Source organism: Phyllobates terribilis, unplaced genomic scaffold (assembly GCF_046119375.1).
Source record: "Phyllobates terribilis strain yellow unplaced genomic scaffold, ASM4611937v1 Scaffold_2__4_contigs__length_985480577, whole genome shotgun sequence".
Classification (NCBI taxonomy): Eukaryota; Metazoa; Chordata; class Amphibia; order Anura; family Dendrobatidae; genus Phyllobates; species Phyllobates terribilis.
The window spans coordinates 222,802,069-222,874,157 of record NW_027362762.1 but is presented as its reverse complement, the minus strand read 5'-3'; positions in this window follow the sequence as shown (position 1 = coordinate 222,874,157).

Here is a 72,089-nt window from a genome sequence, read left to right as displayed (position 1 = left end):
AAAAAGCGAATTGTCCATTAATAACTGTAATACCTCACGCACGCTCCGCCAATGAGACTCCAGATCTGGCGAATAAATCAAAATGTCATCCAAATACACAACCACATTTTTACCGATCAAAGGTCTAAGGATGTCATTAATCAGATTCTGAAAAAATGCAGGAGCATTAGTAAGACCAAAAGGCATAACCAGATTCTCAAAATGACCCACAGGAGTGTTAAAAGCAGTCTTCCATTCATCACCCTCCTTCATGCGCAACAGATTGTATGCCCCCTTAAGGTCAATTTTAGAGAACCACTTGGCCCCCAATAACTGGTTAAACAAATCAGGAATCAATGGCAGTGGGTAAGGATTGCGTACCGTAATTTTGTTAATCTCACGAAAATCTAGACAAGGACGTAAACCGCCGTCCTTTTTTTTTACAAAAAAAAATCCAACCGCCACAGGAGACTTAGAGGGCCTAATGTGACCGGCGGCCAAACTTGTCTGTATGTATTCCTCCAAAGCCTTCCTCTCAGGAATAGTAAGGTTAAATAAACGACTTTTAGGAAGAGTCGCTCCAGGGACAAATTCAATAGAACAATCATAGTCTCTATGGGGAGGCAAAACCTGCGATTCTTTCTCAGAAAAAACTCTCCAAAAATCCTGAATAGGAACAGGCAATTCTCCCCTATCCAAAGCTGCAATACGCCCGTTACAACACTTGTCATAACATTTATGGCTCCAGGATTTAATTTCACTGGTAGACCAATCCAGTACAGGATTGTGAAATTTTAACCAGGGCAAACCCAATATTACTGGAGAAGGCAAGTTATTCAACACTACCAAATCCAATTTCTCATGGTGAACACCATTAATAGTGAGAGGAAATTCACTGACCTTGAGAGTAATATTCTTCAAAGGGGAGCCATCCACAGAAACCACAGCAATGGGGGATGATAAAGGTTCAGGTTTTAAATTGAGTTTTTCCACGAATCCCCCATCAATAACATTCAGTGTAGACCCGCAATCAACAAACACCCGAAATTCCATTAATTTTTCCTGAGCAATCGTGGAAGCAGCTAAAAATATACCCTTGGAATTTAAACAGGCAATACGGGCGTGACTGACCATTTTTTTTTCTTTCTTCATACGAAGCTCACAGCCTTTAATCAAATGACCAGATTTCCCGCAATAGAAACACAAGCCTTCTGAAAAACGACGGTGTTTTTCTTGAGAGCGAGGTGCCACCGATCCAATCTCCATCGGTTCACCACTGTTAGTACACACATTATCATAACCAGAAACTGACATAGCAGAGGATTTGCTCTCATTAACCCTAGCACGCAGTCTTCTATCCACCCGTATAGCTAATTGCATAGCCTGTTGCAAATCCTCAGGTGTAGGATAAGCAATTAGCAGGTCTTTAACCTTTTCACTGAGCCCAGCAAGAAATAGACTTTTCAGAGCAGAATCGTTCCACCCTGTTTGAGTGGACCAACGACGAAAATGTGTACAATATTTTTCCATATTACCTGATCCTTGTTTTAAACGTCTCAACTCAGTCTCAGCTGATGCCACACGGTCAGGATCATCATATAATAGTCCTAAAGCAGAAAAAAAACTATCCACTGATCTGAAGCATGCATCACTAGGTTGCAAAGAAAAGGCCCACTCCTGAGGCTCTTTGCGCAAAAGTGACATTATGAACCCTACGCGCTGGGATTCATCCCCAGAGGACTTGGGTCTCAAACGAAAATACAATAAGCAAGCATTTTTAAATGAAAAAAATTCTCGATGTTCACCAAAAAATAAATCCGGCAAACATACCTTAGGCTCCAAGAAATATGCTCCAGGACAGTTACTCACGTGCTGACGGAGCTCGGCCACTTCCAGAGAGAGTCCCTGCAGGTGTTTAGCCAAATCCTGAACCGACACCATGATGGAACAAAAAAAATCTTTCCTTAGAGAATTTACAGGCTGGACTTACTGTTATGTTCTGCTACCAAAGCTAAGGAAAGAGAGGAGATCTGTCCCTACTATAAGACTCAGCTGAATCCCTACGATGTAACAGGGAACCTGATCCTGCGATCAGACCTGCTAAAGTCCTAATCTAGTCTGTACGGAGACCTATAGATTTGGGGAGGGAATCCCTACAAGTACTAAGGACTGGGAGGAATATGGGACACCTCCTAACAGAAATAGTAGCAGAAAGACGAACAAACAAAATAGATAGAACATAGAGGTCCGTAGACCAAGCAAACTAACAGAGTTAGATACAGAGCACAGGCTAGCTAGAAAGTAGATATACAATGAAGTCCAGCAAAGCCAGAAGGGCGGAGCAGGATTAAATAGGCCAACAAGGTCATGTGACCAGCAAAGGAAAAAAAACCTAACAGCAAGGTTCTAACAGCCATCTAGTCTGGGATAGTGGGCTAAAAATTGCTGGACAACCAGGTTCAACACGTGAGCCATACAAGGCACGTGTGTGACATTGCCCCGGCAAAGGGCCGCACCCAGGTTTGCAGCATTGTCGCACACGGCCTTCCCTGGTTTCAGGTCCAGTGGAGACAACCATTCATGAAATTGGTTCTCCAGAGCTGACCACAACTCCTCAGCTGTGTGACTCACATTTCCCAGACATTTCAATGTAAAAACCGCCTGATGACGTTGAGCCCTACTGCCAGCATAGTAAGGAGGTGTGCAGGATCCCTTCTGCGCAGTTAGAAAGCTTGTGGCATGACCAGACAGGCTTTGGGTGCAGGTGGAAGACCGAGAGGAGGTTGAGGAGGCAGAAGCAGTGGAGGAAAAATGACATAAAGAGGATTGACGCACAACTCGTGGGGACGGCAAGACTTGGACAGCAGCCCCTTGTCCTGCTGTCACCATAGTTACCCAGTGCCCAGTCAGCGACATGTAACGCCCCTGTCCATGCCTACTCGTCCAAGTGTCTGTGGTGAAATGCACCCTGTCACACACAGAGTTTCTCAAAGAAGCGGTGATGTTGTGTGCGACATGCTGGTGGAGCGCAGGCACACCTTTCTTTGAGAAGTAGTGCCGACTGGGCATCTGGTACTGGGGCACTGCGACGGACATAAGGTCTCGAAAATCCTCTGTGTCCACCAGGCGGAAAGGCAGCATTTCTGTAGCCAAGAGCTTGCAGATGGTGAAATTCAACCTCTTAGCTTTCTCATGGCTAGGAGGAAATGGTCTTTTACTTGTCCACATCTGAGGGACCGAGGGCTGGCTATTGTGCTTAGACGGGGTTGATAAGGGTGTCCCCGGCAAACTGCCGGTCTGTGAGGAAGATGCAGGCGGACATGTTAGGTTGCCTTGATCCAAAGGTGGTGCTATCGATGTCGGACAGCGCTCAAGACCAGCTGGTGTTACCACCTCCAAAGAAAATGATGACCTGCCAATCACGCTGGCTGTTGCGGGTAAAGAGGTGGCAGGTCTGCGCCCCAAAACAGGTGTGACTGCTGTCCCCCCAGTCACAGAGGATGAAGAGGCCGCGGATGCACAAGATATGGCAGACGGTGGTTGGCCCGGCCGGCTAGACCGCATTGTAGCACACTGAGCTTCCCACTGCAACTTATGCTTCATGTCCATGTGCCGGTTCATGCATGAAGTACTCAAACTATGTATTTTTTGGCCTCTACTTAGCTTTTGCTGACAAATGTTACAGATAACACGAGTTGGGTCATCTTTATCGATCTGAAAAAATGCCCAGGCTATGCAAGGCTTAGCACCCATGCGACCTGAAGAGCCACCACGACTTGTGGTGAGAGGCAGAGTTGTGTTTGAGGATGCAGTTGTTGACGTGCTTCCAGTACTATGTCTCTGTCCAGGAAGGCGCAACCTGACCTCGTCGTCACTAGCATCTTCCTCCACCTCCTCTGCTGACCTCATCTCTTGGCTGACTGTGGGTTGACAGTAAGTGGGATCTCCGACCTCATCATCATCACCCTGTGCGTTATCACACCCGTCGTCCTCAGAGCCAACCTGTTCCTGCCCTGACAAAAAACTAAAGTTGTCGCTCCAATCAGGTATTTGAGTCTTATCATCGTCTTCCTCATTGTCTCCACCAACAGGAGTTACAGTTTGGGAATGAGGGTCTACATTATGGTCAGAACCTTCTGCGTCTGGTCCTGGATCCGACTCATAAAGATTCTGGGCATCAGTGCAGATCATTTCCTCGTCTGGATTCACAGAAGCGCTGGAGTCGACCTCTGATTCCCAGGCTATAGTATGAGTAAACAGCTCTGCAGACTCAACCATCTGTTCTACCTCATACTCAGACGGGCAGCTGGAGATTTGGGAGCTGTGAGGAAGCAAGTGCGATTTGGGTGACACCTTTGAGGACTGGAGTATTTGTGATGTTGAAGTTGATGTGGAGGAGAGCCCACTTAAAGGAGCACTTGATATCCGTTGAAGCACCTGCTGTTTTTGTGCCTCATCTGGAATTTGTAGCGATTGGCGTGGCCGTAAGAAAGGGATCTTATCACATTGTCCGCTAAAAGAAGTAGACATTTTAGTTTGGCTGGAAGATGGTCTTTCTTCTGCACCTACCCCACGGACACAACCTTTTTTCCCCTTCCCAACACGCCTATTCCCCTTTCCACCAGCAGCAGGCCTTTTTCCACTCATTTTGGTGGTTAACTAATTCACAACTCTGGAGTTGTTTGCACAAAAAAACAATGGATGGTAACCGAGCAGAGCTGAGTGGCCAAACTGTGGTATTAGGCCAAAACTATTGGCTGAGTTAGATGCAGAAAAAAATTATTTTTAATTTGCAACCTGATGGAGGTCAGTATAGATGGACTAATAGACCAAGTCCCACACACCGCTAGAAGCCCAAATATTTTTTCAGAGCTAGATGCAGAAAAAAATTTTATTCAATTTGCAACCTGATGGAGGTCAGTATAGATGGACTAATAGAACAAGTCCCACACACTGCTAGAAGCCCAAATAGTTTTTCAGAGCTAGATGCAGAAAAAAATTATTTTTAATTTGCAACCTGATGGAGGTCAGTATAGATGGACTAATAGACCAAGTCCCACACACCGCTAGAAGCCCAAATATTTTTTCAGAGCTAGATGCAGAAAAAAATTATATTCAATTTGCAACCTGCTGGACGTCAGTATAGAAGGACTAATAGACCAAGTCCCACACACTGCTAGAAGCCCAAATATTTTTTCAGAGCTAGATGCAGAAAAAAATTATTTTTAATTTGCAACCTGATGGAGGTCAGTATAGATGGACTAATAGACCAAGTCCCACACACCGCTAGAAGCCCAAATATTTTTTCAGAGCTAGATGCAGAAAATTTTTTTATTCAATTTGCAACCTGATGGAGGTCAGTATAGATGGACTAATAGACCAAGTCCCACACACTGCTAGAAGCCCAAATATTTTTTCAGAGCTAGATGCAGAAAAAAATTATTTTTAATTTGCAAACTGATGGAGGTCAGTATAGATGGACTAATAGACCAAGTCCCACACACTGCTAGAAGCCCAAATATTTTTTCAGAGCTAGATGCAGAAAAAAATTATTTTTAATTTGCAACCTGATGGAGGTCAGTATAGATGGACTAATAGAACAAGTCCCACACGCTGCTAGAAGCCCAAATATTTTTTCAGAGATAAATGAAGAAAAAAATTATTTTTAATTTGCAACCTGATGGAGGTCAGTATAGATGGACTAATAGACCAAGTCCCACACACTGCTAGAAGCCCAAATATTTTTTCAGAGCTAGATGCAGAAAAAAATTATTTTTAATTTGCAACCTGATGGAGGTCAGTATAGATGGACTAATAGACCAAGTCCCACACACCGCTAGAAGCCCAAATATTTTTTCAGAGCTAGATGCAGAAAAAAATTATATTCAGTTTGCAACCTGCTGGACGTCAGTATAGAAGGACTAATAGAACAAGTCCCACACACTGCTAGAAGCCCAAATATTTTTTCAGAGCTAAATGAAGAAGAAAATTTTTTTATTCAATTTGCAACCTGATGGAGGTCAGTATAGATGGACTAATAGAACAAGTCCCACACACTGCTAGAAGCCCAAATATTTTTTCAGAGCTAGATGCAGAAAAAAATTATTTTTAATTTGCAACCTGATGGAGGTCAGTATAGATGGACTAATAGACCAAGTCCCACACACTGCTAGAAGCCCAAATATTTTTTCAGAGCTAGATGCAGAAAAAAAATATTTTTAATTTGCAACCTGATGGAGGTCAGTATAGATGGACTAATAGACCAAGTCCCACACACTGCTAGAAGCCCAAATATTTTTTCAGAGCTAGATGCAGAAAAAAATTATTTTTAATTTGCAACCTGATGGAGGTCAGTATAGATGGACTAATAGACCAAGTCCCACACACCGCTAGAAGCCCAAATATTTTTTCAGAGCTAGATGCAGAAAAAAATTATATTCAATTTGCAACCTGCTGGACGTCAGTATAGAAGGACTAATAGACCAAGTCCCACACACTGCTAGAAGCCCAAATATTTTTTCAGAGCTAGATGCAGAAAAAAATTATTTTTAATTTGCAACCTGATGGAGGTCAGTATAGATGGACTAATAGACCAAGTCCCACACACCGCTAGAAGCCCAAATATTTTTTCAGAGCTAGATGCAGAAAATTTTTTTATTCAATTTGCAACCTGATGGAGGTCAGTATAGATGGACTAATAGACCAAGTCCCACACACTGCTAGAAGCCCAAATATTTTTTCAGAGCTAGATGCAGAAAAAAATTATTTTTAATTTGCAACCTGATGGAGGTCAGTATAGATGGACTAATAGACCAAGTCCCACACACTGCTAGAAGCCCAAATATTTTTTCAGAGCTAGATGCAGAAAAAAATTATTTTTAATTTGCAACCTGATGGAGGTCAGTATAGATGGACTAATAGAACAAGTCCCACACGCTGCTAGAAGCCCAAATATTTTTTCAGAGATAAATGAAGAAAAAAATTATTTTTAATTTGCAACCTGATGGAGGTCAGTATAGATGGACTAATAGACCAAGTCCCACACACTGCTAGAAGCCCAAATATTTTTTCAGAGCTAGATGCAGAAAAAAATTATTTTTAATTTGCAACCTGATGGAGGTCAGTATAGATGGACTAATAGACCAAGTCCCACACACCGCTAGAAGCCCAAATATTTTTTCAGAGCTAGATGCAGAAAAAAATTATATTCAGTTTGCAACCTGATGGAGGTCAGTATAGATGGACTAATAGAATGATGCTATGCCCAAAAAATTTTACTTCACTAGGTGCAGTAAAAAAATTGGTATTCTATACACAGGTGGTATATCTTGCAACACAGATAGGCTACTCCACTGACTAACACACTCTGCAATAGGCCAAAAAGGATTAGCTTTGCTAGATTCAGCCAAATGCTGTGAAAAAAACTTGCACATCACTGGCACAGACCTGCCTGGCAAAAACTGATAGGAACTGATGTAACCTAGTCCTGAAAAGGACTCCAATTACAATTAGTCTTTACTCCCACAATCTATCTATTTAAGAGCACAGACCTGCCTGATAAAAGTCGTAGGAAATGCTGTAACCTAGTCCTTAAAAGGACTGCAATCACAACTATTCCCTACTCCCAAGCTATCTGTATATTTGTGCGAAAATTGGCTTGAAATTAACAAGGTATAGCGCACACAGCAACAGCGGTGCCGTCTAACACGCAGCTGCAGCAGTGAGAAAATGGTGGCGACGGGGAAAATGGCTTGGTCTTATAGGGCAAGGACATGTGACATACACTGCCAATCACACATGCCCTTGCTTGTGTGAAGAAAAGCACTTCGCTCCGTGTGTGCGCTGCTGATAGGCTGACAGATTGCACCTCCCCACTGCAAATGCGGGAAAGAGAAAAAAAAATGGAGATCTTCATTGTTCCTGCAGAGATCCATCCCCTGCCCCTCCCCCCGCCCCGCTGTACACTCAAACTGCGTATTAACATTAATTTTCATCATTACTGAGAAAAAATCCAGTTATGATTTTGGTGCACGAACAGTTATCGAACATAACCTCGAACAGCCGAATTTTTCTCAAATTGTTCGTGTTCGCTGACCGGCTCGAACACCGCCCAAAACAGCTCGAATTTGAGATTGGCGAACAGTTCGAGTAGAACAACGCTCATCTCTAATAATTACCTTTTTTCGCATTGCTTATTAGAATGTTTTTTGTATTTCAAAAGGAGAGGCTCCATAAATATTAGTCACTTTTGCACATGTACTATTACTATACATGTATTATGATATGTACTCGCAGTTTATTTTAGTAGTTAATCATATTTTGATGGAAAAACAAAATAACTAAAATAAATATTATGGAATTATAACATCATGAATCATTACAATATATGTAATATGACATAGTGTAAATTGCAGTAGACATTGCCTCATTCTCGACTTCCAAGAAAATGTGACTTTATGGGATTAATTGGCATCCAATTCAGTAAAATTAATTAACTGACTGACAAATTGGTGATTCTTCATGACAAATGTGTGAGCTTCTATAAGATAATCAATTTCTTTTTTAGTTACACGTAATACAGAACAATTTGATATTTGAATCTAACATAAGTAAATATCTTAAAAGAGCACTTACTAAAAAAAAGACCAAATTGTTTAAAACATCCTTGTCAGAAAAGTATATGGAGTGCAGCTAAATTTATGCATTTTTTTTGCTTAACCGGTTCAGGACCGCCCACTGTACATAAACGTCGGCGCTGCCTGGGCTCTGTGCAGCGCCGACGTTTAAAAACGGTGGGTGGTCCCGCAGCGCTCAGGACCCCCAGGGTCCTGCTAGTGCTGCGGTACCGGTTCAGAGCGATAGCTCTGACATGTAGCATCATGGGGACCTGGTTGGATCAGGTCCCCATGATGTTAACCTGTTCCTATCTTCTAGATGCCGCGATTCATAGCAATCGCGGCATTTAAAAGATAGGGACAGCCGGTGGTCGGCGATCGGGACCCCCCACATACTTGTCAGCGGCGGGGATCCCGGTGCTGTGACCTCTGACATCATCGAGACCTGATTGGCTCAGGTCTCGATGATGTCAGCGTCACACCAGCCAATCAGAGAGATCACCAGGGAAGTTTGTTTTAGCAACAAACTTTCCCGGGCGATCTGCCTGATAAATGCAGTTTCTCCTCCGATCTCAGTGAGAGAGCAGAGGAGAAACAGTGTGACAAGAGCTGTCAGCCTTGCCACTGTGAAAGTAAAAAAAAATAAAATAAAAAAGAAAGTAAGAGTTAGGGTTAGTGAGTCTGTCAGATCAGTCAGTCCTGTCAGATCAGTCCAGTCAGATCTGTCAGTCAGTCAGTCCTGTCAGATCAGTCCAGTCAGATCTGTCAGTCCTGTCAGATCTGTCAGTCAGTCAGTCCTGTCAGATCTGTCAGTCAGTCAGTCCTGTCAGATCTGTCAGTCAGTCAGTCCTGTCAGATCTGTCAGTCAGTCAGTCCTGTCAGATCTGTCAGATCTGTCAGTCAGTCAGTCCTGTCAGATCTGTCAGTCAGTCAGTCCTGTCAGATCTGTCAGTCAGTCAGTCCTGTCAGATCAGTCAGTCAGTCCTGTCAGATCAGTCAGTCAGTCAGTCCTGTCAGATCTGTCAGTCAGTCAGTCCTGTCAGATCAGTCCAGTCAGTCCTGTCACATCAGTAAGTCAGTCCTGTCAGATCAGTCAGTCAGTCCTGTCAGATCAGTCCGGTCAGTCCAGTCCGGTCCCGTCCTTTCAGTCCGGTCCGTTCAGTCCAGTCAAAAAATATAAAAATAAAATGGCCCGTCAGACTTATACCGCAGAGGAGGTGTATGCCCTGCTGTGTTCTGACACTGATGACAGCGCAATCTCAGATGGAGATATGGATTTTGAGGGCTTTAGTAGCGGTGACACTGAGAGCCCAGAAATGAGCAGTGATTCTGTTCCATCCTCAAGCCCAAGGACCAGTACAGCAATAGGGGCAAATAGCGCTACTGGAGAAACGTCTCCAAATAAGGGAACACTGCCCAGTACAAGCGCTGTCCCTGCTACTAGTGAATTGGCGCACGCCAGTGTACAAGGGGCGTTGCCACATGATCTAACATTTCCCAGATGGGAGGCTTCAGATTCGGCTGCTCCATTCAGCCCTGATTTCAACGCCATTCCTGGTATAAATGTGGAGGTGGAAGATTTTGGACCAATTCATTTTTTTAATTTGTTTTTTACAGACAGCTTGCTATAGCATATTGTCGTGCAAACAAATTTATACGCGTCCCAATTCATAAGCCAGAATCCCCGATCTTACTATGCTAGGGCAAATTTATGGACACCAACTAATGTCCCGGAAATAAAAATTTTTTTAAGACTTACATTTGCCATGGGGCTTGTTAAAAAACCGAGCATTCGATCCTACTGGTCCAACCACCCTGTTCAAGCCACCCCTATGTTTTCAGTCATTCTGCCTAGGACCCGTTATGAAATGCTCATGCGGTTTTGGCATTTTAACGACAATAGTCAATGCCTGCCCAGAAATGCCCCAGAACATGACAGGTTATATAAAATTAGACCCATCATTGAAAATTTGTCAGAAAAATTCTTAAGCCTCTACACCCCAACACAAAATATTTCTATAGACGAGTCCCTTGTAAAATTCAAAGGAAGACTGCACCTCAAGCAATTTATCCCATCTAAAAGGGCAAGGTTTGGAATAAAGCTCTATAAAATGTGCGAAAGTTCAACCGGATACACATCCGCTTTTCGCATATATGAGGGGAAAGATAGCCAACTAAACCCACCAGGATGCCCTACTAATCTGGGGACATCTGGAAAAATTGTTTGAGAGCTGATAAGTCCATTTTTTCAAAAAGGCTACAATCTATATGTGGACAATTATTACACCAGCATACCCCTATTTAAAAGTCTGGTTGAACACAACATCGGGGCTTGTGGGACCATCCGTAAAAACCGTCAGGGGTTTCCACAACCATTGGTCAACCAAAAGTTTCAAAAGGGGCAGTCAGGGGCTGTACGCAACGGAGAGCTGCTTGCCCTGAAATATAGGGATAAGAGGGATATTTTTGTCCTCAGCTCGATCCACACAGATGCCACAAGGGCCACTGTAGAACTAGGATCCACCACTCCGAAGCAAAAACCTGTGTCAGTCATTGACTACAACAAACACATGGGGGGTGTGGACCTTGCAGACCAGGTTCTACAGCCATACCAGGTATCAAGAAAGTCCTATACCTGGTATAAAAAGTTGGTTATTTATTTGTTTCAGGTGGCCACATACAATTCTTTTGTGTTGTACAAAAAAGCAGGAAATTCAGATCCTTTTCTTGATTATCAAGAAAAGGTAATTGAAAATCTTGTCTTTCAAAGTGTTAGCCCCGCTCATCCATTAGAATCTGAGGATGTGAAAAGACTCACTGAGCGACATTTTATTGCACTTATTCCAGCAACGGAAACAAGAAGGAACCCCCTGAAAAGATGTCGTGTATGTACTAAGAGAGGAATGAGGCGTGATACCCGCTACTATTGCCCTCAATGCCCATCATTGCCAGCCTTATGCGTCACTGACTGCTTTAAAATCTTCCACACAGAACCACGCTTTTAAACTGTAAAAATGTATCCCAATTTGTCATTCAAACATTTGGTTCATTTAGTGAATGACACATTCGAGTAGAGCTCACTTAATTTCCAGGGGGGGGTTCTCCAGAATCTAAACCTTCCATTGCGTGCTTGTTTCTGGAAATCATCCATTGAGTTAAAATGGTCACTAAACCCATAGATGAATTCCCAGAGGGGTTTCATTTCCAAAATTGGGTCACTTCAGGGGGGATTCTTTAGCTCTGGTACTCTGAAAAGTGCCAGAACAGCATAATCCCCCCTGAAGTGACCCCATTATAGAAATGACACCTCTGTGGGAATTCATCTATGGGTTTAGTGACCATTTACCTATCTACTTATTTTCCCACCACTAGATTAATTTATACAGAGGAGTAGATTGTAAAATTTGGTCACTTGTTGTGGGTTTCCTCTGTTTAGGCACCTCAGGGGCTCTCCAAATGCAACATGGCGTCCGCTATCCATTCCAGTCAAATTTCCATTCCAAAAGTCAAATGGCGCTCCTTACCTTCCAAGCCATGCCGTGCGGCCAAACAGTGGCTTTGCACCACATATGGGGTATCAGCGTGCTCAGGAGAAATTGCACAACACATTTTGGGGTCCATTTTTTCTGGCTGCCCTTGTGAAAATTAAAAATTTGAGGCTAAAGTAGCAGTTTTGTGTTAAAAATGTGTTTTTTTATTTTCACACTTCAACATTATAAAATTCTGTGAAGCCCCTGGGGGTTCAAGGTGCTCACCACACATCTAGATAAGTTCCTTGAGGGGTCTAGTTTCCAAAATGGGGTCACTTGTTGGGGGTTTCCTCTGTTTAGGCACCTCAGGGGCTCTCCAAATGCAACATGGCATCCGCTATCCATTCCAGTCAAATTTCCATTCCAAAAGTCAAATGGCGCTCCTTACCTTCCAAGCCATGCCGTGCGCCCAAACAGTGGCTTTGCACCACATATGGGGTATCAGCGTGCTCAGGAGCAATTGCACAACACATTTTGGGGTCCATTTTTTCTGGCTGCCCTTGTGATAATTAAAAATTTGAGGCTAAAGTAGCAGTTTTGTGTTAAAAATGTGTTTTTTTATTTTCACACTTCAACATTATAAAATTCTGTGAAGCCCCTGGGGGTTCAAGGTGCTCACCACACATCTAGATAAGTTCCTTAAGGGGTCATGTTTCCAAAATGGGGTCACTTGTTGGGGGTTTCCTCTGTTTAGGCACCTCTGGGGCTCTCCAAATGCAACATGGCGTCCGCTATCCATTCCAGTCAAATTTCCATTCCAAAAGTCAAATGGCGCTCCTTACCTTCCAAGCCATGCCGTGCACCCAAACAGTGGCTTTGCACCACATATGGGGTATCAGCGTGCTCAGGAGAAATTACACAACACATTTTGGGGTCCATTTTTTCTGGCTGCCCTTGTAAAAATTAAAGGTTAAAGTAGCAGTTTTGTGAAAAAAAGTTAAATGTTCATTGTTTTCTTCCACATTCCAAAAATTCCTGTGAAGCACCTGAAGGGTTAATAAACTTCTTGAATGTGGTTTTGAGCACCTTGAGGGGTGCAGTTTTTAGAATGGTATCACTTTTGGGTATTTTCTGTCATAAAGGCTCCTCAAAGTCACTTCAAATAAGATGTGGTCCCTAAAAAAATGTTTTTGTAAATTTTGTTGTAAAAATGAGAAATCGCTGGTCAACTTTTAACCCTTATAGCTTCCTAACAAAAAAAAATTTTGGTTCCAAAATTGTGCTGATGTGAAGTAGACATGTGGGCAATGTTATTTATTAACTATTTTGTGTGATATATCTCTCTGATTAAAGGGCATGAAAATTCAAAGTTTGAAAATTGCAAAATTTTCAAAATTTTCGCCAAATTTCTGATTTTTTCACAATCAAACGCAAGTGATATCAAAGAAATTTTACCACTATCATGAAGTACAATATGTCACAAAAAAACAATCTCAGAATCAGGGGGATCCGTTGAAGCGTTCCAGAGTAATTACCTCATAAAGTGACAGTGGTCAGAATTGAAAAAATTGGCCCGGTCACGAAGGCAAAAACAGGCTCTGGCGCGAAGTGGTTAAAATCATTATAAATATGTTGTTTATATTAAGGTCTAATATCTTTACTAAAACTATCTCTCAGGCCCTAGTTCTTTGCTCATTGCATTTTGTTTTCTACAAATTTCACTTTCTACCTTTAGGTCAAGCACACTTTTACCTTAGCCCGGCACTGGAAGCCATCTTCCATACTTGCTTTTGGCTTCATTGGTGGAAACGCTTTGCCGCAGTTTCTGCCAAGCTCCTGTTTAATTACTCTTCTTGACCTTAGCAGTTTTCTAGGATCTTACAAAAAGTGTCTACAATAGGGAATGTGGTTTCACTGGTCTATATTCACTTTGCTGCATCCATCATGTGCCATACAGCCATATGGCCACTCGCTGTCATTGATGCATTCATAATTACTGCGAGTAACATGAAAAAGTTACTCGCAGTTACATGATCAATGCGGCAAAGTATACAAAGAAGACCAGAAGAGACCATTAGATCTGTAACACTGGAGTGGAAGGGTAATTAATAAATGGGCATTGGTATTATTTTCATTCTCACATTACCTGCTGTTAAAAATGTTTTTAATCCTAAAACAATTCTTTTAAGCAGCTCATGCTTATTGGATAACTCTAAGCTTTTTTTTTACCGATTTCCACCAACAATAGAGAGAATACGAGCTCATTTAAACTGGCTGATCGGTAACGAGATTTTCTATATTCTTGATTTGGCTTGTCAAAACAGGATGCTAATCACCTGAATTTTAGTTCGTTGAGTGAAATTGTTTTTAAGCTTGCAGCATTTTGCTGGCATAAGGTATGAGCGCAATAGTCTGATAGTTTTCACAGTTGGTAGCATCTCCCTTTTTCGGAATACGAATAAACACCGATCTTGTCCAGTCCTTAGACCATATACCAGTTGTCCATATCTATTGACATAGGCATGTGATGACATCAACTGCTGCTTCAGAAGACTTTATTAGCTCTATTGGTATATTGTCACATTCATGCACTTTGTTATTTGACAGAGGCTTTTTCTCAGGAACGATTTTGTCTTTCAGAATGATCGGCTCTCTATCATTTCCAATCTCAGCTTCTTCCCGTATCACTGAGTCATTCTTGTAGAGGTGCTATGTGTGGTCTTTCAATCTTTTTTTTCATCTGTTTTGACTCAGTTAGTTTGTTCATGTTGGTGTCTTTCAACATGCCTACTCTTGGTTGAAACTTTCGTCGTATCTCTTTTATCTTTGTGTAGGTCTTTCTTGCCTCTCAGATGTTCACTTTCTATCTCTGTACATATATTTTGGTAATAAAGTTGTTTGTCTGCTCGAATGGCTCTGTTTAGTCTTTTACTTATGCAGTCTGCATCCTGCTTGTTACCATTTGCCATTCATCTTTCTTCAATGATCTTTAGGGTCTCGTCTGTTAACCATGGCTGCGGGTGTCTCTTCTGCCTCTTCTTTATTGTCTTACTGGCTTCCTGAGTAATAATAGTCTTTATATGTGTCCAAAATGCTCAGGCTTTGTTTCATTCATGTCCAGTGATGTAAATGGGTTGTGCAGACCGTTCCAAAAAACTTTAGGTATATTGGTCAAATCGAAGTTGTAAATAGTCTTTTGTTTAGTCCATTTGCACAGCTTGTTTTCACAGTAATGATCAACGACCTCCATCTTTGGTGAATACATATATAGTCAATCTAATTCTTATAGGCCCCATTCGGTGATGTCTATGTGTAGAGTCTCTGATTGTGATTTTGGAAGAAGATGTTCATGATGGAATTTTGATTTGTCATAAAAAAAAAGTTGATGAATCTTCCTCCAGCCTTCTTCGTTCACCAAGTCCAAAGTTTCCAACACCAGTTACATGTTTGCCATGGCCCACTTTGGTATTCAAGTGTCCCATGATATTGAGTAAGTCTTGTTTTGACATATTGTTGATTTACTCTCGAACTTGATTGTAGAGTAGTTCAAAGTCCTCCGCAGTATCTGTTGTTGGTTTATTGGGTAAAACGTGATAAAATCCAGTCAGGACTCCTAGGACAAATTGTAAGAGTCCTGTTTACTACAGACACATAGTATGATTCTCAACTTATACTCAAATTAGTGTAAAGCTGTCAATTATCCATAAAACAAGAAATGAGCAGAAAAAAAAGTTTAATGTTTGGTTTCTGTTTGCTTAACAGTATGAACGCTCATAATTATCTACTGGAGAAGGAATGTATCCATACCACAAATTCCTTAAAAAGCGTTCCCAGTACATTTTAACCTTACAATTGTATTAAATGTTCCACTGGTAGACATTTTTCTAATTTGTATCTGTTGGCTTTTGTATTTCCTTTTCCTTAATTACACTCAGACAACTTGAAATAATTATACTCATTCAGATAAATCCTCTCCATTATGTTTCAAATTGAATTTGAATTCAATTCCATGCTAGAGAGACTGGCCTCCTCGTCGTTCAATATGTGATCTCCTAGCCTATTAGCAACAATCAGGTGTCTATTTTAATTTTGCTTGCTTTGTCAACTGTGTTCCACATTATTAACCATTCAGTTTTTATCGATAGCTTCCCTTCAACTCATGTACCGACTTATTATGTTTTTTTGGGGTCTACGTGCATCGTTTCATTCAAACCTTTTCAATTCAACTTATTAAAGTTTTCTTATTGGAAATGCACTTTGTTCATAACTAGAGGATGATACAGGTAATTCAAAGACAATATAGCATTTTTGGCTGTAAAAGTAAGCCCCATGTTCCGCTGTATTGTACCACTTGAGGTAGTATATCATCATTATGCTGTGTTATACAGCTAACACAGACCTGAAACTGCCAGGCTTGAAGATAACTTAAATTGTAGTAAGTTAACCCATCAAGTGCCACAGTGAATAGTGACCACAGCATCTAAACAGAGTGAGGATTCTATTCTGTCAGTCTTTTAACCCCTTCTCTAACACACGCTCTGCACATCACTATCATAATGTGCCAACAAGCTGTCATAGCAGTTGGTGACCTAATGAATACCCCTACTACTATGCTATTTACTTTGCACAGTGAATATCATAAAAATTTATTAAAATTACATATATGTTGCTTTTAGACACCAAAACTTAAAAACTTTAAAAAAAATGTTCAGCCTACAAAAATATAACTTCATACAATGCCATTTTTGGAAAAAAGATTTGAGTAAATAAAGGGTGTCAGAATATGGCCACACAAATCAATTTCTGTACATATGGTATTGCTATTATACACCAACATGCAAAAATAATGTCACTTTTATCGCCCATAGTAAATGCCATAAAAGCAAAAGACCAAAACAATCTGGAATAGCTGTTTTATTCCATACCACCTCACAAAGTTTTCAATATAGTATACATTAAGTTAAATAGTGTCACTAAGTAATACAACTTATCTTCCAAATAACAAGCACTCATACGTCAAGAAACACTGAACGAAAAAAAAAGCTACGGCTCTTGGAAGGCAAGAATGAAACCATAAAAGGCAAAAAGAAACTAACACTGATTATGTCAAAAATTGTATATATATATATTTATATATATATATATATATATATATGTAGATATATATATATATGTAGAAATATATATATATATATATATATATATACTGAATAAATAGCTGTTTTTCTGTAAGTCAAATGTTTAGATGAACAGTATGGAATCTAGGCATAGGTACAGCGAGATACAGCAGAGCTTGATGGCACATAGAACAGCAGAGATGGATATGCTGGATGGTACGTGGAACAGTGGAGCTGGATATGCTTAACTATATATGGGATAACATTGAATAGTGGAGCAGGATATGATGGATAGTACCTGGAACAGTGTGGAGCAATGGAGCTGGGTTGGCTAAGTAGCATTTGGATCAGAGTGGACTTGGACATAGAGATAGGCAACTTGATACAGCAGAGCTGAGTTTGGGGACAGACACCTTGGTTCAGCAGACCTAAGTGTATTGACAGGTACACAAACAGACACTGCTGATACAAAAGAGCCAAGTATGCGAACGAGCACCTTTGAACGATATAGAGTTGGATACGCCAAATAGCACGTAGAACAGCAAGGATGAATATTCAGGATAGTAAAAGGAACAGTGGATCTGCATATGCAGGATGGCATGTGGAATAATGGAGCTGGATGCGGGTCAGTACCTGGAACAGGTCGGTTCCTGGAGCAGTGTGAAACTGTGAAGCTGGATATCCAGAACAGTAAAGCTGTACATGCAGTAAGGCATCTTGGTATCGCAGAGCCAAGTGTGTGGACAGACACTTTAGAGTAGTAGAAACGGATATGAAGTCAGTCACCTTGTTATAGCAGAGCCGAGTGTGCAGAAATGCAGCATTGTGTTTGTCAGAAGGCACGCTTTGGAAGAATTGAAGCAAAGCCCAGTGATAAGCAGAGCTGGGTTCTTCTAGTGGAACAGTGTCCCGGCTGCATGGTAGTTGCGTTGTTGTCACCTTACTTGACTACTCAGGTTATACACCACTGCCAAGACCAGCCTGTGGAGATAAGGGGGTCAGTGGGTGCTCTCATCTGCTGACCCAAGACCGCATGGACCAGGGTTCATCCCACTGAATGCCCGTTCTCCTTTCCCATGGACATAATACTACTCAGACAGCACAGGATGAGGGTAAAACAGTGTGGCAATACTTTATTGAACCACCAACAGACAATGAAAACAAAAAAAGGAAAAAGGAGTCAGCTCACTTACTCAGATATATGATAGGCTGTGTGCCCACGATGCGTTTTTTAAGCATTTCCGCAGCGGCAAACATGCTGCAGAAATGCTTAAAAAATGCATGGTAGAAGGCCTGCCATGGTCCCCAATGATAATCCGCATGTGCTATGCACATGCTGCGGAAATGTCCGCTGCGGGTTATCATTGCGGAAAAAAACGCAGCACTACCAATTATTTTGCGGAAGTGCTGCGTTTTCGCCGCCATTGACTTGCATTGAAACGCATGGATTCTGCATCACTGCATCTGTAGATGGACATTCCATGCGTTTCAATGTGCAGATGGTACCCGGGTGTGGAGGACAGGAGGCTCTCCTCCGGACCCGGGTACCATAGAACCTGTAAAAAAAAAGAATAAAATAGAAAATAAATATTATATTTACCTTCTGATGGCCCCTGCTGCGCTTTTCCTCCCTTGCCGGCAGCTCGCGATGGACTGAAGGACCTGTGCTGACGTCATTGTCATGTGATGGCAGATCCTTCAGTGTAGTGCATTGCGAGCTGCCGGCAAGGGAGGACGGAGCGAAGCAAGACTCCGGGGGCCGTCAGAAGGTAAGTATAGATTTATTTTTTTATTTTTAAACATTCTATATAAATCCATGCCGGTTGCATGGATTTATATAGTGTGACCAAGTTGACAAGCACTTTCCAAGTGATGCTAAAATCGTTTGGAAAGCGCTTGTCAACCCGCATGCGGAAATGCATGTGAAGAACGCTTCACATCCGCATGTCCCTGGCAGGATTAATGCATGTACAATCCGCATGTGTTTTTTTCTGCCAGGGAGATGCAGAAACGCTCAGGAAAAAATCCGGAGCATTTCTGCATCGTGGGCACAAAGCCATACACGGAAAACCAGTAGTACTTTGAAGAAGTATGCAAACAAGTGAGGAAAAGATCCAGCATCAAAACATCTTCATAAAATCCATAAATTCTTTATTAGAAAATAAATTAAAAGATGACAGACGCGTTTCAGACACAAGTGTCCTTAATCATTGCAATTGAAGGAACTGTGTGTCTAAAATGCATCTGTCATCTATATCTCCCCCCATGGGGTTGTGACTATCTATATGTCCAGGTTTTAATTTATTTTCTAATAAAGAATTTATGGATTTTAAGAAGATGTTTTGATACTGGATCTTTTCCTCACCTGTTTGTACCAACAGACAATAACCTATAGAACAGTCCCAGCAAATACACAAGATGGTGCAAATTACAAAGTCTCACCCTTCTCTGGCTTGCTGGGATTAGAGCAGCTGCGACTTTGGGGCTTCCAGGGCTGACTATCCCAACCAGTGGCACCCCGCTTTTGGCAGGCACCCACAGAGATGAGGTTATTAAGATGCCCCCCCTTCTTAACTAGCCAGACATGATAGGATTCTGATTATCCTTCTCCTGATCCTTGGCTTTTCCTGGGTAACTCCTCACATAATTGTCGAGAACCGACTCGCATCCATTTCTTCCATACATGGCATCCTCCGCATCCCATGGTTCCTGGATCAAATCTGACCTAGTGTCGGTGGCCTAGTATTCAATCTGTCGAAGCTGGCACAGCTCCTGTAGTTTACATTTCTTGCTGTGCTTATACATACACTCCGGTCCTCTTCCCAAGGCCGTATTGATGGGTTTGGACATGGTGGCGTCCAAAACATGCTGTATATGCCTCACCTATGGTCTGCTGGGTCTGTCTATATACCTCCCTGGTTGTGGAGCCTTTAGACAGTGTCTACGAACACCAGCCCCATGCAGCTCCCCCGGATCAGCCTGGGTGAGTAGTACCTGACTGCTGTGGAGACACAGGGGTCAGTGGGTGCTCTCATCCACTGGCCCAAGACCGCATGGACCATGGTTCATCCCAATGAATGCCTGCTCTCCTTTCCCATCAACAGACAATTACATATAGAACAGTCCCAGCAAATACACAAGATGGTGCAAATTACAGAGTCTCACCATTCCGCTGGCTTGATGGGATTAAAGCAGCTGCAACTTTGGAGCTTCCAGGGCTGATGACCCCCACCAGTGGCACCTCGCTTTTGGTGGTCACCCACAGAGAGGAGGTAACGACAAGCTTAGGAAGCTAACAGTCGATTGATGTATGTGACCAGGTGACCAGAGGGAACCAACTGAGCTTCTCCATACATCTCCATGGGGCAGGTGACCAGAGGGTCAGAACCTGGCTTCCCCAAATGCCTCAATGGGATCAGTGTCGGTCAATGGAGCAGTTCTGTATTCTTCCAGCTAGGGCTGTGGTGCTTAGGCTGGCATCCTGTAGAATGTCAAATCTGTATCCCTCTTGATGAAGCCATGGTGTCCGGGCTTCTGTTCTTTAAAGTCTCCTTGCAGAAGGATAGAGATCCCTTTTTATACCCACATCTGTGGTACAGGCCATTATCCACAGGTCAGGGGGAAGGTGGGACGAGATTAACTCTCATTGTTTGAGTATTTACTCAATCTGTATAGTTTGGCCTTCACTGTTTTGCAGGTCAACAAGGTACATAGACTTATACAATGGGTAATCAATATATTAGCAAACATTGATTATTCAATGACCCTGCATTCCTGTCCTCCAAAGATAGCAACTAGTGATGAGAGAAAGTGCTCAGATAAGGGGCTATCTGAGCACGCTTGGGTGCTAGCCAAGTATCTTTGGCGTGCTCAAAAAATAAGTTTGAGTCACCGCAGCAGCATGTCTCGTGGCTGTTCGACAGCCGAAACACATGCTTGGAGTGACCAACAAACTGGCAATACATGCAAGTGTTGCAGCTGTCGAACAGCCATGAGACATGCAGCTGCGAAGACTTGAACCTATTTTTCGAGTACGTCAAAGATACTCGGTTAGCACCGGAGCGTACTCAGATAACCTCTTATCCGAGCACGTTGGCTCCTCACTAATAGCAACACAATCACCTGTAGGAGCTGATATAATAGGTAAACAGCTGCCATTCAACAATTCCCAAACATCAATTCAGAAGTCAACGTTCAAACTCATATGAACAATAGTCTATGTCACCTGGCCTTTTGAAAATATACATCTGGCATAATTAAGATTAAATGATGTGTCGTCACACGGCCTAAAAAGAGAAACAACAGAAACACAGGACAGGTTACAATGGTTAATCGAATGGCAGAGTAGCAGAAAGAGCTGGTGACCAGGAAGTGCATAAACAAAGCCTGATACTGGAGTTGGAGCAGGTAAGTAATACTAAATTTCTGTGTGACAACTTTCACTATAATAAAAGGGGTTTTCCCACTAACAAAGTACATTTTATTTAATAGATTATGGAAGAAAAATAAGTTCCACAATTGGATGTGTTAAATAAAAATGTTCCTGTGCTGAGGTAATCTTATAAATGTGCCCCTGCTATATACTGTGTAATGGCCGTGTCTGACCATGATGGAACATTTTCTGCACATATCACAGCTCCTGGGCAGGGGAGAAAGCAAAAGAGTATACAGTCATCTCAACATTTCCCTGCCTGCCTCCCTTAAGTAATATTTTACCTCAAAGAAAGAATCAGCTGTGATCCCCGGCTGTAATGTCTGTATACTCTTTTGCTTCCTCCCCAGCCCAGGAGCTGTGGTATGATCAGACCATGTTCCTGTACGGTCAGACACAGTCATTACACAGGACACAGCAGGGGCACATTCATAAGATTATCTCAGTATAGGGACATTTTATTTAAACACATCCAATTGTGGAACCTATTATTATTCAATGATCTATTGATTAAAATGTTGATTAAAATTAACTTTGTTCGCGGGAAAATACCTCTAATTGCGACTAGTTGTTTAATATTTGCAGCCTGAATGTCTTATGGCCACAAATTGCTGTGCAGCCCTGGTTTTGGGCTTAATCTTCATCTTAAATATACATTTCTGGTCATCTATAGTCCTCCTCAGAAGATGTTAAACTTACTTATACCATATTTACTGAGCTTCTACTGAGCTGCTCATGTATTAAATGACTCATTTGTATTAGCTTTATGGTTTGACCTTTACATGCAAATACCTGATATTAAATTTTGTTATTGTCAGGATTTGCAATATATTCTCAGGTATCACAAGTAATATACATGTTTAAGGATATATTTAAAATTGTCTATACAGTCAGCAGGTTTTCAAGGAAAAATGAAAATAATTGATTGCAAAATAGGTTTAATTGTAATTATTTGTGAAAATTCATATCACAAAATCACCAATGAGATAAATAAAAGGGAACTGGAGGTAAGGACACTTGATCTTGTTATTTTGTATGCATTGGATACAAAAATGACTAATGGCTTCTTCAAGCATGAAGCCTCCTAATATAATATTGTTTATTTCATCAAATCACACAATGGGGGGCATTTATCGAAATTGTTACTTTTAGAAACTGAAGCATTGTTTAAATTGGCTTTGATTTGTGCTTATCACTTTCAGAATATAGACAAGCTAGTATATTGTAAAGACAAAGTATGAATATAACAGAAGTAGTTTGTTCTGTGCACCGTTTTATAATGCAAGTGTAAAAAACTTACATGATACCTACCAAACCAAAATTGCTTCTTTGTAAAAAATGAAAATATCAGATCAACAGTAAAATTAATTCAGCATGTCATAAGCACCAATTTTCTTACTGTGCCATTTTATGGATGGCAACATACTGTCACATCTGATCTCATCTATTATAAATTTAATGATATATTATATATGCATTCTATAACTACTTCTCGGGATATTATAAATAAATATTGAACATGCTTATGGGGTATCCAGGTAAGATATACATGGTACTTTGTAAAAAGATCGTGAGAGATAGAAAAAAACTTTGTAAAAAAAAATCTTGCCCTCGGCTCAAGGGTAGTCAAAGACACATTCATATTCACATTTGCTTACCTCTGCATGCTCGAGTGCTTGCCCTTCTATCTCCTTCGGGTCACGCTATTCAGGTGTTGTTCTCTTGATGCGTTCATTGCCTTGTCTTCAGTTTGTATCTGCTGCCTCTTGCCACTCCTAAGTGTCAAGATTTTTGCCATTGATGCCTCTTTTACTGTTTGATTACTGTTTCAAATTCCAATTATCTTCTGGCAACAGTTTTCAGCCAAATCTTTTGGTATTCATCCCTGGTTCATCCTCCATTTTTATTTTACTCACTTATATAGCGCCATTAATTCCACAGCGCTTTACAGACATTATCATCACTGTCCCCACCGTGTCTCACAAGCCACATTCCCTATCAGTATGTCTTTGGAATGTGGGAGGAAACCAGAGAACCCGGGGGAAACCCACGCAAACACAGGGAGAACATACAAACTCCTTACAGATGTTATCCTTGGTGGGATTTGAACCCAGGACCCCAGCGCTGCAAGGCCGCAGTGCTAACCAGTGAGCCACCGTGGAGTCTTACATTGCCAAATGCACAAAAATTTGCACTAAAAAACTCTTTGCATCATATTTGTCATGTGTTTTAGACCAATGCGTTGTGAATCAGACGTGATGTTTGAATTTTTGGAGAAAACTGTGATGTTGCCCTCACCGGTGAGGCAATCTTTAGTTTTTAGTGAGGAGCAGCTTTGGAGGCTGTGATCATGTGCTGCACATTCTTCCTATGGTTGTAGAAATATACAATTTTGCAGTATAAATGACTAATTTGCTTTTAGTTTCACACATACTTATGCTCCCCAGTCTATGACTGGGGAGCCACATGTGGCTCGTGGGCCCCAGATGTGTGGCTGGCGGCTATCTGCCAGCTTGGTGCATTAGCACCAGGTCTAGCAAACAGTATAGCCCCACACCGAAGAGCAGATCTGGATGCTCATATACTGGGTGGAGGGAAATAAATATGGTAAACTAGAGATAGAATGATACTGCTAGCTAGAGAGGTGCATATATTTGGATGCAATAGTGTTTTTCCTATGTTTGATATACTGTAAGAATGCTGCCTAGAAGGGAAGGGGCACAAGGTCACAGTGGGCTTTTTATGGGGAAGCTTTCGCTATCTTTATAACAGATTCTCGGTGTCAATGCTGTGGGGGTAAAAGGGCACTGCATGTGGCTTGCGACGATCTCTCAGAGATGAATGTAGCTCTCAAAGGAAGAAAAGTTGGGGACCTCTGCTCTAAACTATGACAGCAATCTATCACAAAAACTCAACAAATAGCAGCTGTACTGAGAACCACATTAAATCCTCCGACAGTTAAATCCAAACCTTCTTACATGGTGTAAGTATGGAAACTAGACACTTCTTAAGTTATGGGCCATGGTCTAAGCACTACTCATTCACTTGTGCCACAAAAGGCCCACATCCAAATTTGTAATCAATAGTAATGAATTTTCTTTGGGTTGAAATGCTTACAAAAGTATTTTCTTTCAGCACAGACAACACAATTTTGCTTTGCTGTAACTTTTGTGCAGTATTCGTGGTATTTATTTTAATATAATTGTGATATAAGATTTGTTTGGCACTTCAAAAGCAATTTTAAATGCATTTCAGACTTTGAAGCATTGAACACAGATCCATTTTTTACTTCAATGAAACCATGCTCATAATCTGTAGAGTGAATAACCCATGCTTAAATGGATGGCGCATGGATACCACTGACCTGGAAAACTATAACAATAGTCACCAATACTCTTGTCCTTGTGATGACTGATCAACACTAAAACAATATTTTTCTATTCATGTTAAAAAGTCTAAATGTCCATAGAGGCATTTTTGGCAAAGAACACACATTTCTAAAACGAATGACAAGTCTTTATGATATCTTATAAAAAGTATATATTCTTTGTTCTATGTATTCATTATTTACACATTCTAGTTAAGCAATGTTTAATTTAACATTGTAATGATTGTCTTATAAATCATATATATTGCTTATCAACAGGACAGATGATAAATTTATTCGGATCTGATATCTGGGAAACCCACCAATCATGAGTGCATTTTTCCAAAAGTTTCCTTTTTAAATTGAGTATTAGTAAGCATGTGCTATCATTGCTCCTTTAAGTGTCTATAGGAATGGTGATCACAAATGCTCACTAGTACTTTATTCACAATGTCGACTTTGGACGTCTTTTTTTTCAGGATTATGATGCACTTAGCAGCCAGACCCTATGTGTTCAAATATTTAGCATCTATTCAGTATCAAATGTGGCATTCATCCTGCCCTAGGCACTTTAAGTGGTTACGAACCCTACTGGTAAATCAGACTAAAATGCCTACCCTTTAGATAGTGGTAGGCATTTTACCCATTAGACTAATGTCAGTAGAACCCACCGATATCAACGAGTTCAACCAACAATTTAATATTATATCATGGGGGGACCTGACAGAAGATTGTTGGGGAGGGTAAACATTCAGCATGCCCAATTTGATACTTCTTGAAGCAACTTTCTCAAAGAGAACACAGGAGTTATTGGTAGAGCAAGTGCTACTATTTAAGGGAAAGTCATGTGAGATAAGTAAAGAGTATGGGGGGGCTATAGTTAAACACTTTAACTGACAAGCAGCATCATTCCACTGGCTGTATTTTCAATCTTTGTGGTGTTGCCTATGTGTGCAACAGAAAACACACAGACCCTATAATGATCCATTGTCAAGTTTGACAACTTAGAAATCATTACTAGTGATGAGTGAGATGCTCAGTGCTCCTCAAGTATTTCCGGGATTGCTCGAGCGGGAGCTCAGGTCCCCTCCCCGCATGTTTGGTGCTTTTCAGAGAGCCAATGAACATGCAGGGATTGTCTGCCACACACTGTAATGCCGCAGCCATGTTGGTTGTGGCATTACAGTGATTGGCTGGCTGCATAGTGTCATCAGGGCTATATAAGACCTGGTGACCCTATACTCGTCTCAGTGTACCCCGGAAACAAGCAGAGTAGGGAGAGCTGGTGCTGTGTGAGGGACAGAATTGATGGTTGTTTTAGTCAGGTATTCCACAGCTATAAATACATCTAAACTAACAGTCCTTCTGACTAATCCAGCTGCATATATTACTGGTGAGGGGTATAGCAGGAGTTAGGCAGGTAGGGTTTGTCGACAGTGTATACAGCACAATAGGGTCCATTGTACGTTCTGTCTGCAGCTGCTACAGATATCCATAGCCCTACATATTAGGGCTATTTTTTTTTCTCTTAATCCTGATTATTTGCTTAAAAAGCAATACAGTACTCAATTTTACTGCTCCATTTGCTTGTTAGCAGAATACAGGAAGATTTTTTTGATTTTATTTGCATTGCTGTATTGTGTAAGCAGAGAAACTTTTCCATCATCACACGTGATCCAATGTTACTGCAGTAATAATCGTGACATTTTTTGGAGCGTGCCAAATATTCCACTCCATTTAAAGTCAGCCAGATGTGTGTTGTTGAACCAATCCATACTTGGTCGTTGACCAATACTATACTACAAGGCCACAGCCGAAAACCATGGTCATCACACGTGATTGCATATTATTGCGGTAATAATACAGACATTTTGTGGAGCATGCCAAATATACTCCATTTAAAGTCAGCCAGCTGTGTGTTGTTGAACCTATTCACACTTGGTCGCTGACCAATACCACAATTGTAAGGCCACTTCCTAAAACCGTGGTCATCACTCATGATCCCATACTACTGCGGTAATAATACAGACATTTTTTGGAGTGGGCCAAATATTACCCTCCAGTTTTAAGTCAGCCAGCTGTGTTTTGGAGCGGGACAAGTATTACACTCCATTTAAAATGGTAAAGGCGCGTGGCAAGGGACGGGGAAGTGGACGTGATGGTGATGGTGCACGCAGAGGCCAAGGCCATAGGCAAGATGAAACTGTACCTGCTGAGGGAGACAACAAACAACCACATCATGTCGAACTACCTTCCTGTCCCAATTACTAGGGGGCCGCGGAACACCACTCTTGAAGCCAGAGCAGTATGAAAAGGTTGGTTTGATAGCAGATAATGCTTCTAGTCAGTTTGCCACCACCTTGTCTTCCACACGGTGAAGTCTCAGTAGCCATGAGTCTGGATCACATATTCCTCACCCTGATCCTCCTTCCTCCCACCATGTCGAGTGCCAGGAGACTACTGATCCCACACTTGGACACTCCGAAGAGCTGTTTACTTTTCCATTTATAGATTCAGGCCTCTCACCCAGCCAGCTTCAAGTGGGGCAAGAGGAGATTGCATGTAGCGATGTCCAAATATTTGAGCAGCCACGGTCACGCGAGTATATGGTGGGAAAATGCAATTATTGTTGCAAGAGGAGGATGTTGATGATGATGATGAGACACAATTGTCAGGAGTCAGGAGAAGGCCCAGGGTGCGTACGTGGAACACAACATGGTGGGCGATGAAGTAACTGACCCAACCTGGCAAGGTGACATGCATAGCAAGAAAAGCAGCACAGAGGGCAAGGGAGGTATAGCACAACAACAGGCAGGAACAAGCAGTGGGGTGGCCACAGACACAAGGCAGGCAACTGTTCCCCGAAACACCAACACGATGGAAGTTGCTAGTCCAACTGCTATGTCTTCCAGAGTCTGGCACTTTTTTAAAGTCTGTCCAGATAAACCCAAAAAGGCCATTTGCAACATCTGTCAGGCCAGCATCATCAAAGGCAGCAAAACTACCAGCCTGAGCACCACCAGCATGCTCAGGCACATGACAGCAAAGCACCCAACTAGGTGGGCCAAATGACAGGGTCCTTAAACAGTGTCAACAGATGACACCACTGCCTGTTCTGCTATTGTGCATGCACACTAATACCCTGTCCATGGCGCAGGTAAAGATGCCTCCCACCCTGAACCTGTCATTGCACACTTGCAACCATTACCATGTCCTTGTCCCAGTGCAGTGTTCATTTGTCCTTACCCCAGTCCTTGGAACGCAAGCGCAAATATGCAGCCAACGCCCCACAGGCCACACTACTAAACTCACACATTTCTCGAATGCTTGCACTTGAAATGTTGCCCTTTAGGCTTGTGGAGACGGAATCTTTCCCCAACCTGATGGTGGCAGCCTTCCCTCGGTAGTCGATCCCCAGCCGCCACTATTTCTCCCTGTGTGCCGTGCCCTCAACAATGCAGTTACTGGGAAGGTCCACCTAACCACAGACACGTGGATAAGTGCTTGTGGCCAGGGACGGTACTTCTCACTGACGGCACATTGGGTTAATATAGTGGAAGACGGCATACAGTCGGACCTTGGGACGGAACACATCCTTTCAACGGCAAGGATTGCAGGCCCTGGGTCAATCAGGGTTGCCCCCACATTCTACAGCTCCTGCTTCTCTTCCTCCTCCTCAGTCTCCATCTCCAAAATGACCACATCAGTCGGAAGCTGGAAGCACTGCAGCACTGTCTCTGCCAAGCGGCAACAGGCACTGCAGAAGCGAATATGCTTAGGGGACAAACTGAACACCTCTGCCCAAAATTTGGAAAAACCCTAATACCCCTTTGAAGACACATAGAGGAGGGCCTGAGTAAAAAAATGCTCCCATTATAAAGGAGCGTTTATCCTATACTGTTATTGCATATGTAGTGACTTCAAGGCCTTCCCAAAATTTGGAAAAACCCCAATACCCCTTTGAAGACACATAGAGGAGGGCCTCATTTAAAAAAATGTTCCCATTATAAAGGAGCAGGTTTGCTATACTGTTATTGCTTATGCAGTGACTTCAAGGCCTGCCCAAAGTTTGGAAAAACTCCAATACCCCTTTGAAGACACATAGAGGAGGGCCTGAGTAAAAAAATGTTTGCATTATAAAGGAGCGAGTTTCCTATACTGTTATTGCGTAGGCAGTGACTTCAAGGCCTTCTCAAAATTTGGAAAAACCCCAATACCCCTTTGAAGACACATAGAGGAGGGCCTCATTTAAAAAAATGTTCCCATTATAAAGGAGCAGGTTTGCTATACTGTTATTGCTTATGCAGTGACTTCAAGGCCTGCCCAAAGTTTGGAAAAACCCCAATACCCCTTTGAAGACACATAGAGGAGGGCCTGAGTAAAAAAATGTTTGCATTATAAAGGAGCGAGTTTCCTATACTGTTATTGCGTAGGCAGTGACTTCAAGGCCTTCTCAAAATTTGGAAAAACCACAATACCCCTTTGAATTCACATAGAGGAGGGCCTGAGTAAAATAATGCTCCCGTTATAAAGGAGCGGTTCTCCTATACTGTTATTGCATATGCAGAGACTTCAAGGCCTTCCCAAAATTTGGAAAAACCCCAATACCCCTTTGAAGACACATAGAGGAGGGCCTCATTTAAAAAAATGTTCGCATTATAAAGGAGCTGGTTTGCTATACTGTTATTGCTTATGCAGTGACTTCAAGGCAGGCCAAAATTTGGAAAAACTCCAATACCCCTTTGAAGACACATAGAGGAGGGCCTGAGTAAAAAAATGTTTGCATTATAAAGGAGCGAGTTTCCTATACTGTTATTGCGTAGGCAGTGACTTCAAGGCCTTCCCAAAATTTAGAAATACACCTTTGAAGAAACATAGAGGAGGGCCTCACTTAAAAAAATGTTCCCATTATAAAGGAGCATGTCTCCTATACTGTTATTGCTTATACAGTGACTTCAAGGCCTGGCCAAAATTTGGAAAAACCCCAATACCCCTTGAAGACACATAGAGGAGGGCCTGAGTTAAAAAAATGTTCTCATTATAAAGGAGCGGGTGTCCTATACTGTTATTGAGTATGCAGTGACTGCAAGGCCTGCCCAAAATTTGGAAAAACCTCAAAACACCTTTGAACAGACATAGAGGAGGGCCTCAGTTTAAAAAATGTTCCCATTATAAAGGAGCGGGTCTCCTATACTGTTATTACGTATGCAGTGACTGCAAGGGCTGCCAAAAAATTGCACACACTCCAATACCCCTTTGAAGAGATGTACAGGAGATCCTCATTAAAAAAAATTGTTACCATTTTTAAAGGAGCGGGTGCATGGGCTGAAAAACATTTACCCCTGGGGGGTATACATGAACATACTGTATAACACACAGTTTATTAGAGGTAGGCCTCTAAAAAAATTTCCTACGGGCATCATAAACACCCTTAAAAAAAATTATGTGGGTGTTGCATCACAGTCACCATGGTGATATGGTGGTGGAGGATGAGGAGAAGGAGAAGAAGGAGGACAACAGAAAATAGAAAAAATCAGGAAGCGTATACCCATATCTGGGTGTGAAGAAGAGGTGCATGGGAATAGACCCCTCAAAAAAAGCCACTGGATTTGACTTTATGTTACACTGCTATCATCCGGTGGTGATGAGAAGTCTGGGCGAATCTAGCCCTTGTTCATTTTTCTAAGAGTCAGTCTGTCAGCAGTTTCAGTTGACAGGCAAATGCGCCTATCAGTTATAAAACCCCCGGCGACACTAAAAACTCGCTCTGACAAAATGCTAGAGGCAGGGCAAGCCAGAACCTCCAAGGCGTAGAGAGCCAGTTCTTGCCACGTGTTCAGCTTGGATACCCAATAATTATAAGGGACAGACGAATGTACTCCTTCAGCATTTTCCAAAACTTTTCCCTCCTTGTCAGAGTGCCCCATGTATCAGGGCCTGAGGGCTGGGAGGGTCTGAGAAAACTGTCCCACAACTTTGACAGTGTTCCTCTGCCTCTGCTGCATCGCATTTGTGTCTCCCTCACCTGTACTCCTTAATTGTCCAAGGAACTGTGATATGCAATCACAGTATAGTAGACCGGCTGCTTTAAGATGGGAACATTTTTTTACTCAGGCACACCTCTATGTGTCTTCAAAGGGGTATTGGGGTTTTTCAAAATTTTGGGCAAGCCTTGCAGTCACTGCATGTGAAATAACAGTATAGGGAACCCGCTCCTTAATAATGGGAACAACAAAGCATAGCCAGCTGATGGCCCTCTAACAATAGTGAGGGCCGACTGCTGGCCCTTTAGCAATAGTAAGGGCTGCCTGATGGCCCTATAAAAATATGTTTTGTGACTTTTAGAGTCCCTCCTTCATAAATGAAACAGGATGTGTCTGATCATGTCTCATACACCACATGGCCAGATAAGGTAGTAAAATGTTAAAATAACATTTATTGGTGAATGTGTGGCACCCCAGGGGTCTGGTTTCCACAGTAACAGCAATGTTATGTCTGAGAGCAGGTGGGAGGTCTCTTGGTCAGGGATCCTGTGCATGCCACACCTCCTGCCCAGTCCTGGGAGGGGAAGAACTTCCCCTATATAAACCTAGGGCTGAGGCAGGGTTAGTGAGTAGAGAAGAAGTAGAGACAGAGAAGAGAAGCAGCATAGGAAGAAACAACAGGAGCTCTGTGGGAGCAGTACTACAAGGAGTCAGGGGCTGGCAGCTGCAGAGCTCGCCCTGACTGAGAAGATTTCTTACCGGACCCGGAGTCCGAGGCTGTGGGGACTAACTCCTACCCAGCAGCATAATCCGTCAGGCAGGGGATTTCAGGTCCTCTGGCCAAGAAACCCGAAGGCACGGTCACACGCATGGGACCAGCACCGCCGTCGTGGAGCGGAAGCTACTAGAAGGCCCCGAGTCACCGGCCATACGGGTGAGCACCACACGGTACACTCAGGGACGTGGGCTACTTATACCCGCCTCTAGCAAGGTAGCCAGAAGAGTACAGTTAGTTTGGGAGGCCTACAACTCCGCCTGGCCAGGGGAGATCCCATCTGCTCAAGGACTGACCAGGCCCCAATCGCTAGCCAGTACTCCGGGAGGGTCTATCTTTGTCACCAGTAAAGACCCTGAACTACACCGTACCATCTCCGAGTGGTTCCTGCTACCCCCATCATCCACGTCGGCTGCCCTGAGGCCATACCCCTCCCGTTGGGGGTTATACTATCCTCGCTGCACCATCCTTCCACCGGCCTCAGCGGTCTGCTCTGCAGCGGCAGCTCCAAAGCTGCATTCAACGGGTGGCGTAGTCATCCAACATCTACCGCTGATACAGCGCCACTTAGTCTGACTCCCTGGGCACGGACCGGGTCACCGCCACGAGACTACAACCCTCAACAGATCCGGCTCCGGGTAAGCCCCCGTGCGCACGATGCCGCACGACACAGAAGGCCCAGGGGCGCGTCAACTTTTGGCGTAGTCGGCAGGATTTCGTGCCCGCAACTACCGGGTACTGCGTGCCTGAAAAAGACTGTTCAAACTTACCAGTGGTGAAGATTCCCGCCATCCGGCGCCATCTTCAGCCTTCTTCCCGCCATCGGTGAAGATTCCCATTTTCAGCCTTCTTCCCGCCTTCCGTGGAGTTTTCCCGCCGTTGGACGCCATCTTGAAGATGCCGCGCGGGAAGAAGAGGGGCGTGGACTCCAAAAGCGCGCGAGAACTGAAGCCCCGCCTCACGTCCAGACGTCGCGTAAGGTCCTGGAAGGAGCCCAGCAGACGCTGACGTCACAGGAGCGCGACGGAAGGTCCTCAACCCTGACGATCCACTGCGGAGCCGCGGCCTACGGAAGAGGATCATCGCAAGGTAGGCCACGGTTCACTAGGGGGGAGAAGGATGTCGGATACGGAGGAGAGCTTCACCGCTTCAACCCCCGCCAGCGCCACCGCCGTTGCGGTCATGCCTTTCACCATGCCCTATATCCCGGGGGCAGCCTGGCTACCCCAGTACTCAGGGGAGTCACATACCCTGCATGACTTTAGAGAAAAGCTGGATAGCCTCTTCCAGGTGTATCCCCTCACAGAGGAGCAAAAAGTGAGCATCCTGGTGGCCCAATTAACCGGGGCAGCCCAAAGGGAGGTAAAGTCCTGGCCACCTGGGAGGAGGACTGTCGCAGAGATACTAACCCGGCTGAGGGACACCTTTGATACCCGCACCTCAGCCGAGATCAAGCTTAGATTCTACGGGTGCAAACAGCGGGCACATGAGAGTATAAGGGACTATGCCCTGAACCTACAAGAGGCCCTGAGAGCCATTAAGCAGACCGACCCTGACGGCGTGGGAGACGAGGACAGGCTGTTGACTGAACAATTTATAGAGGGTTTATATTGCAATGCCCACCGAACCCAGTTGCGGGCAATGGCCTTACAGGACCCTCATCTGGGATTTGCACAGTTCAAGGACAGAGCCATCCGGGTGCTCCGAGAACCGGCACCAGGTGGCGTTGTGACCCACAGACGCCCCACTACCACTTACCACCAGGAGGCGGCACCCTTGTCGGCAGGGCCTGTGGGAGCTGATGCGCAGGCTTTGAACAATGACCCGGCTCCAGACCTGCACCATCAGGTCCAAGAGCTAGCTAAAAGCATTGCCGCGCTAACCCGAACTGTGCAGTCTTTACAGGTTTCCACTCCAGGGAAGATCCAGCTGGCATCCGGACCGGAGGACATCCCGTGGCGTCGACCAAGGAGGACCCCACCGGCCAGAGGAAGACCCAGCGACCGATACAACGAGGACGGACAACCCATCTGCCGCCGCTGCAATCAACCCGGACACATGGCAAGGTACTGTCCTTTAAACTGGCACAACCTGGGGTAGAGGGCCAAACCCCAGGAAAAAGATCATCAGGCCCATCGAACTGGCGCGACAGATATGTGGGAGGACGTCCAGTCTTGCCTGTGGTACTGGATGGCATCCCTATGAGTGCCCTATTGGACACCGGGTCACAGGTCACCACTATCCCGTACGTGCTCTTCAAGCAGTACTGGAATGACTCGGATATCACCCGCTACCCTGACGACGACTTGAGTATCATCGCCAGCAATGGTCAGCCCGTGCCACAGATTGGATTTAAAGAGGTGACCATTAAAATCGGTAGAGTCGAACTGGCAGCACAGGGACTGATCATTGTAGACATTGACAAACACGAGAGTCACCCAAAGATAACTCTAGGAACTAATGTAATTGAAAATTGTCTTGCAGAGGTGATTTTCCTTTTACAACAGGTTGCCAAGAACGCCAGCTCCGGCCAGCAGCGAGTGCTCCAGAAAGAGATCCGGGCACTGATGCGACGGCAACAGATAGAACTCTCCGGTGGTGAGATTGGTAGCTTAAGAATGTGTGACCCTTTCCCTATTGCCATGCCCCCAAAAAGTGAAATGATGATTTGGTGCCGGGCAGCTATTGGTCTGAGAGGTAGAGATTACCAGGCAATGGTAGAACCAGTTTACTCAGACAGTAGGCCCACCATTTTGACAGCACGGGGGGTGGTCAATGTACGCCATGGGAGGGTGCCCGTTCGCATAATAAATATCGGGAAGAGGGAAGTGTACCTGCCCCGGTATGCCACGCTAGCCAAATTGTATACCATCAATCAAAATTCCATACAGTCCGTAGAACCCTTGCCTCCATCTTCCCCGGAGGAAGGTAACGGCTCTAAAGAAACAATGGAGGACTGGTGTCAGCAACTACATTTGGGTACTGACTCCACTCCCTCACACCAGAAACAGGGAGTCTATCGGGTGGTTCAAGAGTACGAGAGAGTGTTTAGTAAACACCCGTTAGACTTCGGGCGAGTCAAGCGGGTAGAACACCACATCCCCACGGGAGATCATCTTCCCATAAAAGAGAGGTATCGACCCGTACCCCCTGCACACTACCAACACGCCAAGGGGATGCTTAGGGACATGAAGGAGGCTGGGGTGATCAGGGATAGCTGTAGCCCCTGGGCAGCTCCACTAGTCTTAGTCAAAAAGAAAGACAACACCATGAGGATGTGTGTAGATTACCGGAAAATTAACCGTATCACACACAAGGATGCGTACCCCTTACCAAGGATAGAGGAGTCTTTGGCTGCTTTAAGATCTGCTAACTTCTTCTCTACCTTGGATCTCACTAGCGGGTACTGGCAGGTTCCTGTAGCAGAGGCGGACCGGGAGAAGACCGCATTCACCACCCCGATGGGACTTAGCGAGTTTACCTGTATGCCGTTCGGACTCTGCAACGCACCGGGAACCTTCCAACGATTAATGGAGTGCTGTCTGGGCCACAGAAACTTCGAGACGGTCCTGTTGTACCTGGACGATGTCATCGTATATTCCAAGACTTATGAGGACCACCTGAAACACCTGGCGGAAGTGTTCGAAGCTCTGGCAAGCTACGGCTTAAAGGTAAAACCCTCCAAGTGTCACCTCTTGAAACCAAAGGTGCAGTACCTGGGACACGTGGTGAGCGCTGACGGAGTGGCTCCCGACCCTGATAAGATCACCGCAATTAAGGAATGGCCAAGTCCCTCCAGTGTAAAGGAAGTGCGGCAGTTCCTCGGGTTGGTAGGCTATTACCGCAGATTCATCCCCGGTTTCACCAAAAAGGCAGCTCCTATGCAGGACCTCCTGATAGGCCAGTCCCGGAAGGCCAAGAACCAGAAGCCACCCTTCAAATGGGAGAAGTTAGAAGAAGAGTCCTTCCGCCAGCTGAAGATGGCCCTCACGGGGGATGAAATCCTGGCGTACCCTGATTACAGCCAGCCCTTTATCCTCTACACCGACGCAAGTAACATCGGGCTAGGAGCCGTACTGTCCCAGATCCAGCAGGGGAAAGAACGAGTAATCGCTTACGCTAGCCGAAAACTGCGACCCACCGAAAGAAACCCTGAGAATTACAGCTCATTTAAACTAGAGTTCCTGGCAGTGGTGTGGGCAGTCACCGAACGCTTTAAGCACTACCTCGCTTCTTCCCGGTTTACCGTGTACACGGATAACAACCCGTTGACACACCTGGACACGGCAAGACTCGGTGCCCTAGAGCAGAGATGGATGGCCCGTCTGTCCAACTACGAGTTCACAATCAAATACCGGGCAGGACGCTCCAATACCAACGCGGACGCCCTGTCCAGGATGCCAAACCTACCGGACGTAGGAGAAGATCCAGAGGGACTGGAAGAAGTCGAACTCCCCGCGTTCCACCGTCATGGGACTATCCAGTATTCCCATCGGGTAAGGAGTAAGCAAGCCGCTACGTTTAACCCCTTGCCTCACTACAACTGGGAGGAAACGCAAGACAGTGACCCTGCCGTCCGGCTGGTGAAGGAGATGCTGACTCGGCCAGAGGCTCGCCTTGACCCAGACGCTCCGGAGGAAGCCAAGCAACTGTGGGCTGAGAAGAGTCGACTGTTCCTTTACAAGGGGAAGTTGTGCCGTAGAATGGTTAACTCCCGGACGCATGAACTTATCTGGCAAGTAGTGGTGCCACGGAGAGACGCAGCCATGGTGATGGAAGCATACCACGACGGGGCTGGACACTTCGGATGGAAGAAGCTGGAGTTCCTGCTGCGTGGGCGGTTCCACTGGGTAGGCATGAGGGGAACCATCGAGAGGTGGTGCAGAGACTGTGGCCCGTGCAACCTAAGAAGGAAGGACCGTGCCAGCCAGAAGACTCCCCAGCAGTCCATCGTCACCCGGCAGCCGTTGGAACTGGTAGCCTTGGATCATGTAAAACTGACCACAAGCAGAAGTGGCTACGTCTACGCATTAACCATTGTGGATCATTACTCCCGGTTCTTGGTTGTCGTCCCCGTTAAGGACTTAACGGCTCAAACAGCAGCTAGAGCCTTCCAGCAGCACTTCTGCCGCCCACACGGGTACCCGGACCAAGTGCTGACGGACCAAGGACCTGCCTTTGAAGCGGAGGTCTTCCAGGAATTCTGCAATCTGTATGGCTGCCGGAAGATAAGGACGACACCCTATCATCCGCAAACTAATGGACTTTGTGAGAAAATGAACCAGGTGGTAATGGATCTCCTGAAAACGTTGCCCCTGGAAGAACGCAGTCTGTGGCCTGAGAAGCTGCCCGATCTGGTGGACCTATACAACCACATCCCGGTAGGTTCCACCAACTGTACCCCGGCTTACCTAATGAGGGCGAGACCTGGTAAGTTACCTGTTGACCTGGAAATGGGAGTCCTGACACCCGAGGACACTTCACCAGAAGCAGACTGGGACACAGAGAGGCAGCAGCAGTACCGGAAAGTACAGGAGAGCGTGGAGCAAAGTCTCTGTCAGGCTAGGGAAAGACAAGAGAAAACTTACAACCAGTATGCTCCTGCTGTTCCCCTGGTACCCGGAGAGCAGGTCTTGAAGAGGAAAAGACGGCTCCACAAGTTGGACGACCAGTGGGAGAAGGACCCGTACACCGTACTGCCCTCAAGCCACGAGAACCCGAAAGTCTGTACCATCAGTAAAGACGGAGGGGAGACCATAGCCATTGTATCCCGGGATCACCTGAAGAAGTGTCCTGAACAGCTACGGAACCCTGAAGAGGAACAAGAAGACCATCGACCCGTAGAGGAAAGGGAAGATATGGTTAGTACTGTGCTCGGAGACTTCCCTCGGTCCTGGACTCAAGTCAATAGTGCAGTTGTGGTACCCGTCCTCACGTTCCTCCAACCAGCATCCCAAGTGCCTACGGAGCAACAGGTAGAGCTGGAAGAGCAGCCGGTCCAGGAGGCAGAAGACTCCACACAAACAGAACAGGAGGATCAACCCTCTGCTTATAGTGAGCCTGCCGTACCCCTAGTGAGCCAAAGAGCCGGTAGACAGCTGCCCAGTTTACCCTTGACAGCTCCTACACCCTGTAGTTCAGGGCTAGACAGTCAGCTCCGTAGGTCCACTAGGGCAACTAGAGGCCAGTTACCCGCACGTTGGAGGATTTGAAGTGTATAAATTGTTTTATTTGTGGTTACCTGTTTTTCTTGTTGCTTGTGTATAATTATGTGTTTCTAGTTATTTATAGGAGTCCTTGGTGGATTTACCGGGAATCCTTGTACATGGTTGGAGCGTAACCTAGGAATGGACTAAAGACTGTTAAGGACTCGGGGCAGGACAGACCCCTACCTGGTTACGTCTCCCTGTTTTGGTGAAATGGACACCTTGCTTTTCTTCAAAAACTGCACCCGGTTGCAGACACGCCGTGACCATCTTTATATGTTTTTCTTATTGTACTATTATTGTTTATACCTTGTTATGTTTAAAAATATGTTTAGTCCCGGACTACTAAATTTCACTAGGGGGGAATGTGGCACCCCAGGGGTCTGGTTTCCACAGTAACAGCAATGTTATGTCTGAGAGCAGGTGGGAGGTCTCTTGGTCAGGGATCCTGTGCATGCCACACCTCCTGCCCAGTCCTGGGAGGGGAAGAACTTCCCCTATATAAACCTAGGGCTGAGGCAGGGTTAGTGAGTAGAGAAGAAGTAGAGACAGAGAAGCGAAGCAGCATAGGAAGAAACAACAGAAGCTCTGTGGGAGCAGTACTACAAGGAGTCAGGGGCTGGCAGCTGCAGAGCTCGCCCTGACTGAGAAGATTTCTTACCGGACCCGGAGTCCGAGGCTGTGGGGACTAACTCCTACCCAGCAGCAGAATCCGTCAGGCAGGGGATTTCAGGTCCTCTGGCCAAGAAACCCGAAGGCACGGTCACACGCATGGGACCAGCACCGCCGTCGTGGAGCGGAAGCTACTAGAAGGCCCCGAGTCACCGGCCATACGGGTGAGCACCACACGGTACACTCAGGGACGTGGGCTACTTATACCCGCCTCTAGCAAGGTAGCCAGAAGAGTACAGTTAGTTTGGGAGGCCTACAACTCCGCCTGGCCAGGGGAGATCCCATCTGCTCAAGGACTGACCAGGCCCCAATCGCTAGCCAGTACTCCGGGAGGGTCTATCTTTGTCACCAGTAAAGACCCTGAACTACACCGTACCGTCTCCGAGTGGTTCCTGCTACCCCCATCATCCACGTCGGCTGCCCTGAGGCCATACCCCTCCCGTTGGGGGTTATACTATCCTCGCTGCACCATCCTTCCACCGGCCTCAGCGGTCTGCTCTGCAGCGGCAGCTCCAAAGCTGCATTCAACGGGTGGCGTAGTCATCCAACATCTACCGCTGATACAGCGCCACTTAGTCTGACTCCCTGGGCACGGACCGGGTCACCGCCACGAGACTACAACCCTCAACAGATCCGGCTCCGGGTAAGCCCCCGTGCGCACGATGCCGCAGGACACAGAAGGCCCAGGGGCGCGTCAAATGTATTTTTCACCATTGAAAATAATGCAAAAGTGCAAAAACGCATCAAAAATGCTATGTGTGAAGATAGCCCAAGGTGTGGAGGATCATTTTTCGGGGGAGTTATTTATTTTGCCTTATATGCAAGTCATTACCCTGGAAAGAATGTTCCTTAACATTTTTTCCAGGAAACTCCATTTTGGTTTCGCTTTTGTATGTTTTATTGTGAGTCCGTAAAAGTGGCGTAATACTCTGACAACACTGTTCACAGCAGTGACCTGGGAGTCAGAGATGCTTCCAGAAGTCTTCCCCATGCTGTTCCCATGTCATTTGAGCACTATTCCCATTGATTTAGGCAATTTTTAGGCCCCCTGCAGACCTCTGGGGGGGGTCCGCAGGAAAAATGCTCGCGTTTCCCATAGACTTACATTGGACTTGTTGCTCGGGTTGAGCACCCGAGCTTTACGATTTGCTGGACCCAAAGCAACAAGCACCCGAGCATTTTAGTGCTCGCTCATCACTAATAATGCCATAACAGATACAAATAGCACACACATACCACTAACATATCAGACACACATGGCACACATTTCCTATTTTGCAAGACAGCTGAGAACATTATAAACAGCAATAAATCATATGGTAATACTTACCAGCAAAGACTTTCCCTGCTAGGGCATCGTCACAATGTAAAGCTACAACCTCATTATAATATCACCAAAAAAGATATAAAATTCAAACAATATCACAAAAAAAGGAAGCCATATTTACCAACTCCAAGGCACTATATGAATGCATTGCAGGATGTAGCAGACTCCCATGATAAAAGCAGATGCAGCATGGATGCAAAATACCGATGAAACAACCATTCACTATATTACCATTTATGGAAGGAGTGGTTACATAGCATTACAAATGCACAAGGATAAGGCTTGTTTAAGCCACCAGTCACAGACAACTGTAGTGCACAGTCTCTATCATTAATAGGCAGTAAGACAGACTGTGCACTACATGTATCATGTATAAAACTGACCAACCACCCACTCCATGATGGTAGGTGTGTGAGTTATTGTTCCATCAGTATTTTGCACCTGTGGTGCCCCCGCCTCTATCATGGGGGCTACTGCAGTGCATTAATATTGTGTATTGGTGTTGGTAAATATAGCTGCTTTTTTTTCTCAACCTTCAACATAATACCAACGTAACCACTTTAATTTTTGTCCATGCCCCTGACTGCAGAATCGCTACAACTGTCCTGATGGCAGCTTTGTATGAATAATAATTAGTGTTGAGCATTCCGATACTGAAATATCGGGTATCGGCCGATATTCACTGTATCGGAATTCCGATACTTAATTCCGATACTTTTATAATATCGAATACCGGAATCGGAAGTTCCCATAATGCCTGCGCTCTGCAGTGTCTGTGAAGGATGACAAGCTGGATGGCAGCGCTCAGCTGCCATCCAGCTTGTCATCAGAATGCCATCCCAGCGTGGGAGAATTCTCCTGATTGTTTAAAAGCCGGCGCGCGGTAAAAAGCCGCCGGCTTTTAAACAATCACGCAGCCCCATACTGCTTCCCCGCAGCCTCCCACCCCGATCCTCCGCTCCCCTCGCCACCTCCAATCCCAATCGTAAATTAGGACCGGGCGGGGAGCGCAGCACCAAGGAGCGAAGGACCCGGGCGGGGAAGCCGGCAGTGAAAAGACTTCACCGCCGGCTTTCCCGTTCTGTGCTGCGCTTTCCCGCCGGTTATTTCAAATGAACAGCTGAGGTATCAGGTGATGCCGATCAGCTGTTCATTTGAAGTAGCCGCGGTGCCCTCAGAGGGTTCATGTGAGTTCATGCTTGACTGCATGAACTCACATCAACTTTCCCACGGCCGCACAGGTCAGCCACTCCTCCCAGACCCGTCATGATTAGTGTGTGCGGGGTGTGTGTGCGGGGTGTGTGTGTGTGCGGGGTGTGTGTGTGCGGGTGTGTCTGCGGGTGTGCGTGCGGGTGTGTGTGCGGGGTGTCTGTGCGTGCAGGCAGACATAGGCCGATGTGACACTACTACTCCCATCGACCTATGTCTGTCCCCCGTCCACTCATGCCAGCAGGATCAGCTCGATGGGAGCAGTAGTTCCCATCAGCCTGATCCTGCTATTTAAATTGCCCTACTGTGTCCCCAATAAATGTTAAATACATGTCATTGGTGGCCAGTGGTTACCTAAAAGAAATTAGTTCATACATTACCTGTCCCCGCCGATCGCCACCGATGGCCATCCTATGGATGCGCCATTTCTGGGGCGGCTGACGGCTGGTGTTTCTAGCCTGGGAGGGGGCCAATATTCATGGCACCCTTCCTGGGCTATTAATATCAGCCCCCAGCTGTCTGCCTAGCCTGTGCTAGCTATTAAATTAGGGGGGACCCCACGTTATTTTTTTGGGGGGTTTCCCCCATTTTAATAGCTAGTAAAGGCTAGGTATTCAGCTGGGGGCTGATATTAGTAGCCTGGGAAGCTCCGTGGGTATTACCCCCTTCCCAGGCTTCAAACATTTGCCCCAGCTGTCTGCTTAACCTCCGCTAGAGCCTAAAATTAAGGGGAACCCCACGCCAATTTTTTTTAAAATAAATCCTTTATTTTAACACTAAATGACAAGTACAGTAATCAACACTGTCACTGTACTTCATATATATGTGACTGACATGTTTCTATCTATCTAATCTATGTGTGATTCTCTATTCCTTCTATTCTAAATTGTCGGGTACAGATGCTGAATTGCCGGCCGGCTTTCTTAAAGAGACGGTGCATGAAAACACTATTATTTTTTTAAATAAATCCTTTACACTAAATGACAAGTACAGTAAGCAACACTGTCACTGTACTTCATATATATGTGACTGACATGTTTCTATCTATCTAATCTATGTGTGAAGCTCTATTCTTTCTGTTATAAATTGTCGGGTACCGCTGCTGAATTGCCGGCCGGCTTTTTTAAAGAGACGGTGCACGAAAACACTAATATTTTTTTTAATAAATCCTTTACACTAAATGACAAGTACAGTAAGCAACATTGTCACTGTACTTCATATATATGTGACTGACATGTTTCTATCTATCTAATCTATGTGTGATTCTCTATTCTGTCTGTTATAAATTGTCGGGTACAGATGCTGAATTGCCGGCCGGCTTTTTTAAAGAGACGGTGCACGAAAACACTAATATTTTTTTTAATAAATCCTTTACACTAAATGACAAGTTCTGTAAGCAACACTGTCACTGTACTTCTTATATATGTGACTGACATGTTTCTATCTATCTAATCTATGTGTGAAGCTCTATTCTGTCTGTTATAAATTGTCGGGTACAGATGCTGAATTGCCGGCCGGCTTTTTTAAAGAGACGGTGCACGAAAACACTAATATTTTTTTTAATAAATCCTTTACACTAAATGACAAGTACAGTAAGCAACACTGTCACTGTACTTCATATATATGTGACTGTCATGTTTCTATCTATCTAATCTATGTGTGAAGCTCTATTCTTTCTGTTGTAAATTGTCGGGTACCGGTGTATGCCGCTGATGAATTGCCGGCTTTTCATGTCATTCTACATTATTCTTAGTTGTTTTACTTCATGTAGAATTAACCTACAAGGAAAGAAAGGGTTTATTTTCATTCCGATATTTGTGTCCCATTGACTTGCATTGGTTTCCGGTATCGGAATCGGCGATATCCGATACTTTTTGGGTATCGGCCCGATCCAATCCGATACGATATTTCCTGATATCGGAAGGTATCGCTCAACACTAATAATAATGCTTCAAAATAAGTATCAAGAAAATTGTATGGATATCCAAAGCAAAGATGGCAATCTTGTGTTCTTACCTTCCATTGAAAATATATATTTATTATTTATAGCTTGTCCCCATTATGTACAGTGCTACAGTAAAATTGAAATACAGTCCTAATATGATACTGCCAAGCAGTATATGACTCGCCCCCTGGGCCATGGGGCACCCGGATCCGGGCAATAGGGGAACGATGGGAGTAGTAGTGGCAACCCGGTTCCGTGGCTCAGGGTGGTCAGGCCAGTGGTAGTCCGTTATGTGCTGATGATTATGTCCGACTACGCCACCCGTGGATTTGCGGTCATTAGGAACCGCCGCTGCAAGGCAGACCGCTGGGGCTGATGATGTATGCAGCTGGGATGGTGTGACTCCCCACGGGAAGAGTGCGGCCCCAGGGCAGTGTAGTGGATGTTGGGAGTGATGGTAGTGAGAGTCGCAGTGCTGATAGTGCTGGAGGAGCAAGGAGCACACAGACAACAGGTTGCAGTCCAGGGTCTTTACTGGAACAGGTAAACTGACCCACAAACAGTCTCGGCTAGGAGGGGACCTGGATGTCTGAGAGCAATGGGGAAATTGGCCCTGGTCAGGGTGAGGGTGTAGGCCTACCGTGCTTTCTGTGCTCCTTCTGGCTATCTCCTCCTTATAGGATAACAGCCCACGCTTCCGAGCTCTCCGTGTATTCTCGCCTGTATGACCTGCGACGTCGGTTACTTTCTGCTCCCAGCCTTGTATGGCTTTGCTGGTCCCTTCTGTTGTGGCAGGGTCTCCAGGCTTCTTAGGCCAAGGAATATACAGTCCCCTGCGGACTGGTTATCTGCTGGGGGATGTGGAATCCTCTCAGCCTCAGACACAAAAGTCGGGTAAATTAAGTCCGTTATCTGCCAAGACAGGCTCTCTTCGCCTCTAGTCTCTGGCTTGTGGCTCTCCTACTGCCACACTTCCTCTTAGGTGCAATACAACTGTCCTTCTCTGCTCTGGGACCTGAATCCTGAGACTGGTCGTCCAGCTCTCTCTAACCCTGCCCCCAGCACCAGCTTTTATAGGGGCAGCCTGCTCCCCCAACTGGCCTGAGACAGGAGGTACTGCATGCTAATGTTCCCCTGACTAGAGAACCTCCCCCTTGCTCTCAGACACAGCTTTATTACATTTTGTGGCATCCAGGCCAAGGTGACACATATACACATTAAAGGGAGCATCCGGGACTTTTATACTGATAGGCTATATTTAGGATAGGTCATCAATATCTGATTAGTGGGGGTGTCACCCTGCCAATCAGCTGTTCCCAGTGCCGGCGTTGGCCAGATGTGCTGAGTTGTGAAACAGCACAGCTTTGTCAACTGCATAGTAGTCACAGTAAGGTACTGCACATCCACCCCTATTGATTCGAATAGGGGTTGGATCTGCAGTACCCAGCCATGGCCACTATTCAGTTGATGGAGTTGTGCTGTTCCAGAACTCAGCACATCTGGCCACCGCCGTCACTGGGAATTTTATGATCTGCAACAAGTACTAAGGAAAGATAGGGGAAAACTGTCCCTACAGTAAGACTAAGCTGAATCCCTACGATCCAGCGGGCTGCCTGTTCCTAGCGAACAGACGCGCCTTAGTCCTCAGATAGTCTGAACGAAGACCTATAGCATAAGGGGAGGGGTCAGTAAAAGAACTAAGGACTGGAACAAAAATGGGACTCCTCCTAAACAGAGAAGTTGTTGCAGAACACAAAAAGACAAACTGACAAAAAGGTACTAGTGGTCTCAGAAGGACAAAGCAAACTGACAGAGATAGGCACCTGGCTAGAAAAACAGTCAAATCACACTGAAGTCCAGCACAGCCAAAAGGGCGGAGCTGGAATATAAAGGTAGGTGGTCACGTGATCGCTAAACACAAGATGGAAAAAACAAACAGGAGGGTTCTAACAGGGAATAGCTGATTGGCAGGGTGACACCCCCACTGATCAGATATTGATGACCTATCCTAAGGATCCTAAGGATAGCCCATCAATATAAAAGTTCCAGACAACCCCTTTAAATTTTGTTTAAATTAAATCTGCAGACAGCATCCAAATATACCATCAAAAAGTGGAAAAATGTTATTGTCATACAGTGTCAAAATAATACAGCTATAATGTGTGTTCACATGGAGATATTTAAGTGAAATTTGAAGCTTCAAATCTACATCAACACCTCAGTGTGAACACTCTCTTGCTGATATGATACCCATACACAGTTACAGAAATATATCCAAGTCTGCTCTGTTTAAACATACCTGTACAGCAAAATCTGAACTGATGGAATCAGCATTTGAAATTTTCTGATTTACTATTTCTGTGCTATAATTTTCAACCATCCAGTAACATATTTTCCTTTGCGCGCTCCCATAACAATTTCTGCTGCATGTCGTGTTTTGCTTAGTTGGCGGAGATGCTGGACGGTGTTGGCATTGATCACTCTTTTGCCCAGACATTCAGAATCTTGATCCTCAGTCAGCAGATGATCCAGTTGACCAGCCAATCAAGGAGCCCAGTCTGTGGACGAATCAGGTGGCTCGGGCTGTGGCTCATCAGATCGCACAGGTGCATTATTTTAAACAGATGTCACCAAATTTCACAATAAAAAACTGCAGACATTATCACATTGATCTATAAGACCTGATAAGGCTGCTATACCTACTGAGAGAATCCATTGTCAGAATCGCTGGATGAACAGCAAGTAATTTCTAGCAATTTGCCACAGAAATGTGAATACAAAATGAAATAGTGATGAGAAAAACAAGTGCAATAGACTTCAATGTACATTTTATTTACAAGGACAATCATCAAGAAGCTGTTTCTACATTAAAGTGGCCAAACGCTAATATCTTCAGCCTCCTGGTAGCTGCCATACATCAATATAATTTATAACACTATAAATTACTATCTTTCATTTTCACACTTTAAACAAATTGCTATAGCCGCCATCGGGAAGTTACAGAAGCCATTATTTGTCTCATTCTGATGCTTTAACAAAATAAAATAGTATCCCTGAAAATGACAATACAGCACTAAGCCTCTACAGATAAAGAAATGCTTTGTATTAACCCTAGTTTACAAGATGCTTTAAGAAAACATAAGCGTTTTCAGTAAATTACATGAGATCAGCTGTCTGGCCTGACATAAAATATGCTTGCCAGTGTTTTAGAGTGGAAAAGAGGAGTCTTCCATCAAAAATACATTAGCATATTCTGCCTCATTAATATCCTTGCTTCAGCATTAATTTGCTTAATTAAAATATTGCGGATTCAATATGGAGAGAGAGGGAGAGAAAGAAAAAAGAAGATAGAAGAAAAGAAAGAAAACATGAGAAAAAGAAAGAAATAAGGGAAGAAAGAAAGAGAAAAAAGGGAAGAAAGAGAAAGAAGGAAAGAAAGAAGGGAAGAAAAAAGGAAGGCAAGAAAAAGAACAAAGAGAAGGAAGGAAGGAAGAGAGTAAGAGAAGGCAAGAAAGAAAGAGAATGAAGAGAAGAAAGAAAAAATAAATTTGAATAATTGCAATTTTAAGGATGCAATATAGAAAAAAGGGATATAGAAAAAAAGAAAGAAATAAAGACAGAGAGGGAAATAAAGTAGAAAAGAGGAATAAAGAAAGAGAAAGGAGAGGAAAACAAGAAAGAAAGAAAGAGAAAGGAGGGGAAAATGAGAGAGAGAAAGAAAGACAGAGTAGGAAAGAAAAAGAAAGAAAGATAGAAAGAAAGAAGGAAAGAGAAAGAAAGAAAGAAGGATAGAAAGAAAGAAAGACAGAAAGAAGGAAAGAAAGAAAGAATGTAAGAAAGAAGGAAAGAAAGACAGAAAGAAAGAAAGAGAAAGGAAACAAAAATGAAAGAGAGACAAAAAGAAATAAAGAAAGAGAATGAGAAAAGAGGGGAAATGGGAAAAAAACAGAGAGAAAAGGAAAGAAAGAAATTTGAATAATTGTAATCTTAAGGATTCAATATAGAGAGAAAGAAAGAAAGAAAGAAAGAAAGAAAGAAAGAAAGAAAGAAAGAAAGAAAAAAGAATGGACTAAAGATAAAGGAGCGAAAAATGGAGGAAAAAAGAAAGAAATTTAAGAAAGAAAGAGAGAAAGAAAGAAATTAAGAAAGAGAAAGAAGAAAAGGGAATAAAGATAATAGAGGGGAAAAGAAAAATAAGGGAAGAAACAAAGAGAAATATAACAAAGAAAAAAAGAGAAAAAGAAAAAAAAGAGAATAAAGATAAAGGGGGGAAATAAAAAGGGAAGAAATTACGCTAGGTCAGATCTTCCAGTTGTATAAATATCACCATGACTGAACATTTCTTCATAAAGGAATAGAGAAAGAAAAAATAAAGAAAGAAAGGAAAGACATATGTAATTGCAATTTTTAGGATTCAATATAGAAAGAAAAAAAGAAAGAAAGAAAGAAAGGAAGGAATAAAGATAAAGGGGGAAAAGAAAAAGAATGAAAGAAAAAACAAAAGAAAAAACGAAAGCGAGAAAGAAAGAAAGAAAGAAAGAAAGAAAGAAAGAAAACGCTAGCTCAGATCTGCCATTTGTATAAATATCACCATGACTGAACATTTCTTCATAAAGGAATAGAGAAAGAAAAAATAAAGAAAGAAAGGAAAGACATATGTAATTGCAATTTTTAGGATTCAATATAGAAAGAAAAAAAGAAAGAAAGAAAGAAAGGAAGGAATAAAGATAAAGGGGGAAAAGAAAAAGAATGAAAGAAAAAACAAAAGAAAAAACGAAAGCGAGAAAGAAAGAAAGAAAGAAAGAAAGAAAGAAAGAAAACGCTAGCTCAGATCTGCCATTTGTATAAATATCACCATGACTGAACATTTCTTCATACTGTTTCTTTCCATTACACAGTGGGCAGCAGATGAAAATGAGATTGTGGTAACATAATGGGCTGAGCACAGAATAGATATTGTTACCATTCGTGGCCATTCAGACTCAATTACTGAGAGAACATTATGAAGAAAGCTGCGCGTATTTAATAAATAGATAATTGTGGTTTTAACGCCTGTAGGAGAATAGCTTATTTACTGTATATTTCACCCTCAGGTGTGCTGATTTCTCAGTCCGCTCTTTATAGAAATCCTCAAAACCTAATGTTTTGAGCTGTTCTTTTCATTGTGTGAGGAGGTCCTGAAATCAATCATTCTGCCAGGCCTTTCAAGCCTCTTTTGACTTTTTTAATGCACTAGCAGCTTTTCATTAAGTCCCATTTTTCTGAAATAAGGGAACGCAGGTAGTGAACGCCAATGAATCAGCAGTAATATTGATTGATATAGAAAAGCAATAATTAACAATATTTTCTAGGTCTTAGAATACTTATTCCCGCACAGAAATAGAAAAGGACCTAGAGAAACCAATTAGCTAAGGGTATCAAGTTAGAAGTAATGAAGGCCTGGGGTATTGATTATTACATTTATACAGTATCAGGTGAATTTTTTCATGCCCTTGCTGACATTAGAAACATACTTTATAGTGACCTACTATATTCTGAAAGTATTTTAAAGGTTGCGTCTTGTGATGAGACTAGTATTTTATTGGATGTGAGGTGTATTGCGATTTCAAAAGAAACTTACCTTATCACAAATATCTAAGACAATTATAATATTAATGCATTAAAGTGTCAATAAATCATAGCTCATGGGGTTACCGACTCTGATACAGTTTATTAAAATTCATGCAAAAAATATCCCACCCAATGTACCAATCTATTTGAATTGTTGTAGTTTTAAAAAGCAGCATGTCCTCATTATAATGATATAATGGGTTATATGTTTCAATATGCAGTGGTGCTTGAAAGTTTGTAAACCCTTCAGCATTTTCCATATTACTGCATAGATTTGATCTAAAACTACATTAGATTTTCACAAAAGTCCAAAAAGTAGATAAAGACAAATACAATAAATGAGTGAAAAATATTAAACTTTGTGGTTGTTTTTTTTTAAACATTAGAAAAATGATCCAATATCACATGTTTGTTAGCAGCTAAAGTATGTAAACTTTTAGGATTCGAAGATAATGTGTAGGTGAAATTCGAGCCTGGGGTTTTCAATCAATAGGATGATAATCAGGTGTGAGTGAGCAATCCGTTTTATCCAAAGAATGGGGAACTATCAAAGTCTGATCTTCACAACACGTTTCTGGAAGTGTATCATGTCACAAATAAAAGAGATTTCCGAGGACCTGAAGATCAGAAGAGCAGAAAGTATAATAATCTGAAAAGTCATAAAGGAACCCAAGGTAACCTCTAAGCAACTAACTGCCTCTCTCACACTTGCTTATGGTAATTTTCATGAGTTCACCATCAGTAAGACAATGAACAACAATAGTCTGAATTGCAGGATTGAATTTGCCATAACTTGCATATTTCATAAAACACGACTCAAACTCAATTTGGATTTATTTAATCATCTTTACAACACAGTTGGACCTAGAGCAAGCAGTTTATGGGAGAAAACACACCAACGCAACAGTTTAATCTGTTTTGTAATGAGGAATGGGATAAACTTCCTTGAGACCGATGTGCACAACTAATCAACAATTACTGGAAACGTTTAGATGCAGTTATGGCTGCACAATGGGGTCACACCATATACTTAAAGCAAAGATTCACATAGTATTACCACTCACCGACCTGATTTTGAATCATTTTCCATAATTAAAAAATGACAAACCCAATATTTTTGACTCATTTGTTTTAGTTGGTTCTTTTTATCTACTTTCCGGACTTGTGTGAAAATCTTTTCTAGTTTTACGTCAAATTTATGCAGAAATATAAAAAATTCAGAAGGTAAACCAACTTTCAATCAACACCATACATGGTTCAGCAGAGAACAGGACAACTTTCAAAGAATGTCCAGGCGGCGCCTGAAAAAAGTGGAGACCTCTAGATTTCCATAAGAGTCAACAAATTCACCACTGGCACTGCCTGAAACTAGTGATGAGTGAGCATGTTCGGTTAACTCTTTCGGCGAGTATGATCAGACGAGTACCGAGTATCTTCAGCGTACTCGGTGATATACAGTACAGACCAAAAGTTTGGACACACCTTCTCATTTAAAGATTTTTCTGTATTTTCAGGACTATGAAAATTGTACATTCACACTGAAGACATCAAAACTATGAATTAACACATATGGAATTATATACTTAACAAAAAAGTGTGAAACAGCTGAAAATATGTCTTATATTCTAGGTTCTTCAAAGTAGCCACCTTTTCCTTTGATGACTGTTTTGCACACTCTTGGCATTCTCTTGATGAGCTTCAAGAGGTAGTCACTGGAAATGGTCTTCCAACAGTCTTGAAGGAGTTCCCAGAGATGCTTAGCACTTGTTGGCCCTTTTGCCTTCACTCTGTGGTCCAGCTCAAACCAAACCATCTTGATTGGGTTCAGGTCTGGTGACTGTGGAGGCCAGGTCATCTGGCGTAGCACCCCTTCACTCTCCTTCTTGGTCAAATAGCCCTTACACAGCCTGGAGGTGTGTTTCGGGTCTTTGTCCTGTTGAAAAATAAATGATGATCCAACTAAACGCAAAAGGGATCTAATAGCATGTCGCTGCAAGATGCTGTGGTAGCCATGCTGGTTCAGTATGCCTTCAATTTTGAATAAATCGCCAACAGTGTCACCAGCAAAGTACCCCCACACCATCACACCTCCTCCTCCATACTTCACGGTGGGAACCAGGCATGTAGAGTCCATCCGTTCACCTTTTCTGCGTCGCACAAAGACACGGTGGTTGGAACCAAAGATCTCAAATTTGGACTCATCAGACCAAAGCACAGATTTCCACTGGTCTAATGTCCATTCCTTGTGTTCTTTAGCCCAAACAACTCTCTTCTGCTTGTTGCCTGTCCTTAGCAGTGGTTTCCTAGCGGCTATTTCACCATGAAGGCCTGCTGCACAATGTCTCCTCTTAGCAGTTGTTGTAGAGATGTGTCTGCTGCTAGAACTCTGTGTGGCATTGACCTGGTCTCTAATCTGAGCTGCTGTTAACCTGCGATTTCTGAGGCTGGTGACTAGGATAAACTTATCCTCAGAAGCAGAGGTGACTCTTTGTCTTCCTTTCCTGGGGCGGTCCTCATGTGAGCCAGTTTCTTTGTAGCGCTGGATGGTTTTTGCAACTGCACTTGGGGACACTTTCAAAGTTTGCCCAATTTTTCAGACTGACTGACCTTCAGTTCTTAAAGCAATGATGGCCACTCGCTTTTCTTTACATAGCTGCGTTTTTCTTGCCATAATACAAATTCTAACAGTCTATTCAGTAGGACTATCAGCTGTGTATCCACCTGACTTCTGCACAACACAACTGATGGTCCCAACCCCATTTATAAGGCAAGATATCCCACTTATTAAACCTGACAGGGCACACCTGTGAAGTGAAAACCATTTCTGGTGACTACCTCTTGAAGCTCATCAAGAGAATGCCAAGAGTGTGCAAAGCAGTCATCAAAGCAAAAGGTGGCTGCTTTGAACAACCTTGAATATAAGACATATTTTCAGTATTTTCTCACTTTTTTGTTAAGTATATAATTCCACATGTGTTAATTCATAGTTTTGATGCCTTCAGTGTGAATGTACAATTTTCAAAGTCATGAAAATACAGAAAAATCTTTAAATTTTGCTTTGCTTTGGTGCTTTGGTCTGATGAGTCCAAATTTGAGATCTTTGGTTCCAACCACCGTGTCTTTGTGCGACGCAGAAAAGGTGAACGGATGGACTCTACATGTCTGGTTCCCACCGTGATGCATGGAGGAGGAGGTGTGATGGTGTGGGAGTGCTTTGCTGGTGACACTGTTGGGGATTTATTCAAAATTGAAGGCATACTAAACCAGCATGGCTACCACAGTATCTTGCAGCGGCATGCTATTCCATCCGGTTTGCGTTTAGTTGGACCATCATTTATTTTTCAACAGGACAATGACCGCAAACACACCTCCAGGCTGTGTAAGGGCTATTTGACCAAGAAGGAGAGTGATGCGGTGCTATGCCAGATGACCTGGCCTCCACAGTCACCAGACCTGAACCCAATCGAGATGGTTTGGGGTGAGTTGGACCGCAGAGTGAAGGCAAAAGGGCCAACAAGTGCTAAGCATCTCTGGGAACTCCTTCAAGATTGTTGGAAGACCATTTCCGGTGACTACCTCTTGAAGCTCATCAAGAGAATGCCAAGAGTGTGCAAAGCAGTCATCAAAGCAAAAGAAGGCTACTTTGAAGAACCTAGAATATAAGACATATTTTCAGTTGTTTCACACTTTTTTGTTAAGTATATAATTCCACATGTGTTAATTCATAGTTTTGATGCCTTCAGTGTGAATGTACAATTTTCATAGTCATGAAAATACAGAAAAATCTTTAAATGAGAAGGTGTGTCCAAACTTTTGGTCTGTAGTGTATATGTATGTATATATGTATTTATATATATATGGTTGTAATCTATAGATGGTACAGTCTCTATGGGTATAATCATGTCATCGCTAGTACAGTCATGATGTAGTTGAGCTATAAATGATTCGGCCTCACTACCTGAGAGGTTACATGGCCAGATTTCGAGCAGTCAGGAGATGTGTACATGTGGATAAAAGGTTAATGTGATCTTCTGTCTAAATCTTTGAGTTTAAGTGAAGGAAAATTAAACAGTAAGATTGAGATTGTGTTTTATGATTTTGATAATAATGTGCTTGTTCACCAAAACATGTCTAACGTCTGCAATAATCAGATATTTATTTCTTATAATAATGCACCCAAGCACAGCAAGAGGGAAAACAGTCTGAAAGTCAAGAGGTAAAATACAGGAACATCTTTGCTTTATTACATGCAGTAGTTTTCTCTGCTAATTAGCCAGTCTTTGAAGCAATTAATATAATGGTAAAATAATTAATATTAAAAATGTAAATATTTCAGCGTGGGTGTTGACAATGTGAGAACATGATGAGTTTAATTTAAATCATATATTATTTCTAGCCAAAAGTTGCTGTTTAAAAGAAAATTGGAAATTTGAGACATTCTCCATTGCTTAGGATACATACAGTATTTTGATCAGCCATAATATTAAAACTACCTTCCTAATACCCAAACTGCACTAATTCATTAAGGTATGGTTTCAACAAGAAATTCCTGAATAATTTTTGCAGTGTGACTGGGAATATTATGCTTAAATAGGTCACTGCCACTAGGGAATACATTTATATTAAGAGTTCTATATGAATGTTGTAGACCTTGGTAATACTCCTATAAGTTGCGAGGTTGGGCGTCCATATTTCAGTCTTGTTTTTCCAGCATATCACCTGCTCCCTGAACTTATCATTCATTCTTAACCCCTTTACGATGTCTGACATACAGTATGTGTTTACTTAGCAGCTACACTGGTCAGCACTGCTATATTACTCTTATCATGCCCTCCATGATGCTGCTGCCTCGAACATGTGCTACACAGAGAAGAGAGGAGAACAGGAATCTATGGCGTTTTGTTTACTATATATGAAGGACTTCCTAACAGCTAGTTTTCATCCACTAGCTTAGAGACAGTTGAAAAGTTTCGAAAACTGATGAAAATAATGATGAAAAATGCATGATACAAGTTTTTATCATAAATAGTGATATCTTGAGACGTGCACAAACATGACAGTTTTTTTCTGAAAAGTCAAAAAAAATGGCAGGTACACGTTAGGATCTTGGAGGACTATCCAATGCCTTAAATACTGTGTAAAGCTCCTCGTCTTGATAATTTTTTCCATGTGGCAGGATCAATTTACTTGCTGAAAGATGTCCCCGGCATTAGGTAATATAGTGATGAAGAAGTGCACTTAGTCTGCCACAATGTTTATGGAAATGGTCTGTATCAAGGTAACATCCAGACGAATGTAAAAAACCCAAGTTTTCCTAGTAGATCTTTGATCAGAGCAACTGCCTACCATCAGTTTGCCTTTTTTCCATGGTTCCTCTTGGTGCCATTTCTTTCCTTGGTAAGTAGCCAGCATGGACAATATGACCAGTCTGTTGCTACCCAACCTCATGAGCAGCTTGCTTCAATAAGCCCTGGATGTCTAGTGATTGTTCACCTGTTGTCCTATCTTGGGTCATGAATTGAGGGACACCCAACATAAGCTTCCATTTTGGAAATTCTGTGACCAAATCACCTACAGTGGTGCTTAAAAATTTGTGAACTTTTCAGAACTTTCCAAATTCGCACAAGTCCTAAATGTAGAAAAAAGAACCAAATCAAAGAAATTAGTCTAGCCTATTAGACATTGGCTCCAATTACTGAATCAGGGGTGCCTTAAAAATGGCCCATGCCACTGTGTGCACCTTGCTACTAATCTTACTCCAGTCCATGTGCCGCACTCGCATCCTGCCCCAGCTCTGCCCACTTTGTCAGAACTGGGCAAAAATGCCATGAGTGTTATGCGCTCCTAAGAGGGACCCAAAAAGATTGGCACCAAATCAGCAAAGGCGCACCCACAGACACACTTGGCACAAGCTGCCCAGCTAGGTAAGCCCTTGAGGGCTGGGAATACTCCTCACTCAGCTCCCATTAAATGGAAGGAGGACTTTGGCAGAGCCCTTCCCAGTCCCATTGTCACTGGACAGCTGGCATCTGGTGATGCGGCTGGTGCCCAGTCTAGGACCAGGTGAATACCTCTACAGGAACCCCAGAAAGCGTAACCAAAAGAAAAAATGAGAAAACCCAGCTATAATAGCAAAACCTAATGCTAACACCAGAAACCACCAAGCACATGGGAAACTGTAATAAACAGCAATGGACTGAGCAGGGAGCAGGACTATATAGCTGGTCTAAAGATCAGGTGTTGACCACTTTCCAATCATCCCCAGACAGCCACTCCCTGCTAGCTTCAACCACAGGCTGGACAAAATCCCACCATTGCTAATTGCCAAACAGAACAGCGTCCTGCGTTGCTTGGCAACCAGGGAAGACAGCGTCCCATCTTCCCTGGGCAGAAAAATGTCCTCACACATCCCACAACACCAGAACTCGATGCTCTACAAGATTGGGACAATTTCCCTACATGCGTGGTAACTCCGCCAGGAAAATGGTGGCGCTTGTGACCAGAGTAGCGACTTACCAGACAAGCTCCATCACCAGGTGGGAGCACATAACCACAATTCATAACAATGAGACTGCCAAAAGTTTAAAAATTTTAGAGCAGCCTTGCATTGCGCCAACATTTTCTGACTTATGAAAGTTTTTTACCCAAGAATTCTGGCATAAAACTTTGAAGAATCATGATCCAAATGATCCAATATCGCATGTCTGTGAGTGGAAATGTGAACCTTTAGAATTTGAATATAATTTTAACGTGGAATTAGAGTTTGTTTTATATAAAGATCAGGGACATAACAGAGTCTAATTTCCACAACATATTTGTGGAAGTATACAAAGGCATGAACAGAGGATATTTCTGAGATGTTCAGGTTCCAAAACCATTTTAAAGAGTTTGGACTCTTCCAATCTACAGTCAGATAGATTATAAACATATGGAGGAGATTTAACACCATTATTACCCTTGCCAGGAGTGGTTGACAAGCTAAGATCTCTCCAACAGCAAGGTGTATAATAGTTTGCATGGTCACAAAGAAACCCAAAGTATTCTCTAAGCAACTAAATGCTTCTTTGACATTAATGTTCATGAGTCGACCATCATGAAGACAGTGAACAACAATGGTGTACATGGCAGAATTTCAAAGAGAAAGCCATTGCTCTCGAAAAAAGAACATTGTGACCAGTCTGCAGTTTGCTAAAGATTACCTGACCAAGCCAGAAGACTATGGGAACAATGTTTTGTGGACTGATGAGACCAAAATAGAGCATTTAGGTTTAAATGAGAAGTGTTATATTTGTAGAAATTGAAACACTTCATTACAGCATAAAACTCCCTTGCTAATTGTGAAACACATTGAGGGTAGTATGGTTTTGGTCTGTTTTGCAGCATCTGCCATCATTGATTCAATAATGAATTCTGAATTATAGCAGCAAATTCTAAAGGAAAATGTCAAGACTATCCTACCTGAGCTAAATCTAAAGAGAACATATGTCATACAGTAGACAATGACCCAAAGCACACAAAAGAATTAAAGAGGAGATTATGAAATCTTTTGAAATTCAAGTTCGCAAGGTTTGGCGAATATTTCCCAAAAATTTGATTTGCAGTGAATAAATTAGTTTAAAATTCATGGAACTCTAAAGATGTGTATAACACTATGAAGAAGTATCCAAGGACTATATCTAACCCCTTTCAATCTTTTTAATGCAAACACAGCCCTTGTAATGTCAAAGTAACTTTAAGACCATCCTATAAAATTGTTCTGAAAGGACTTGAAGCTAGCATTTCAAGGAAGAAAACCCACCAACATAACTCATTTGAAGCTGTTTTGTAGAGAGGGACGGGCTAAAATTCCTCCAACTGTTGTTCAGGACTAATCAACAATTACTGGAAATGGTTAGATTCAGTTATTACTACACAGAGAGGTAACAGCAGATACTAAAAGCAAAGATTCATGTTCTTTTGCCACTCATAGACATGTGATATTGAATCATTTTACTCATTTAAAAAATGACAAAGAATATTTTGAATCATTTGTTTTATTTGCTTGTTTTTATGTTCTTTTAGGACATTTTGTGAAAATCCGATGAAGCTTTAGGTCATATTCATGCAACCATCACAGTTTGGCCATTGTCAAAATCACTTTGATCCTGACTAAGGGTGCTGAAATGCGTAGATACCGAGGTCAACGTGATGGCAGCACTATCCTTGTACGAAATTTTACTATATGTCCTCTGTATCATATCTATGTAAATAAAGAATATTGCTTGCTTGTTCGTTAGAGCAGGATCAATTTCCATTTTGTCTACATTTATGTGCAATGGCAGAGCTGTCATCCGAGCACCGAACAGCATAGGAATAGCAATGGTGATCTGGAACATTCCTTATTTTGATTCTTACATTTCCCAATTCTCTGCAAATTGTCTCTTCAGGGAAGAAGAGGACTAGAACTCTGGCGCCAGCAGCAATCCTAAAAGTCAATATCGACTTTCTAACGAGCCTTGTCACATGACTTAGGATAAAAGCCAAAAATATTGACTTTTAGGACTGCTACTTCCTATAGGTGGCACTACAGTTCTAGTCCTCTTCCTCTCTGAAGAGACAATTTGCATATTTCCCAGAAAAGAATTGCGGCTTAAAAGTCTCCTCATCTTGACATGCTTAACATGTCACTCTCCTCAAGTAGAAACATTAGCCCTTGGATCCAATTCTCTGAGGATTTGTATAGATTTAAGATGGTTGGAGTGTTTCTATCCTGTAGGTGTTATAAACCATAATAAAGCTCTCACCCCAGTTTCCAATAACAGTGATCCATTCAAGCAGAAATTTCTTCCTATTTTCTATATGGGTCCAAAGTATTAAGACAGCCACCAATTATGCAAGTCCTCCCACTTAAAAAGATGAGAGAGGCCTGTAATTGACTTCATAGTTAAACCTCAACTATGAGATACAAAATGAGAAAACAAATCCTGAAAATCATATTGTCTGATTTGGAACTTGTTATCGGTATAACCCCACGGGTTAAACTGATAATAAGTTCAAACAGGTGCCAGTACTACAGGTAATGATTGGAGGACAGAGGAGCCTCTTGCTTGTTTGTAATTGACCAAAAACTTATTTTCCACCAAAATTAAAAAAAAAATTCTTTCAAAATCAGACAATGTGATTTTCAGGATTTGTTTTCTCATTTTGTCTCCCATAGTTGAGGTCTAACTGTGATGTCAATTACAGGCCTCTCATCTTTTTAAGTGGGAGAACTTGCACAATTGGTGGCTGACTAAATACTTTTTTTCCCCACTGTATATGAAAAATGTTAACACTGTACATACACAATTAATAGAAAATCCAAAATCGAATAACACTCGAGCATACAAACATTTGGTAGGATCTTAATTCTATGTGTTACAGTGCATAATGCTGAAAATTATCTTAGCTATTTTTAAAGATAAATTGTGACTATAGTTTTAACAATTATTTATTTTTAATTATTCTGCGATTTTGTGATCAACATTAATCTTTATCACTGAACCAGTGGTGTCAATAACTAGCATCACCAGGAAATATTTCACAGCCCATATGGTTTTAGAGGAATATGTGCTCAATTCATCATTTGTATTTTTTGCATCTTATGATTTTTGTTGCCTATTTAGCTCCAAATTGTTCAAAATGTGTTTGTCAGATGTGACAGACAGTCGCTCTGCATCTGGCTGAAGAAGGTTACTGCGTTTGACATTTCAGATGTCTTCTTAAATCCTTTTCACTTTTAGACCCAGCGGCAACCTCCCTCCTGCTCTGACTGACATACCCTGGTCTGGGTGTTTATAAACTCTCAGTCTGCTTCAGGGAGTTGCCAATGATATTCACATTTTCCCTTGTGAAGGCTTGGCGCTTTTGGCAGTCGGCTAGCTTCCTCTCTGATGCCCTTAGAGGACGTTTGGTGTTATCTCTCTGGTGTCTGCTCAAGCTAAGTTTTCCCCCTTTGTTTGTCTCCCTTATTGTTTTTAGTTTAGTGGGGATTGACCAGTGCTCATCCCCTCCCTCCCTATCAGGGGCCTAGCTCTAGGGATATACAGGGCTTAGGTTTCCTGCTCGGCGATTGGTGTGGAACCAATATAGGGATGGTAGGCAGGGTGTTATTAGATCAGCCTAGGGGTCTCCACTCCCCCTTTCCCTAGTGTCTGGGCTTCCTTCCCCTCATCCCTCTAAGTTGCACTTAGTCTTTCCCACATTGTGCGTGATAAAATGGTATATGCAGGACTGTGAAAATTTGCATAAAATCAAATGTGCTCATAGTTTTTGTTGTTTAACTTTATTTAAAGAAAAAAGATGCTTGATGATCTGTTAAAATGTTTCATGCAACTCTAACATTTGCGCTAAAAATTCTGGCATTGAATAAAATCACTCCAGTGCATTACTGGAGGACATTTGCATAAAAATGCAGTGACATCTTGAATACAAAATCATGCCCACAATGGCAAATAGAGAAAATCAAATCATAAAAAAGACTTAAAAATAAAGAAGAATTTGGTGCAAAACAAAAAAAACTCTAAAATGAAAAATAAAGAGACAAATACAAACAAATGGCCAAAGTGTTTTTTTTTCTCTAAAACATTTTACATAACATAGTATTTAAAGTATTCACAATTTTTTTCTTCAAATCTTTCTATGAGGTCTCTTGAGTTCATGTAGTACAGATCCGTTATATGGTGCCCAATTACTGTCGTGGGTTCATTATGAACCCCAGTAACACATGAGGGTTTCATTATGGGTTGAACAATAAGAAAAAAAAACTTAAACATGGCATGTCCTGTATTATGGAAGTTTTCTTCTCTGGAAGTATTGCAGCAGACACATTGATAATAATGATCACTATGCCATGAATGTCCAATAGCTAAGGGTACCTCCCCTGAGATACTTAGTTACTGGAAAAATAGGAATTTCCTAAATGTATTGTACTATTCAACCTTTTAAATGAGACTACAATAATTATGGGAAATAAAAAACTATAAATGTGACAAACATTATTTTGGATATTTACTGTTGTATTAATTCAATTATAACTAACAAATAAAGTAGCACTCTGTAGTGCTATAGTATGCAAACATGAAATATTTGAAATTAGAATTGCATTAATGCTCTAGAAATTAGGAAAAAAAAAGAGAATACTTCGCACACAAATTGGCCAATTCATGTGTACCTATTAGCCGCGATAAGGCAATTCTCTTTGCTGGGAACCTATCCTAATATGAATCCTCTCTTAGACTGAAGCCTACATTTATACTGTGATTAAAACCACCAGAGGCTGAAGGGTGGAGTGCTCAATCAGAGAGCCAATATACAAATATCAAAGACTGACAGTCACTTCCAAACAGGAAACATGTGTGTACAGGTGCTTACTAACAGCAGCCATCTCCATATATAACTAACAAATAAAGTTGTTTTCGTCATTTGTTATTAGCTAACTCAATTATGACATACAGAATAAAATAATTTAAGGGAATATATTACACAGAAAAAAAGTTTAAAAAGGCATGATTAGGGGTTTACCATGATTATAAATGGATGAATAGTAACAAAGAAATTTTAAACACATTCACTCTTTTCTTCAGATCCCTCCATGTTGATATATATATATATATTGTTCCACATTTCTGCATGATGAACTGTAATAATGTACTGTGCACTTGCACTTCATTTTATATTATTTGATTATGGTCATAACATTTCTTCATAGTTAATCATGCAGTTTATGCACTAGTCACTTTCCTTGAATTGTTTACATATCTGAAGTCACTTCATGTATTGTAATTTATCTATATAATACCAATTTATTATTATTACTATTTCAATACTGATTGGAAATTTTGGATACATGTATTGAAAATTTCTTTGGTACTGTTCATATATTTATAATCATGGTACACCCCGAATCATGCGTTTTTAATCTTTTTTTTCTGTGTAATCTATTTCCTTACATTATTTTACTCTGTAAGTCATAATTGAATTACTAAACATTATGTTGGATATTTACTGTTGTATGTCACATTTATGGGTTTACATTGACTGTAGGACTTACAACATTTTTATTGTAGATTTGTTATTTAAGAATTATGGGAAGCAGACATACATCCTTTTCCATTTTTCACAGCGTTTTTTTTTTTTTAAATGCAATTGCACCTCTTGATGAACTTTTTTTGAGCCAAAATAATGGATTCAGCAAGAGGAATGACTATAAGGATATGTTCAGATGTTTTGATGTTTGATGTTTTTTTTCTGCATGAAAAACACATGCTAAGGCCAAAAAACCACGTGTGTTTTTTATGCATTTTTATGCGTTTTTTATTGTGTTGTTTGGAGCTACAGCTAAGTTCACTTGATCTCCGTTGAGAAATATCACAATAAAAACAGTGAGACTGAACATGATGCATTTTTGAACAAACATCCCACATGTCTAAAGACGAATTGAAAAAAATGCACTCTCTAAATGAGATTTTAGAATTCTCATTCATTTTGCTGTTAGAGTAAAAAGAAACAAAAATGCTAAGTGTGAACAAGCCCTTAGCCCTTCTTTTTGGCTTTGCATCATAAAAACTGCATTAAAATCTTCATCTCCCATAGACAATAATGGAGAGCATGCAGGTTCAACTGGCGAACAGGAGTCACAGCTCCCTCATTCTTCTGACAGGTGGTGGTGGTTCAATGGGCAGGACTTCTGTCTCTCAGACATTTTTAGGATATTCTATGGCAATAGTATAAATGTTATTGATCAACTTATCCCTTTAAACAGAATCTCAGCTGCTTGATAAATATAGCACAGAGAACCCGAGACAATTTGTTAGCTCCCTCGTCCTCCAGTTTACAGCGCTGACACATTGATAAATCTGCCTCAGTAAATTCATCACGGACTCTCATTAATTTTGCAAGGCTGCATGTACACTATTTAAGAAAAGGTTGTACTTGCTTAGCGTTACAGATTAGGAAAGGTTTTCTTTCTTTGTAGAATATATGTTGCAGTTATATCTGACGATCAGAAGTGTTTCCTATTACAAAATACATTAGCAGCCTCCCGTAATGATCGGCGCATTGTGCGGAGCCTTTATATGGATTTGAAAACTGGAATTTGTATGAGCGTAAATGCTACAGATTTTATTGTCTTTCCTTCATTATAAGTGCTACCACCCACAGTGATAACATAATTGAAAAAGCTTTTGCTGTCTTTGCTGGAGACTGATAGGAAATTGTAGTTTTTTTTTTTTTTAAGAGGCTCTAAATACCGGGTGTCTCTATCAAAACAACACAAAAAAAGAAGCTTTTATATACAACCAGAGCATCCTGTGCCTTCTCTGTATATGGATCACACAAGTGCGATGACATAAAACACTGGTCAGTACACATGGAACAGAAGATGCCTCTTTTCGGAAATTTTTCCTTGTATCAACCAGTTTTCAGTTTGGTTTTGTGGCCTAGCTTGTTGGAAATGTTTGGTCAATATGTTAGTCTGTTTTTGCTAAACTAAATGTATGACTATGTTCACACATCAGATTTATTAATTCTGCAGCTAAGGCTTCGCTCACACTTGCGTATAGATAGGACAAGTGCAATCATATAAAAAAATCTAATTGCACTCGGACCAATGTTATTCAGCGAGGCAGCGCAGATCTGTGTATTCGGCATGCTGCGATTACTCTCTGAGGAAAAACTTTCATGCCGTATGGATTCCTTACAATTCTGTAAGATGGGAACTGTAAATGGTCCTGTAAAAGATTAATAGCTGCTGAGTAAAAAAGCGGATTGTATACAGACAGCACCCGGATGACAAGTGAGAAAACATCGTCACACTCTCCCGGATGAGAATGGGACTGACTATTTATTCGCAAGTGTGAGCGAGCTCTAAAAATGGTTTCATATGGGACTACTCCAGAAATTTTCTATGTGTGAAAACAGCCTTTTTTATGGCACAAATTGACTAACTGTAGCAAAACATGCCTGTGCTATTGGGGCCGAAACCTAGCACACTATTTCAAATCCAAGATTTATTTTGCAGGGAGTATGGAAAACCAACTACACAGTAAGGCAATGTTCACATGTTCAGTATTTCGTCAGTTTTTTACCTCAGTATTTGTAAGCCAAAACCAGGAGTGGGTGATAAATACAGAAGTGGTGACGTGCTTCTATTATACTTTTCCTCTGATTGTTCAACTCCTGATTTTGGCTTACAAATACTGAGGTAAAATACTGACCAAATACTGAACGTGTGAACGTGGCCTAATAGTCAATATACTTTAAGCAACTTTAGCATATACCAAATGTATGACTTGGAAATGCCTTGTAAGCTCATTTGATATCCATAATATTAATGGAGTAAGAGAAGTTGCTGGTTCAGTCTTTGAAGGTCATTCCCTCATCTAACATGAGAGATAGCAGGTGGTTTGCAGGGCTCCCATCCAGCAGCCATGGACAACTGAAGTGGCCGCTGGGCCGGGTGCTCCAAATCAATTTTCTCATCTCCAAATGAAAGCCTAAAAGAGAATCTGTCACCAGGTTTTTGCTTTCTTATCTGAGATCAGCTTAATGTAGGGTGATGCAGGGGCAGAGACCCTTATTCGAAAAATACGAGACTTACTGGGTGCCTGCTTTACTTTCTCCATGTGCAGATCGTATTCAGGCTCCATTACAGCGTGAACAATGCATGACTTAAAGGGAATCTGTCACCACTTTGGCGATATGAGACCTCTACTACGGCTATGCAGGGTGTAGAAAAATTACAGTTTTGCAGATCTACCAGTTCTCTGAATGCTGAACAATGTATAATCCTGCACATACTACTGATTAACAGCTTTCTAGGTACTCTGTGCATAGGGAGAAAACTGCCAACCAGTGGTAAGGGTGGCATTATACAGAGCTCATGAATATGGAGGACTACATGGCAGCAGGTTTACTCTAGTGATAAAATCACTGTATTATCAGCAGAATATTATCAAAATTACAGCAAGCAGTCCAGTAACTGACACATTGCTGGAATCAGTGTCTTTGTCTATATATTATGATGCTCTCAGATTAGGTGGTAAAAGCCTGTTGACTGATTTTCTTTAAGACTAAGTTCACATGCAGCAGTTTTGGTGCATTTTTGTTTTCTGCAACCAAAACCTACTTAACAGTAAAATTGCTGCATTTTGAAACTTTTTCCCTGTTTTTCATTTTGATTTTGACTCGTTTTTTTTTTGAGTGTGGATTACATGTGTGATTTCACTACTGTACATATTTAATAAAGTTAGTTTTATTCACTAATAATGCTTAAAAAAAAAAACGTGGAAAAACGCCACAAAAACACCATGAAAATATTTCTTGCGTTTTTTTTGCAGCAAAAAAAACGCTGCAAAAATGTTGCAGAATCACTGGAAGAAGTGACATGCTGCAGACTTCATAAATGCTGTAGTTATCAATTACAGTCAGGATAAAAAAACAAGTGTGTGGATGACATTTCTGAAAATTCATAGCTTTTGCTGGTATTCTAAAAAGCAAGCTCTTATTTGCATAAAAAAGCAGCAAGAAAACCCGCAGCAAAAACTCTACATCTGAACATCGCCTACAATTTCCACCTCAGACATTTATGGTATATTATCAAGTTATACCTGGAAGCATTTACCCAATAATACTGTGACTAATAGAATATGACATTATTTTTTTATCTCTTAGGACTGTAAAGTTATATGTGGCTGTAGCCCATTGAGCCCAAAACCAATTAGGATGGACCAGATCAGTGATATCCCACTACAACACGAGTGTTTAGCCCCATACACATGTCAATGTCTCCAGTACGGGTGGTATCAGATTTCATGGATACAGCATGCACCCATTATAACTAGAGATGACGCCAATCTCAAATTCGAGCTGTTTTGGGCGGTGTTCGAGCCATTCGGCGAACACGAACGATTTGAAAAAAATTCGGCTGTTCGAGGTTATGTTCGATAACTGTTCGTGCGCCAAAATCATAACTGGATTTTTTCTCAGCAATGATGAAAATTAATGTTAATACGCAGTTTGAGTGTACAGCGGGGCAGGGGATGAATCTCTGCAGGAATAATGAAGATCTCCATTTTTTTTTTTCTCTTTCCTGCATTTACAGTGGGGAGGTGCAATCTGTCAGCCTATCAGCAGCGCACACACGGAGCGAAGTGCTTTTTTTCACTCAAGCAAGGGCATGTGTCATTTGCAGTGTATGTCACATGTCCTTGCCCTATAAGTCCCAGCCATGTTCCCCGTCGCCACCATTTTCTCACTACTGCAGCTGCGTGTTAGACGGCACCGCTGTTGCTGTGTGCCCTATACCTTGTTAATTTCAAGCAAATTTTCGCACAAATCTACAGATAGCTTGGGAGTAGGGAATAGTTGTGATTGCAGTCCTTTTAAGGACTAGGTTACAGCATTTCCTACGACTTTTATCAGGCAGGTCTGTGCCCTTAAATAGATAGGTTGTGGGAGTAAGACTAATTGTAATTGCAGTCCTTACAAGTTACATCAGTTCCTATCAGTTTTTGCCAGGCAGGTCTGTCCCAGTGCTGTGCAAGTTTTTTTCACAGCATTTGGCTAAATCTAGCAAAGCTAATCCTTTTTGGCCTATTGCAGAGTGTGTTAGTCAGTGGAGTAGCCTATCTGTGTTGCAAGCTACACCACCTGTGTATAGAATACCAATTTTTTTACTGCACCTAGTGAAGTAAAACCTTTTGGGCATAGCATCATTCTATTAGTCCATCTATACTGACCTCCATAAGGTTGCAAATTGAATATAATTTTTTTCTGCATCTACCTCTGAAAAAATATTTGGCCTTCTAGCAGTGTATGGGACTTGTTCTATTAGTCCATCTATACTGACCTCCATCAGGTTGCAGACTGAATATAATTTTTTTCTGCATCTACCTCTGAAAAAATATTTGGCCTTCTAGCAGTGTGTGGGACTTGTTCTATTAGTCCATCTATACTGACCTCCATCACGTTGCAAATTGAATATAATTTTTTTCTGCATCTAGCTCTGAAAAAATATTTGGCCTTCTAGCAGTGTGTGGGACTTGTTCTATTAGTCCATCTATACTAACCTCCATCAGGTTGCAAATTCAAAATAATTTTTATCTGCATCTAGCTCTGAAAAAATATTTGGCCTTCTAGCAGTGTGTGGGACTTGTTCTATTAGTCCATCTATACTGACCTCCATCAGGTTGCAAACTGAATATAATATTTTTCTGCATCTAGCTCTGAAAAAATATTTGGCCTTCTAGCAGTGTGTGGGACTTGTTCTATTAGTCCATCTATACTGACCTCCATCAGGTTGCAAACTGAATATAATATTTTTCTGCATCACGCTCTGAAAAAATATTTGGCCTTCTAGCAGTGTGTGGGACTTGTTCTATTAGTCCATCTATACTGACCTCCATCAGGTTGCAAACTTAATATAATTTTTTTCTGCATCTACCTCTGAAAAAATATTTGGGCTTCTAGCTGTGTGTGGGACTTGTTCTATTAGTCCATCTATACTGACCTTCATAAGGTTGCAAACTGAATATAATATTTTTCTGCATCTAGCTCTGAAAAAATATTTGGCCTTCTAGCAGTGTGTGGGACTTGTTCTATTAGTCCATCTATACTGACCTCCATCAGGTTGCAAATTGAATATCATATTTTTCTGCATCTAGCTCTGAAAAAATATTTGGCCTTCTAGCAGTGTGTGGGACTTGTTCTATTAGTCCATCTATACTGACCTCCATCAGGTTGCAAACTTAATATAATTTTTTTCTGCATCTAGCTCTGAAAAAATATTTGGCCTTCAAGCAGTGTGTGGGACTTGTTCTATTAGTCCATCTATACTGACCTCCATCAGGTTGCAAACTGAATATAATTTTTTTCTGCATCTACCTCTGAAAAAATATTTGGGCTTCTAGCTGTGTGTGGGACTTGTTCTATTAGTCCATCTATACTGACCTCCATCACGTTGCAAATTGAATATAATATTTTTCTGCATCTAGCTCTGAAAAAATATTTGGCCTTCTAGCAGTGTGTGGGACTTGTTCTATTAGTCCATCTATACTGACCTCCATCAGGTTGCAAACTGAATATAATATTTTTCTGCATCTAGCTCTGAAAAAATATTTGGCCTTCTAGCAGTGTGTGGGACTTGTTCTATTAGTCCATCTATACTGACCTCCATCAGGTTGCAAACTGAATATAATTTTTTTCTGCATCTACCTCTGAAAAAATATTTGGGCTTCTAGCTGTGTGTGGGACTTGTTCTATTAGTCCATCTATACTGACCTCCATAAGGTTGCAAACTGAATATAATATTTTTCTGCATCTAGCTCTGAAAAAATATTTGGCCTTCTAGCAGTGTGTGGGACTTGTTCTATTAGTCCATCTATACTGACCTCCATCAGGTTGCAAATTGAATATAATATTTTTCTGCATCTAGCTCTGAAAAAATATTTGGCCTTCTAGCAGTGTGTGGGACTTGTTCTATTAGTCCATCTATACTGACCTCCATCAGGTTGCAAACTTAATATAATTTTTTTCTGCATCTACCTCTGAAAAAATATTTGGGCTTCTAGCAGTGTGTGGGACTTGTTCTATTAGTCCATCTATACTGACCTTCATCAGGTTGCAAATTGAATATAATATTTTTCTGCATCTAGCTCTGAAAAAATATTTGGCCTTCTAGCAGTGTGTGGGACTTGTTCTATTAGTCCATCTATACTGAGCTCCATCAGGTTGCAAATTGAATATAATTTTTTTCTGCATCTAGCTCTGAAAAAATATTTGGCCTTCAAGCAGTGTGTGGGACTTGTTCTATTAGTCCATCTATACTGACCTCCATCAGGTTGCAAACTGAATATAATTTTTTTCTGCATCTACCTCTGAAAAAATATTTGGGCTTCTAGCTGTGTGTGGGACTTGTTCTATTAGTCCATCTATACTGACCTCCATCACGTTGCAAATTGAATATCATATTTTTCTGCATCTAGCTCTGAAAAAATATTTGGCCTTCTAGCAGTGTGTGGGACTTGTTCTATTTGTTCATCTATACTGACCTCCATCAGGTTGCAAACTGAATATAATTTTTTTCTGCATCTACCTCTGAAAAAATATTTGGGCTTCTAGCTGTGTGTGGGACTTGTTCTATTAGTCCATCTATACTGACCTCCATCAGGTTGCAAATTGAATATAATATTTTTCGGCATCTAGCTCTGAAAAAATATTTGGCCTTCTAGCAGTGTGTGGGACTTGTTCTATTAGTCCATCTATACTGACCTCCATCAGGTTGCAAAGTGAATATAATTTTTTTCTGCATCTAACCCAGACAATAGTTTTGGCCTAATACCACAGTTTGGCCACTCAGCTCTGCTCGGTTCCCATCCATTGTTTTTTTGTGCAAACAACTCCAGAGTTGTGAATTAGTTAACCACCAAAATGAGTGGAAAAAGGCCTGCTGCTGGTGGAAAGGGGAATAGGCGTGTTGGGAAGGAGAAAAAAGGTTGTGTCCGTGGAGTAGGTGTTAAAGCAACAGTAACATCTGCAGAAGAAAGACCATCTTCCAGCAAAACTAAAATGTCTACTTCTTTTAGCGGACAATGTGATAAGATCCATTTCTTACGGCCACGCCAATCGCTACAAATTCCAGATGAGGCACAAAAACAGCAGGTGCTTCAACGGATATCAAGTGCTCCTTTAAGTGGGCTCTCCTCCACATCAACTTCAACATCACAAATACTCCAATCCTCAGTGGTGTCACCCCAATCGCACTTGCTTCCTCACAGCTCCCAAATCTCCAGCTGCCTGTCTGAGTATGAGGTAGAACAGATGGTTGAGTCTGCAGAGCTGTTTACTCATACTATAGCCTGGGAATCAGATGTCGGCTCCAGCGCTTCTGTGAATCCAGACAAGGAAATGATCTGCACTGATGCCCAGAATCTTTATGAGTCGGATCCAGGACCAGACGCAGAAGGTTCTGACTCCCGGTACTTACCTGCACGCAACCTCCGATCCTCACAAGATCTCCTGCTCTACTCCCCTCTTATCTCCTCCTCCCACACTCGTATACAAGATTTCTCCCGTGCTTCCCCCCTACTCTGGAACTCTCTACCCCAACATATCAGACTCTCGCCGACCGTGGAAACCTTCAAAAGGAACCTGAAGACCCACCTCTTCCGACAAGCCTACAACCTGCAGTAAACACCACTGCACGACCAGCTCTACCCTCACCTACTGTATCCTCACCCATCCCTCGTAGACTGTGAGCCCTCGCGGGCAGGGTCCTCGCTCCTCCTGTACCAGTCGCTGACTCGTTTTGTTAAGATTATGTAAATGCTTTTGTTATGTATATCCCTATCACATGTAAAGCGCCATGGAATAAATGGCGCTATAATAATAAATAATAATAATAATAATAATAATAATAATGTAGACCCTCATTCCCAAACTGTAACTCCTGTTGGTGGAGACAATGAGGAAGACGATGATGAGACTCAAATACCTGATTGGAGCGACAACTTTAGTTTTTTGTCAGGGCATGAACAGGTTGGCTCTGAGGACGACGGGTGTGATAACACACAGGGTGATGATGATGAGGTTGGAGATCCCACTTACTGTCAACCCACAGTCAGCCAAGAGATGAGGTCAGCAGAGGAGGTGGAGGAGGATGCTAGTGACGACGAGGTCAGGTTGCGCCTTCCTGGACAGAGACGTAGTACTGGAAGCACGTCAACAACTGCATCCTCAAACACAACTCTGCCTCTGACCACAACTCGTGGTGGCTCTTCAGGTCGCATGGGTGCTAAGCCTTGCATAGCCTGGGCATTTTTTCAGATCGATAAAGATGACCCAACTCGTGTTATCTGTAACATTTGTCAACAAAAGCTAAGTAGAGGCCAAAAAATACATAGTTTGAGTACTTCATGCATGAACCAGCACATGGACATGAAGCATAAGTTGCAGTGGGAAGCTCACTGTGCTACAATGCGGCCTAGCCGGCCGGGCCAACCACTGTCTGCCCCATCTTGTGCATCTGCGGCCTCTTCATCCTCTGTGACTGGTGGGACAGCAGTCACACCTGTTTTGGGACGCAGACCTGCCACCTCTTTACCCGCAACAGCCAGCGTGATTGGCAGGTCATCATTTTCTTTGGAGGTGGTAACACCAGCTGGTGTTGAGCGCTGTCCGACATCGATAGCACCACCTTTGGATCAAGGCAACCTAACATGTCCGCCTGCATCTTCCTCACAGACCGGCAGTTTGCCGGGGACACCCTTATCAACCCCGTCTAAGCACAACAGCAAGCCCTCAGTCCCTCAGATGTGGACAAGTAAAAGACCATTTCCTCCTAGCCATGAGAAAGCTAAGAGGTTGAATTTCACCATCTGCAAGCTCTTGGCTACAGAAATGCTGCCTTTCCGCCTGGTGGACACAGAGGATTTTCGTGACCTTATGTCTGTCGCAGTGCCCCAGTACCAGATGCCCAGTCGGCACTACTTCTCAAAGAAAGGTGTGCCTGCGCTCCACCAGCATGTCGCACACAACATCACCGCTTCTTTGAGAAACTCTGTGTGTGACAGGGTGCATTTCACCACAGACACTTGGACGAGTAGGCATGGACAGGGGCGTTACATGTCGCTGACTGGGCACTGGGTAACTATGGTGACAGCAGGACAAGGGGCTGCTGTCCAAGTCTTGCCGTCCCCACGAGTTGTGCTTCAATCCTCTTTATGTCAAAGTTCCTCAACTGCTTCTGCCTCCTCAACCTCCTCTCGGTCTTCCACCTGCACCCAAAGCCTGTCTGGTCATGCCACAAGCTTTCTAACTGCGCAGAAGGGATCCTGCACACCTCCTTACTATGCTGGCAGTAGGGCTCAACGTCATCAGGCGGTTTTTACTTTGAAATGTCTGGGAAATGTGAGTCACACAGCTGAGGAGTTGTGGTCAGCTCTGGAGAACCAGTTTCATGAATGGTTGTCTCCACTGGACCTGAAACCAGGGAAGGCCGTGTGCGACAATGCTGCAAGCCTGGGTGCGGCCCTTCGCAGGGGCAATGTCACACACGTGCCTTGTATGGCTCACGTGTTGAACCTGGTTGTCCAGCAATTTTTAGCCCACTATCACGGACTAGATGGCCTTCTTCAGAGGGCACGGTCGCTGTGTGCTCACTTCCGCCGTTCGCATCCCGCAGCTCAGCGACTTACATCTCTACAGAAGTCGTTGGGCCTGCCACTTCACCTGCTAAAATGCGATGTGCCTACCCGGTGGAATTCAACTCTGCACATGTTGCAGCGACTGTGGCAGCACTGACAAGCCGTGGTGCAATACGTTCTGACGTATAGCCTGGGCCAGCGGGATCCAGAGGTGGGGCAAATCACGCTGGAGGAGTGGTCTCAGATCAGGGACCTATGCACCCTTCTGCACAGTTTTGAAATGGCGACGAAGATGTTTAGTGCTGACGATGCCATTATCAGCATGACTATTCCGGTGATATACATGCTTGAGCACATGTTAAACAGAATTCGGAGTCAGGTGGTGGCACAAGAGGAGGTGGAGGAAGTAGAGGAGGAGGAGTTGTATGCGGAAGGGCTAACATCTGCAAGGTCCAGACGGTCGGCAGCCCCAAGGCGGCAGGCATGTGAGGGTGGGGGAGATGGTTTTACCAGGGCGCATGGTAGCAGCCAAACTAGTGAGGAAGGTGCAGGAGCCCAGGAAGAAGTGGAGGACAAACTGATGGAATGCTCATCAGATGAGGGAGACCTTGATCACATTTCTGTTGTGAAAGGTTGGGGGGAGAGGACAGAGGAAGGAAGCATGATTGTTACCTCGCCACCAACACAACAGGAACTTGGTGCTCCTGGATGCGCAAGACACATGAGTGCCTTCTTGCTGCACTACCTGCAACATGACCCTCGAATTGGGAGAATTAGAAATAATCCTGACTACTGGGTTGCCACACTGTTAGATCCCCGGTACAAAAGTAAATTTGCAGAAATAATTCCTGCCATAGAAAGGGATGCACGCATGCAGGAGTATCAGCAGAGACTGTTGCAGAATCTTACATGTGCTTTTCCACAAAACACCAGTGGTGCACGTAGTGAATCTCACAGTTACAACTTGCCAACCGTGGGACCGTCGAGTGTTCAGCGCTCAAACCGTAACAGAAACACAGTATCTGCTGGTAACATCAATTTTGTGGAATCATTTCACCACTTTTTTAGCTCATCCTTTGCAAGGCCACAGGAGACAAGAAGTCTGACACATAGTCAACGCCTAGAGACAATGCTACAGGAGTATATCCAAGTAAACATTGAAGCCATGACTGTCACTGGACCCTTGCTCTTTTTGGGCTTCCAATCTGGATAAATGGCCGG